Raw genomic sequence first — 51,216 nt, 5'->3', positions numbered from 1 at the left:
GCGTCGACGCAACGCGGAGCTGTGAAGGCACCCTAATATGGCCGCGAGAGGCACGCTTTGCGGCGAATTTGAATCCATGTCTCAATCGTTCATTGCTAAAAAATAAAGTTCGTGTCAACTGCCCACGAAAATATAACTATCACCGTGAGTTTATGTAGTTTCCTGGTGGTGAAAATGTACGTAATCACAAAATCGGTACGCTAATTCACGTTGAGAGAAGGGAAGAATAAGTGGGTAAGGAAACGCTGTTAACTTTCCCTAGCCTGAATTAAGTTTGAGGGCCCATAGATATCAACCATGTCTTTAAACTTCCGGCACCTATGTTTTAGAGAATTAAGAATGATTCCTGCGCAGCTCATAAAGAAGAGCACTCGTTGACATCATTACCAGACCACCTAGGCACACTTGGGGACGGGTCAGATCCGGTATTAGGACCATAGCAAGAATTTTTATCATACAATGATGTATGATAAAAATTCTTGCTATGGTCCTGTATCCCCAACCGCTTATTTTCCCTCAGCTCCCAATCGTAGCCGGAGCTGCATCCGGGCACAAACACCGAGATTTACCCATGATATTTCGTAATTATCTTACTGGTGGAGAAATACTAAAAAAAACACCAAAATCGGTGAAATTCTCGGCTCACAGAGGATGATAACAGCCGATCACTCCTAAGCCGCCACTGACAACAAGCCAAATGAAGGGGATGGTAGTGTCGGTCGCGCCACAAGTGGCAAAAGTTGGAGTTTGAATTAATGCGCGGAACCCGTGTTCAAATTATGACTGCTACCGCCACCTAGTGGGGCCTCCTTAGTAATGTAAACTCTATGGTTATATACAAGGCCGTCCAACGTGGGCTGTAAACGGGCAGAATGAGCATGTCTGGAGTTAGTTCCAGTTGTCGCCGCTGGCGCTGTTTTGAGAACAAAATTCGTATGGGAATGAATGGCGAACATTTGAAACAGACGCGATTTTTGTCAAAATTAGTTCTCTTTTCGTGATTATGCTAACATTTACCATATTTATTTAATTTTGGCCTTTATTTTTTGGTATTTTTCACGGAATAATGTTTTCAAAATTATAGGAATTTCCGACAAAGTGATATTTTCCTAAACGCAGGTGCTGTTACTTCTTCCATGTTACAGTGTCCGTTTCATTTTAGCATAATTGTCCAGAAGTGGCCTAAAATTTTTTTGTAATATTACACGAAGCAATACCGGGTTTGTGCATTGCTTACAAGCAAATTCCTTCAGAAATCTTGGTAAAATGAATGTCAGTAATTGCTCTTCAAGTAGCTGGCGTTGCAGAAAGAGTACTGCCCGAATATAAAATTTTTCCTGTCAAGTTTGCGCACTGCTTACACTGAGAAATATGTAAAGTTTTTGCTAGGATAACAATCTATCTATGATCTATTCAAATGATTCACTAATAACAGTGAGGGAGCACTTTTTTGACATGCGGCGAGAGGTTTCAGACACCCTATACATTCAGTTCTCTCCTCTGCGATTCGGACTAGGTAACCCGCCACGAAAGCTACTGCAGCTTCTCTCATATATATTTCAAATATATAAGCGATGGTCACTTGGGGAAATTTGTTAATAATAATTAATTAACTATCAAATAATTAATCAGTCGACAAACACTTTTTCAGTAACCTTACCTGGAATAGGTCTACTTAATATCTCGAGAAGATGTTCCGGTTGCGTTGCAGGAGTTTCATGGCCCTTAGAAATGTCATTGAGTTTCCTGATAAGCAACAGTGATTTGCAATCTTCAGAGTCATTTACTCTATCGCAGAGAGGTAGAAAGTTTTGAAATTCAAGTTCTTGACATGTTTTCACTGTTTTCCTGCTGTCGGTCGAGTAACTTGACGAAGTCACTGGAAACGTTTACTCCGTCAGATGTCAGTCTACGGTCAAGAAACTGATTTCTCATGTTCTCAAGGGTGTGACTAGAATCGTAGCTAAGGAATAGGGGCCGAAATGGGGTCACAAGGCGCGCAATGGAATACTGTCTTCTGAATGAACGTTGGCCATCTGTGAAAATTCGCACAAAAAATATAATTTAACTAGTTTAATAGAGGAACACGTTTTGATCAATTCCACCCAGTTTTCTAACAATTTTACGCTGTTTCTTGCGGAAAAAATGACGTGATACTTGCCAGGACCCCCCTCCCCTCCACGTGAGATTGGGTGAGATCGGTTCGACCCCCTTGCCCCTGAACGATTCACGCAATCAACCTGCTGCGTGAACGGCGGTGATATATCCATGAATTTCCCATGAGAAAATATTCCCCTGAACCGGGAATCGAGGCTGTGATCTTGGATTTCCAGGCCACTGAGCAGACTTTCTTTGATTCCCATGGCAATAGGGAAATTGCATACTTTTTATAAACAGTATGCTGATATACTACAGTAAACTCTTAGTACCGCAATATACTTTTTTCCGCTTAAAATTCAGTTTATACCCTAGAAAATGACTCCCAAAAGTCGCCCGAGTTTCGCGGGCTAAAAAATACCGCCCCCACTAATCTTTGGCTGTGACGTCATAGTTCAGTACGAGTCCAAGATCCAAGCCCAGTAACTGCAGGTTTGGAAGAGCCGCGTTGCGTTTAAAGGAGAACGTGGGTGAAATAAGGAAAAATTACAAGTGGTGCATTGTTCCTCTGTGCAATAACACCCCAGAAAAAATTTTCGTCTGCATTCCCACGGAGGAAATTTGAAGAAAAGCCTCGATGTATGCCGTAAGTCGGGATGAGCGTTACGGAAAAATAAGAGTATAATAAACGGAATGATAAACCCGTGTGCTATGAGAGCGAAGATAACTTTAATATAAATAATATTTCCATATTTCATTGACTGAATAACTTGAAACTGAGATTTTTTGATAATTCGGCCGCCGTAGAATAAAAACTCAACTTCCGAACAAAAATCGAGATAGGTGTTTCTCGATGGTTACAATGGACTCAAATTATTAAGGCACTTGTTCAATTTCAGTTACGGAAGGACATAGAAAATTCCATGATGTTTAAAATCAAGGGAGGAAATATGAAAATATAGAGCAACGTTGATCCTCATGCATTCGAGTGCCAGCCAAGAAGACAGCGTTTTCTTCTACTGTCGGCGTCAAAATGATGTGCCGCTGTACTTTGCAAATTTATATCCTGGCTTCACTATATGCTATAAAAATGAACTCTACGTCATTTTAAAGGAAATTTTATCCTAAATTCTGATTTATTTTATTACAAAAAAATTGAAAAATGTAGACACGGTCAGTGCAATAAATGACTCCGCGCACCGAAAAATTAGCCGTTTTGTCAACTTCATGAACTTTGCAACTCAACCTAAGGAAAACTACTACGTCTACAGCATTCATCTTCCACATTAATTAACACTCATCAGTGCGGATTAATAAAATGGCTTTTGGGTATTTTTAGAACTTATATTTTGTTATAAATTAATGAAAATATTTAAACATTATCTTGTCCCATTGTTTACCCCGAAAGATAAAGGAAGTTGTAGATGGAAAAAGAATGGAATCCAGAGGTGGTCACAAAAAATGAATCGCAGCATTCTTTGATTTTATTCTGCGCCGTTGCTTGCTTTTCAAAAAAAAGTTGAGTCACAAGAGGAATGTTCCGCGGCCTTTGATTTGAAAATTATGGAGATAAGAATGGACATTTGTGGATCAGCAATTTCCATTTAGTTGGTTGTCAGGATAAACCAAGGATCCATTTAAAGGTTGTCAGGCCATCGTATAAAGATAGGACTGATGTGCACCACAGGGGAAATGGTGTATTTGAGGGAAAGTCAAACCCAAAGTTGCCCAAAGAATGTGCAGTTCTATGTTGCTCTTTCCCCAGTTAAAACCAAATAGATATTGGATTGGGATGATATTTTCACCACGGGTTCCAGTGATAGTGAGAGTGCAGGTGATCACGGTCATCGTCGAAAGTCATCCCTCTAGGATTTCCGATACGGAATTTTTAAGTGACAACCGATCGCAATGACGATGAGCTTGCCTTTGAAGAAGGTTTCAGATATATCGTGAGAAAAGCTCCCAAAATGTATTAAAGACTCTGTTTGGAAAACATGCACATTTTAATGCTAATTTAGGAGGTATTTCATTTCAAAAGTAACTTATTAACACCTGAAGACGTTGTGTTTATTATATTGATCGAAGTGCGATTGACCGATTCTTTCTGCAGAATAGGAAGTGGCTTCGGGGTTTTTAGTCACAAGATGGTAGATTGTGTTGGAAGTTCGTCTATATTATCGCTACTAAATTGAAACATTAATAGTCTGGCTTCCTCAGAGCTTCCTGTCGCCCTCCAGGCAAGGTATTTTTAAGTTGAAAGTATCATCGACAGCTTCGAGGTGGAAATAAGTTCACCATAAGACTCTACCGGACTGCCAAAAGAATACACATTTCACATGAGTATACGCTTTCGCCAATATTATACGCAAGTCTCACTTTGTTATGAACTATAAAACATTACAGATGCACATAAGCTACCTTTCCATTTCTCGGCATCGACTTTCCGAGCCGACGAAGTCTACAGTTTCACTAAAATACCCTGTTATCTTGATGGAATCAGTAACAGGAAGCTTGCTAGGAACAGCCTAAGAATAACCATATGCCTTCATCTTTACGCAATCTATCGCTTTCAATGGAGGAGAAATAGATCAAATAATAGCCCTGAAGTCACAATGAACAACTCCGATAAGTCTGCACTTCAATAAATGAATCATAACCACGCCGTCGCATGTATTCAAGTATGCAACCTATACTATGGCCGTGCCGCCGTGCCTCGTACTGAACTATGACGACACTTTTCTACCAGCCAATCATCGGGCGTTTTCGCTTCTCACTTGCATTTGAAAATTCTCGTGAACTTTGATGCATTAAATATCGCAAACCACGTCATAAAATAATAAAAAAACTTTCACCGAGGTATGCAAACATATATTTTTATATAATTTTGGGGCTATTGATTATATCTGAAATATATGCAAGTTCCCTATTGTTCCGAGGCTCATGGTACAAGATGAGAGTGGCGGATCCATGGGGAGGGGAGATGCTTAGGAGTCGTAACATACGCTATAGATAAAAATTGAAATTTTCATATGTCACTACTTTGACGTAAAGCAGATGGCAAAATTTTCCTGCAAATTTACCAACTATAACGAGTCAAAATACAAATTATTTTTAACCTTATAGGGCCTATTTTAACGCTTTGGTATTGGTAAAACGATCTACTACGCCTGCATAATATAGTGTATTTTTTATCAATGAATTAGTCTAAAACAGCCGTTTTTGAGTCTGGAAAATCCTAACTTTCAAAATCCCCGAACCCCCCTTCGGCTAGGGGGAAATTCCCCTGGTTGTGTAGTAATTCACGAAGATAGGCCCCCCACCTAGTTGGTGCAGATCTATATCCGTCACTGCTAGATTTTAAACCCTTGTGGTTTGTCAAGGATGTCAACGCGGGAAAAAAGGACTTCAATGAAGCCGCAACCCAAGACTGGAGCTAGGGCGTTGCAGGGGGGCGTGTGCCTCTGGCGAAGATTTCAGAGAGGGGAGCAGAAAATTTTGAAACATTTATTAGAAAAGTTATTTAACTTTCATAATTAAATTAGTTAGCCAAAATAATTAAAAATCATTTTAAACTAATATTAATAAAAGTTCTTCACAGCATACATACGGCGAGTAATTTCAACTAACGCACAATAAAAAAAATGGATTACAGAGGTATTATATTTTAGGGGTGGAAGAGAGAAGGGGATCACGGGAGGGATAGTGGCAAACTGATCGTTGCACCCCCTGACAAAAGTCCTAGTTATGGCCCCTTCACGACCGGTTAAGAGTCTCAACCCTGCCCTAAAGACGCGCATGGCGGTATGACCGCAGTTCGATTCCCGGTTCAGGAGATTTTTTTCTCATGGCAATTCTTGTATATTTGGTAAGTTTTGGTTAGTGAGTAATCATTTCCATCGAAAAATGTTTTGCAATAGGGTCCAAAATCAATCGCCTTAGGACTAATTTTCTCGAGACCTCCTTAAAATAAATATCCTCGCTTTTTCTCATTCTTCATTATTTTCCCCTGCCAAACACCCTAAAGGTGGCTTGCTGGGTATTATGTAGATTTATAAGTATTAGCAAGAATTTAGAGCCTCTCTTAAGATAAAAATAACGTAATTTCATCAGTTCCGTTGCTATTTCCCGTAAGATCTCATGTAATTCATGTTCTCAAAAGAGCGCCTCTACCGGCCGAAGACTCAACTACGTGCGCTGTCCCAGCCTTTTCCCGACGTTGGACGGCCTTGTATATAACGTAGGCTACGGCTGGGATGCGGCACAGAGAGGACAGAGGGCGCCCTAAGCTGTAATGGCGCAGAGTCCTCTAGATTGCTCACTCAACACTACTCTCTCATCATGTATCAACTTCGTAGTTATTATATGACAATATAGAGGACTCTGTAATGGCGAAATGCGCTTCCGGCCATGTTCTAAGCGCGTTAATGATCTCAAGCATAGATGTCCAACTCCACGCAAAACTTCTTTGACAGTTAAGAGTTTTACTACTATAAGTTCAGATGGCAGCAGCATCGGCATCTGCCGCCAAATTCAAATCACTAAAACACGACCTCCCTTCCCATTCCATTATTTCAAGTCTATTTGCTTCAACTCAAAATGCCCGCAAACTCGTACGCACAAAATAACTGATTCTCAGGGGCGAATGGGTAGTTTCATATCATTTTTATTTGGAGGAAAGATCCATCAAGGCCCGCAGGGCAGGGCAGTAGCTTATTGTTTATCTTAGGTTATTGCACATAAATTAAAATCGAATATAAAAAGACAAAAATAATATTTATTGTCAATAAGTACATTAATCATGAGAATAAAAAACTTATCCGAATAGTTCTGTGCTACATATTTTTTCATGATGAAGTTCTGAAGAATGATTCATGAACTCCTAGATAAAGAAAGAATAGAAAGAAACACAATCAGAGTACATCACTTGTAATGTTTCAGAAATTAAAGGAAAGTTACACCTCCCTATGAAAAACACAAGAAAGTTATGAGAAATGCTAGGACTTTCAAACAAAATTAGCTGAGTGAATTGGCCATAACTGAGTATTGCACTGTTAAACAATTTTCAGACGATATCCACAAAAATCAGTTCTGTAAGACAAAAATGGAAGCAGACGCGTAACCATGGCGGTGGGAAGGGGAATAGATCCCCCCCCCCCCAAAGCCTCAGAGAAACAAAAACAATTGTCTAGTTTTGGCATTTAATAACTGCGTCTGCTTAAAGTCAATTTTTTAGTGCGAAAATTATGTGAAATGTATCTCCAGGCATGCTATTTTTCAAAAAATTTCCCCAACGAAAGTGGGGAATCGCCACCCCAGGCTATCCCCTCCCCCCAAAGCATAGTCCTAGTTACCCCTCTGAATGGCAGCATGGATGAGGCGATGATTCAAAACTTTTAAAAGAAATAGAAATTTAGCTCAGTAATTTCTTAGAAGAAAATTATCTTAGACTGTTGCAAAGAGTATTTCAATACCAGGTTAAAATTAAAGAAAGATTCACATGACACCACCACAAAAATGCATAAAGGTAACTTCACTAACAACACAATTTGGTGTAGATAAGTGAAAAATAAAGGCATTAATTAAAAATGATTCAACTTAATTAAATAGATTTAAACAGTAATTCTAATACATAGTAACTTCAAACCACCGAGTTTGGATGTTTGGAGCAAGCACATAGAAGCATAAAAACAATGTGACGAGCGAAGGATGGAGGTTAACTAAGCATAGTATAAATTATGCATTCCTTTTTCGAGATCCTTGGAATTTAATAATAATCGCTTCAAGCAGATGAACTACATTTGGATTAATCATTCTTAACAGTCCTATACTTACTCCACGGGAAAGATATGTCTTTATCAATTGAGAGGAAATAAACTGAAATGTCGCTGTTCTTCTAAAGAGTTGGATTAAGTTACCTAAATGTAAAACATCCAACAACTACGTTCTTGAGAAAAGTATTTCACAACACATGACAGCAGATGCAATAAAAATAAATGTGACTTACCCGGCTACTTGTCGAGGAAAACAGAAAAAACTTACATCCCTTGGAAGGGCAGTCCTTAACTGCGCAACAGTAACGTATTTCTTACGATACTCCAAATTTTGAAGATCTATTACGATGCGATACACGCTGGCAAATGCCGACATTCTTCGATATCACTACAGAACTCCGAAACAACAACACAGTTCACTTGAGAGGACGCGGATGTCACCTTCATTTGTTTTTCTAATAGCACTTCGACCGAAAATATAATTCATTAGAAAGAGACATTTAGTTATCAGAAGGAAAGGCAATATAGCGTAAATTGGAAATTTATGGCTGAATTATGCATTTTTGTGGCTACAAATATTATATTTAACAACAACGTCAAGAATAGATGTCGCAAATGCTTGCGAAAAAATTTCCCCTATCCTGTTGAACTTCCCTGATCTCAAGCATCGAGTCTTTTAGCGTGGTTTGAAGGGTTATGGCGTGAAATCCAGGATCTTATTCGTGTTTCAAAGTGCGAATCGCATACTAATATCATTATTTGGTGAGCACTAAATGCGATGGCGGATAATGAAAGGCGAGGAGGATACATTTGGTGTTCTGGAATTGATTGCAAGAATAACTCAGGAATGCCCAAAAGCGACCTAAGTTTTTTCCGTTTCCCGAAAGATCTCGCAAGGTAAGTTTGAAATTATTTATGGTATTAATATTATTTATGTTCCCATAATTGGACAACACATGAGGTTCGATGCCTTTGCTTATATTTCAGTGCATCATCTAATGCTGCCTTGTAAAAGATTGGTATCGTTGAGATATTAACTAAACTATGCTGAGTGATAAGGAACAGAGTATTGATTTCTAGATGTTTTACATTGGATTTCTACATTACAACTGAATTATTGGTTATGGATTTCATCATTAGAAGCCAATGTTAAGTATAGTAGAAAAATGGCGGACATGGGAAATACAGGCTCTACTCATACTTCAAGCCTTATTGGCTTCTTTGTAGCGTACTTCCGTGTAAAAAATGTACTTTGATTCAAGTCTTCTGCTTACGTAAGATTTTAAAGTCTGATAAATACTCGCAAGACTACGGCTATTGACGCGTTTGAACCCCTGCCACTTGTGCAAAGGGAAAGGTATATTAATAATGGGGGAATAACTTTCCGCAATCGGGTTCAACTCCGAAGGATAGAAGGGCGTGGGAATAACGATTATAATCGAGAAATAAAGCACAGAGTTCCTCACTTTATATTCAGGGAATTGGCCGTGGACGTGATGGTTGCGAATCAGTGAATGGTATATTTGAATACGCGCCGTCTTTTGACGTGCTTAGAAAATGGCCGACGCGAAGTAGCTTTTGTCCTCTCTGTATACTCTGTGGATGCGGAAAGCGGACTGCGGAAACGCTGCGGAAAATGGTCTGGGGGTGGGGGAGGCTGCGGAAAAGCGGACGGCAGTTCACATGGACGCGGAAAGGTTGCGGAGCGCGGAAACATATTTGCGGGAAACTTGATTCTGAAGCCGCGAAACGCTGACGATAGGTATTCTATTCTGAAATTCAGTCTCTCTATTTTCGACCCTGCATTCTTGGATTTACTCTATTTGATATAATAATTATTTGGTTGCCGTTCGATCTCATTACGTTTATTTTAACTCTGCAATTTATTGGACGACGATTTTTCTGGATACGGAATATAATTGACCGCTGTCAACCCTGCCCTTTTTTTGGAAGGATTATCATCTTAAAGGTAGGTTATACAATATGAAATCAAATTTTATCATAGTATTTGAGATATTTGAGACTTGATACTATTCGTCAAAAAGTCGTCTTATGCCGAAATTAACGTGAAACTAAATGAGGCCCAATCATTAGTGCATGCATTAATTTGCAATATTGCATAACTTACCCAATCTTTGAAGCTCAAAAAAGACCATGGGATTCATAACAACGTCTTTTAGGTACTGTAACCTGTACACTTAAACGCCTTCTAAAGCTTGTTTCTTTTGTGGAATTATTTCATATTTAGGATATGGAGGAGGAGTTAGAAATGCTTCTCATTCTCCGTTTGAGGAGGAGAAGAGAAGGGAGACGAATGAGACAGGCCATTGCAATGCGACGCTGGTGGCAAAGTCCCATTTTGCAACGGAGAGTTGAGTATGGCTTTTGGGAGAACCTCATCCAAGAGATGAGGAATCAGGAGCCGGATAAATTTTTGAATTTCCATAGGATGTCAGTCATTCAATTCGACCAACTCTTGCAAAAAGTTGAGCCTCATATTTCCCGTCGACAAGTAGTCCGAGAGCCCATACCAGCCGGCCTTAAGCTATCATTGACTTTAAGGTAAGAACTTTCTCCTATATGGGTGGTGTAAAAGTACAGTTTTATTATTATTATTCATATAGAGAAGTATAATTATACTTCTCTTCCTCGTTATTTTTTCCATCCTTTTTATTTTTCCTAATTCCTGGAGATAACATTGCCTTTTCATGGGATACCACGTTTCATTGTGATAACTATGAGGCTCAGTACCTAAAACAGTACATTCTATCTTCACAATTCTTCTACATCCTGCTACCTGCACCCTAATGAATTTCAAATCTGAAACAACATGTTCTCGGTCTGAAAATGGTGAATTTGGAATAGGTTTGGAACTGATATAGAACATATGGAACTACTCAGGAATATATGGAAATTTTTTTGAACCATTAGGGAACTGAGCTCAGATTTCATATGTGGAACTCAGGTTCCATCACCTAAACGTACGCTCCACATCTAGAATATCCCCCTGTTCCACATCTGGAACATCAGTTTCATTTCAGAAACTTCAGTCCCCTATCAGGAACATCAGTTTGAGTTATGGTGAATCCACCCGTTCCATATCTAGGACTATAGTTCCATATCAGGAACTTCAGTTCCATGCAAGTTCCATATCTGTTACTTAGTTTCATGCTAGTTCCATAGCCGAAACCTTGGTTCCTCATCAGTTTCAGATGTGAATTTGTTTGGGAAGTAATTGGACATTTTTGATAGGGCAATTCATTGGTCTGGAATATTGAAAGGTTTACATAGACAGTTCATACATTAATGTATGGACTGTCAGCTTTGTAACCCTTGGGAAGTAATCCAATATGGGGAGATAACCCAAACAAGAGAAACCAATAAATGAATTTGTTTCCCTCCACCCTAATTTTTAATGCACTCCCTTTTTTGAAGATTTCATTATCAGTTTATCTCTTTTGTAAGCGACTGAAAAAAAGGCGAAGCGGCGGGCATTGCAGGTTGTTCGTTTAGTGGGCAGTAAAATAGTCAGTCTAAACAAAGTGTAAAGCAGTGTGTTTATTCTTAATTGCGATTACGGTTTTAGCAAAAATTTGTGCAAAATGAATTCTTACGTAGGTGTGCAAGGTTTTACTTGACATAATGGTTTTCAGGAACGTAAAAAGTGATTTCAAGGCATTTTTCCATGCAGAATTTGGAATTTTTGTCGTCACTTTTTTCGCCGTGTTCACAATAATTTTGGTTCCTGTAACTGCGACAATGTTTCAGCTATGATGATGCCCAGGCGACGCTCGCCCGGGCGACCACCATAGCGAAGCCGAAAAGCAAATGCGGGAAGATGCAAAAATGGAGAAGGATTTACGTCACCGCTGCTATTGCCATTGATGAAGACAGGGACTCATATTTATGCGATAGTTCGGCATTCCCACCGTAAAAAAGTGCCCCAGATATGATACGATAATATTTTTTTCGCATAGGAATTGTGAGGTCTAGGAGCCGATATTCACTTTTACATTGCTTCTTATGGGATATTATGCTTCGATTAACGTCATTTCGTTTATCATCACATTTTTCAGGAATGGTAAGTGACAAATATACGAGGACTCACTGTATGTATAAAATTTTAGTATAGGTATTTGAAAATGGTGTAATAGCGGAAACCGGTAATAAAATGGAATCTCTGTGAATTTTGTGGAAGTAACAAAGTGTTTTTCATTATTAATATGGAGCCCTTCCGCCATGTAAAAGCTTCTACTTTCCATTTAACTTGCTTTTCAATATGCCCTTGTACATTCATGCACTCAGTGAATTTTTAAAATTTTAAGAATTCTGTGAATATGGAGTCAAAGACTTGATTCAAATCCCTCAGAGATTTGATTTTGGATTGTATTCGTGAAAATTGCAGATTGAAATTGTGGAAAATCCAAAAGTGACTGATGAAACCCAGCAGTCACTGCTGAAGTCCAACAGAATTTGTTGAAATCCAACAGGAACTGTAGAAGATCCAACACTAACTGTAGACAATCCAACAGTAATTGATGAAATCCAACAGTAACTGTAGACATTCCAACAGTAATTGTTAAAATCCATCAGTAACTGTTAAAATTAAACAGTAATTGTTAAAATTCAACAGGAACTGTAGAAAATCCAACAGTAACTTTTAAAATCCTACAGTAACTGTAGAAAATCCAACAGTAATTGTTAAAATCTAACAGTAACTATTAAAATCCAACAGTAACTATTAAAATTCAACAGTAACTATTAAAATCCAACAGTAACTATGAAAATCCAACAGTAACTATTAAAATCCAACAGTAACTATTAAAATCCAACTGTAACTATTAAAACTCAACAGTAACTGTAGAAAGTCCTATGGCAATTGTTAAAATCCAACAGTAACTGTTAAAATCCAACAGTAACTGTTAAAATCCAACAGTAATTGTTAAAATTCATCAGTAATTGTTAAAATTCAACAGTAACTGTAGACAATCCAACAGTAATTGTTAAAATCCAACAGTAACTGTTAAAATCTAACAGTAACTATTAAAATCCAACAGTATCTATTAAAATTCAACTGTAACTGTAGAAAGTCCTATGGCAACTGTTAAAATCCAACAGTAACTATTAAAATTCAACAGTAACTGTAGAAAGTCCTATGGCAACTGTTAAAATCCAACTGCTTTTTTGTTACTAACAAATGACAATCTATTCATTCAGCAGATGTCCCAGGAGGTCCTGGCAGCTTCCCTTGCGCAGATTGTGACTGCGTGTTCTCTAGCCGCAAGGATTTGACCAAGCACGTATACAAGACGCACCTGAGGTTCATTTGCGATCACTGTAAGAGGGTCTTCAAGCAGAAAGCTAGCCTCAAATCGCACATCATGCGGTTACACCTCAACCTGCGCAACTTTGCGTGCTCCAAGTGTGGACGCAAGTTCAGCACGGCATGAGAGGTGAGGCTCCACGTGAAGCAAGTGCACGCAAAAGGCGCAAAGGAGTCTCCCTTCTTCAAATGTGAAGAGTGCGGAAAACGGTGAGAGGTCTCTCCAAGTCACTTTCCTTTCTTTTTATTTATTTATTAACATTAAAACCGCGGACGGGACTTTTTTGTCCCATCGCCCTTTGCAAATGTTTGCCATTCATGCACTCCTGTTTTAATCCATTTGAAAGTAACTGGATCATACTAATTTTTTATGCTCTTTCGAGCTGTATCGAAAATATTGTATGATGTTTGGTTTGCGAGAAAAAAACGACGATTTACCTTGAACCGCAGGATGGGACTTTTTTGTTCCATGTGGGGCAAACATACAATTTCAGTTTTTTTCTGTAGACTTATTTTCTATTTAGCATGATAACAGTTTATTACGAAGGGGATCGATGCACAGATATCGTTATTCTGCCAGTTAGAAGTGCAGGAGGGAATAATCTCTGCACTGCGCCGGCCGTCTACTCACGCAACGCCGGCCGCGTCATCTCTGCCCGGCGTGTCTGCAGGTCTGAGATTGCAACCAACATGTCAAAATAAGTTTACTATAATCCTAGTTATACTTAATAAAACGTTTTAAACATTACCTGAACACGTGATTTGTTCACACAAGCCACAAAAAACGTCAATTATTAGTATTTTATCAATGGGACAAAAACGTCCCATGCCATGGTTTTGGTGGGCTTGGAAAGATCGGCGGTTCCAGAGTTAAACCGTCTACAGTGAGTCCTCGTTCTACGTCACCGCATTTAACGTCATTTCGCGATAACGTCACGAAAATTTTAGGACCATGATTCGTTTATCGCCCCTTCGCTTCGCGATAACGTCACATATTTTAAATTTCGCGCGAGAAAAAAGGCGAAGCGGCAGGCGTTGCAGGTTTTTTGTTTCGTGGGCGGTAATACGGTCAGTCTATTCAAAGTGTAAAACGGTGTGTATATTGTTAATTGCGATTACGGTTTTGGCAAATTTTAGCATCAGAGACATTTCCAAGAAAATGTGCAAGAGAACAATGTTCACAATAATTTTGGTTCCTGTTACTGCGACGATGTTTCAGTGATGATGATGCCCAGGCGACGCCCGCCCGCCTTAATTCGCAATTAAAACCATCTCTTCGATTTCATAATCCCAGTTTGCCCGCCCTCGCTCATTTCCGCCATTTTGATTTCGCTCCTGACCGGTCTGAAAAGAAATTCTCGTAGCGAACGTAGGGCCTATGGACTGGGGCACGGGATCCCCGGTCTGTAGCGTCTGGTAGCATTCATTGGACTGCACTCCATAGCGAAGCCGAAAAGCAAATGCGGGAAGATACAAAAATGGAGAAGGATTTAATAACGTCACTGCTGCTATTGTCGTCAATAAAGACAGGAACTCGTATTTATGCCATAGTTTGGCATTCCCACTGTAAAAAATGCCCCAGATCTGATATGCTAACATTTTTTTCGTGTAGGAATTGTGAGGTCTAGGAGCCGATATTCAATTTTTACATTGTTCTTTTGGGATATTATGCTTCGATTAACGTCATTTCGTTTGTCGTCACATTTTTCAGGAATGGTAAGTTACGTTAAACGAGGACTCACTGTACAGTCAAACCTTGATAATTCCTACTTCAAGGGACCGTCATTTTTTTCTTGCTCCCAGAGTTATCTCACTTACAAAGGTTCCAAAATGACCTCTCTAACAATAGGGTGGTTTCCTATTATTTTTTTATTGCCTAAATACAAAGATTATTACTCCTGGAGTACGTATTTCACACTTTCAGATTTTTAAATGACCATATCTGTTTTTCGCGATTGACATTGCTATTGACCATGACAAACTGCTAACATCAAATATGTTATCCATCGGAACCAAACTGAGAATTTATAAGACCATAACAAGACCTATCCTTATTTATGGAGCAGAATCATGGGTTATCGAGAAAAGAACGGAAAAGAAGTTAATAGGGTACAGTTTCCTTCAGCAAAGAAAACGAAAGCTATTGATTGCGATTCCTTACCCACCATTAGTGCGTTCATAATGTACAAATTATTTGGTTTTAGAAATCCCAGTTTAGACGAATGGCAATGGTCAATTTTAACCTCATTAGAAAAAGGCCAGATTGGCACCCATGCGATGCCACTCCACGTGACGCCACTGGGACCTAGTTTCTACACGAGTAGATAGGAGTTTTACATCGTCTGAGATTACCAATGCATGCATGAGGCACAGAGCTCAGGGAAACTTCTCTTAATAATCTCTTATTAAAACTGGCTAAGGTCGGAAAGTTTCCTTTGTTTGATAGGATATTAATAATCCTTATTTAAGGCATACACTACCTGCTAGCAGTGTACTCTGCTACCTGCTAGCAGCCTGCGTCGTATCGATGCTCATAGCCTTGCACCAAGGTGGCCTCGCATGGCAGCAGCCTGAATATGAATGATTTTACACGGTCTTTTCCCAGCATTCATACTTAGCCTTTGCGTTTTCGTGTGCTTGAAAATTTTCACTTTTCATTTACTCGCGAAAAATAGATATCATCATTTAAAAATCTAAGATCATGAAATGAGTACTGTAGGAGTAATAATCTTTCGATCTAGGCAATAAAAAATACATTATAGGAAACCACTCTATAGTAAATCTCTTTCATTAATGCCCTAACTCATTTGATGTTTTGCTTATTTCAAAGGTTTTCCCGCAAGCGCACGATGCGGATGCACGTTAATGCTGTCCACAAGGGATTGAGGCCCTTTACGTGCGCCCATTGTCAGGAACAGTTCTCGCGCAAGGACTACCTGCGCGGCCACGTGCTGTCCGTTCACTCGGAGGAGAGGAATTTCAGCTGCGAAGTTTGCACGCAGAAGTTCAAGCGGGCGGACCACCTCAAGTGTCACCGCGCAACGCACGAAGACCTGCACGACTTCAAGTGCGCAGACTGCGGGAAGGAGTACAACACGATGAATGCTCTGCGTATCCACATGAAGCAACACAGTGGAGTCACGTACAAGTGTCCCCATTGCCCAAAGGTAAGCGCAGTGCTTGTTCATTAACCCTAATACGAACGAAAGTAGTCACACATTTTATTTTATTATTTGAAAATTATTCTGTATCGATTAATGATAGTTCAAACTACAGTGGAACCTCGTTAAAGCAAGTACGGGCTATAGCGACACCCCCGCTATTATGAGGGATAGCCGATGCACCGTCAATTGACCCTATAATAAGCGTGTTAAAAAATTCATTTTTACGAGACCCTTTCGACGTTGGCTCTCGCCATAGCGAGGGTTTCACCGCCGGAAGACTTTCATCAAGACTCCTTAACCTCTGTAATTGCTAGTGATCTGTTAGAAATGAAGTTAATGGAGTGCTCAGTCTCAAATTTATGTGGTAAACTGTCGTTCGATAAATATAATGATTGACGAAACAATGCTTTGCATGATTTTTATTCAGTGCGGCGCTTATAAATTGTTTGAATAGTTAGTCGTTATTTGAGTAAGGACAGTCAGTGATGCAAAGAAACATCACCTTTCTTCTGGATTTATGCTTACGTTTATCGGATAGATGTTAATCTGTCGTCGCACCACTCCTGTTCCTGTATATCTGTTCGCAACAGGCATATTGGCTATTATTTGCTCCACCTCCGGTAAAGCAACTATTCGCTATAGCGAGTGTTTATTAGTGCACCGTGGGGTGTCGTTATATCGAGGTTGTACTGTATTTGCTAAATTAATAATTCATTCAGTACGTATTTGCCTCTGGCTACTCTGTTTTGTTGTAAGATTAGCAAAGTTGTCCGTGTTTATTAACTACTATTTGAGCTTCTATTAATAAAGCTGGCAGCGCTGGGATTCAAATGTGCTTATTTCTGCTAATTGTGAGTAATACGATATCGTATTTTTCCTGGAGTACGTATTCGAGATGATCATGTATTACTAAGGTACTATTTGACGCATCACCAGCCCACAGAGCACAAAATATCTTCAATGTCTTGGATATCTTAACCCTAATGCGGGCAAGGTGAGTCTCTTGGACTTATCGCATCATCTTTTTGAGAATTTTATCATGTTATTGAAATGTCAGCATATTGTAAATTTTTTACTTCTTCCAATTGTATATATCCTATAAATTAGAGTAAATCAAACTTGAATGAACTGGGAGACCGCAATAAACCAAAAATTCATAAAATATTTCTACGCCATTTTTATTGTTTTGTTTAATTTTTCTTTGAATGCTTAACTATTTTAAAACTTATATTAAAATCTTTACACTCCCAATTACGAACCAATTTGTCATAAAAAATTGTGATTTGAAGCAGGATCAAAAAACTGATGCCAAAAACACTAATTGAGTTATAATTATTATATTTATGTATCCATATTTCGCCAGATTCAAAAAAGGCCTTAAATGTTAAAGTTGGAAGGCTAAGTAGTAAGTAGCCATGAAATTTATCCCGCTTATTCCTTTTCTTGATGCATTCTTAGGTAAGTGGCGTGCGGTCTCACAGGCCGCTAATCGAGTTCAATTGCAAATTTACAGAAATTAATAAAAATGAATGTTAAATTTTAAGAGTGGGATGTCCTTGTTATGCAAAAATATGAAGCTAACGAGAATTATAGATATTTTGAAATCTTAATTTTGAAAATATTCACAATTTTAGAAACGCAGCGGTCTCTCAGACCACACGTCACCGGTTTAAGGGTTAAAAATCTTGAATAAGCCGCGAATTTTATCTACTGTGAAAAAAAAACCTGGAAATAGTTGTGAAATTCTTCGTAAAGCCTTAAAGAAATCTCTCAACCTTGAATTTAGAACTATGATTAATGGATCAAAAGAAATATTATATACAGTGGAACCTCGATAAAACGACACCCCACGGTGCACCAATAAACACTCGCTATAGCGAATTGTCGCTTTACCGGAGGTGGAGCAAATAATAGCCAATATACCTCATATTACTCCTTTATCTGTATTTTCTCGCTTAGACGTGTTTGGTGTTTTTTTGGCCATGGTGTGTTCCATCAAATTCTTCTATTCATGCAACTCATGGACGTGCGGGTATGCTGACGACTGCTTTCTGCCACTCGCGGAACAAAAGAAGATCAAGCATTCGTGAATGCTAATGCCACAATATTTTCACCAAAATTAACTACTTATTTATCGAACGACAGTTTACCACATAAATTTGAGACTGAGCACTCCATTAACTTCATTTCTAACAGATCGCTAGGAATTACAGGGATTAAGGAGTCTTGTTGTAAGTTTTTCCGGCGGTGAAACTCTCGCTATGGCGAGAGCCAACACCAAAAGGGCCTCGTAAAAAGGAAATTTTTAACATGCTTATTGTAGGATCAATTGACGGTGCGTCGGCTGTCTCTCGTAATAGCGAGGGTCTCGCTATATCCCATACGCGCTTTAACGAGGTTCCACTGTATTTAAATCAGGGGTGCCGTGTTATTTGGGGAGGGGGGGCGTCTTGCCTCAAAAATAGTTTTATATAACAGGGGTCCCGCCCCGGGAAATTTTAATAATGGTGTGTGTTTTAAAGTTTTTTTTATCACATTCAATGCAGGCCCAATTTTCATGGAAGTCGTCAGAATCGGCCGATAAAATGAGAAAGAGAAATAGAGAGAGGTTTTCGTTCCATAATTACAACCTTTTACAGTAAAACCTTTATGTCGTGAACCTCTTTACATCATATACCTCCATACATCTACATCTACATAATACCCCGCAAGCCGCCTAAAAGGCGTGTGTTAGGCGGTGTTAGGACACCAGCCATTTACAGCTAAAAAAAAATTAAGTACAGGCGGTCCTCAACTTTCGTACACTCGACTTTCGTACAATGTGCACTTTCGTACGTTCAAAATTGACACCTTTTACTTGACTTTCGTACGCTAAATTCGGACTTTCGGACGTTGGTCTGTAATTTTTTAAAAAGTCCCGCGAAATTCCCGACCAGTTTAGAAAACGTAATCAAATAATGAATTGAAATTTTTATTATAAGAATTAACAGTAATAAATTTGTGGTTAGGAGCCAATAGCTACTATTAAGTATGCAAAAGATAGATATTTGTTTCTGACACCCACGGAATTTTAGCGGCAGCAGGCCTAACCGCCATTTATGTCGCCCTCTATCGCTCAGTGACGAGAAAAAAAGAAAAACAAGGGTCTAAGCCCGTTTCCAAAATAACCTTCGTAAGTTAATATTTCGAGTTACTTCGTATTTTCAACAGAATGTGCTATATTTTCACTGAGATTCAATTACGATCATAAATAACGTAGGATGTGATTATCTTCTGGCGAATATTTGAAGTAAATTCTGTTTGAGTTCTCCGTCCGACTACTGTGTTCCATCATCTTCGCAGACGTTGCCAAAAAAGACTTAATTCTTCATCAGGACTGTATTCTTCATACCGGGTGTGAGGTGACCTGTTCATATAGTACGTTTCTCTCCTTTTATGCCGACAGGAGCAAGGTTCCAACCGGAAAACGACAGGAGAAACATCTTACAGTATCGGAGAAATGTAGATAGGAACGTTATTATCCACATTGATTGTTTTCCTACAAGAGACGTTTTATCATTTCTCCACGTGGTTAAGTATTGGTTCGCTAGCGTGAATTCCCAAAAAATGACACGCAAAAACCTGTTCCGTCACCTCATTTAGTTTTCGTGTTCCTTTCTCCGCCGTATTGAAAGTTAGGCAAAGGATCATTTACATAGAGAAAAGATTTTCTCAGTTTTAGCACTAAAAAATAGTCGCGCCATAATCGTAAATAAATATAGTGTGGAAAGAGCAAAGAAAATAATTTCAATTGAAAAGTCAGCTGAGAAGAAGAGAGACAATTATAAGCGCGGCACCATTTTCCAGATAGTGGAAGATACTTCTTCCGCCTCTCTCCAGTTAATAACTTCCCCCCGTTGCAGGTAAAGATGAACCATGCCCTTCTCCACAATCGGGGAACGTTCCCAGTGGGTGGGGTGAATAAGAGTGGGATGGGGATTGCCTGAGGGAAGAAGTGTGGTCAGCACAAGGACTGGTGAAGGGGGCAGGACAAAGAAGGGTGGGGAAATGGCCTTCAGCTCTGCCTCAGTCTACTTTTGGGGGCCGTATTTTTTTGCGACGCACACAAGCTCAGTCTCCTTAGGGAGGGAGTGAATGGGAAATGCTGGGGAAGGAGGGGTTTGGGATGCGTAAGGTGGGTGTCAGCAAGATCAGCCAAAGGCGGCAGGAGGGAAGGGAAGGCTTTGGAAAGACAGAACCCCAGCATGGGAGAACGGGGAAGCACGTGAGAAGAAAGTTCATGGTTAGACTTGGAAGTGCGTCTTCATTACGAGAAGCCTGAAATATAAATTGGCGGTAAATAGAGCCCAGTACTTAAGATATTTAAGTTGTTCATTCACAAAGGCCAATATATACACGGAAAGATATTATGGCGCGGATTTCTTGTATCAACGTCCATTTCGGGATGTTATTAATTTCTGTTCCCATTTATAAAAGTAGCAAATAGATTTGAAAGAATGATAATCAAGAATAAAAATATATAAATCGATATCCAAACGCACATGAGCAAAATAGATGAATGTATACATACCGATCCATCGCAAGTAATACCGCTCAAGCTCCTTCCGGTATAGGACTTAAAAATCCTGGATAATGCCTTGGTCCAAGGGCTGGGACTTGCTAGTCGAGTTCGGGGGTAAAAAGAGGACTCGAACATTAGCCAATTTTAGATCTTCCAGGTATTTATGAACGGTGGCATTATCCATTATTAAAACAATTTTGCTGTTCTCTCCAGCAATTTTTCTCTGTAGACGTATAACCGTTTGCTGGAAAATTTCTCGGGTCATCCAGCTGTTTTTATTTGCATGGTAAAAAACGGGGAGGGCTTCCAATTTTACATGTTTTAAGCACCGTGGCCTTTCAAATTTCCCAATGACAACGGGCTTATTTTGTCCGTGCCCGTTTGGTTGACGCACAGCCCCACAGTAACACACACTTTACTCTTTTTCCCCCCATGGCACCTTTGCCCTTTGAAACCCAGGGTTGTGTCAGGTAATGCATTAAAAAATAGCCCAGTTTCAGGGGCCAGCGAGGGTGAGCTCGTCGAGGAAGGCGTCCCAGATTAGGGACCCTTCGAAGTGCTTCGGCGAAAAGTAGTCAAGTAGTCTTCGAAGTACGTTCACAGCAGTGCAAAGGGTTAATTAGGGGTGTACGAAATACTCCGCGCGACCTTCCTGACATGTTAAACTACGAATTATTGTCGATGCTATGTTTACGAACAGGCACGTAAATAGGGGCATAATGTCAGCCGCGATATTTTAACTGAACTCCTACTCCCCCTAAATTCCCACAGTGAGATTTTTGGCGACCCATTTCTCTCCAAAGTTGCATTATCATTTACGATTTCGCACTTTTGATGGACCACAGTTGGAAGCGCTGATTTTTTAGCTACTTACGCCGGCGTAACTAGTTTTGGTGACAAATTTTTTGCCGTAGTTCGTATAAACGAATGCCATTTGCTCCTAGGGACCGAGCCGAGGTTCGTAAATTCAAAAAATTTCGTATAATCGAAACTTCGTATAATCGAATGGCGCCATGTATTTAGCATAGGCTTTTCACCGGGACCGCAATATCACTTCGTATAATCGAAAACTTCGTAAAATCCTGCTTCGTAAAATCAAGAGTTTACTGTAGTTATATATATTGCTATATTATCGCGTATGTTGAACAACCGAGTGATTTCCTACCTTGTGTGCTATTTTGTTTTACGAAAATTATGTATTTGCAGGAGATATACGTGCATCTTGAATCCGTACAGACAGGTTACATTTTGGCATCATTTCATATCCAATCATTATGGCCTCCGGAGTATATTTTTTACATTTGATCATCATTTTGGAATCCATTTTGTATATTTACCACCACCGCGGTATCTTTTTGGCTTCCTGCGCTGTTGCCAAATATGTCTATCTTATAAACCTCGCTCTTGCTTGTTATTTTTGTAGTATATATCTGTTATTGCATTCAATGGGTGAAATTATTCCAATTAACTATTAACTACTGTTAACTAAACGTAATATTACTGTAAAAAAAGATTAAAGTCATCATGGGAGTGAACTTCATGAAACTAGGATTCTAAAAGTTAGCCAAAATTATTAAATGAGTTAATTAAACTCCCTTTAGGAAAAAGCATATCTAAACCCTTGGTTTTTATAAAGCCAAGGACACGACGCACAGTGGGCTAAAATTGAAAAAAGCTGGCCAAATATCGGAGGTCTTAAGTATTATTAAATTAAGGAAGGTTTTTATCAACGGTGTGTTGTAAAGATGCAATCAAACTTATTTAGGATGACGTATGCCACAATCTTGTTTAGGAGCACAATATCAATTAAAAATAGGCAAAAGTGATGCGGGAAGCAAACTCGCCAGGGGATCATGGACCTTCTGGTACTGAAATATCAAGGGAAAAATATAATTTTAGCTTAGAATGTAGCTGTTTTCAGACCACAAGCTGAGAAAACTGTATCATTTATTTCACGTCCACTCGATACGGCCCTCAAAATTACAGAAAAGGGGGTAATTAGGTCCTCAGATATTCCTGAAAAGGGATTTTACATGAGTCTGTGTTAGTATTGTCGATTACTTATTATAAATTCTCTCAACAATAATTCCATTTGAACGATTTAATAAGGAAATCTGAAGAAATTGCGAGAGAAATCTCCAGATAATGAGTGAAGAGTGAATACGTGAGGCTAAAATGTCGATTGAATGTCAATTTAAATGGAATTAATATATTATTGAGTGTACTTATGCGAAGTTCTTTCAAAAGATTCCGAGATTTCTCACGATGATGTAAGGCTAAATCAATTTCTCCAGATGTTGTCCCCCCATCTGTCAGAATATCCTTCAGCAATGCTACGTTAGTTTTCAGAGGTTTTCCCTTCCTTTCATCATCAAGTCATCGGAGTAAGTGAAAGCTATCATGAAAGAAAATTTATATAGCATCCTTCTGAAAGGTCGTACGATTACACCCCGAGAAAAATATTGGCTTCACTATCTTGAAAGACGCGTATTCGCTAGCATTGAGGCTAGAACAAACTCTATCTCCCATTTACAAGGTTCAAGCTCTTATAAAAAAGGTATGCCGCGGCTCGTTGATGTCCCGTTCTTATATTAATCCATCGGAGTCGCGAGGAAGTACCTCCTATTAAACGGCCTTAAATATCCTATTACATTTAATATGAAAGCAAATTTCAGAAATCACTCATTTTGCTGGCTGATTCCAATAATTTCATGTGCACGGATAGCTATTCCAATGGCTGCGTTCGTTGGCATATCAGCGTCGACGGCATTTTACCACGTTTGCTCCTTTCGTAAAGATAGACTTTATCGTACCCCGGGCGTTGGGAAATGTCCCAGACGTACCCAAAGAACGTTTTGTGGCGACAATATTTAAAGCGATTCTATTCAAATGTAAATGATGATTCTGCTTTTATCTTTTGAAAGTGCTTTTGTATTTTTAGCGTGGTGCCTTTGTTTTTGTTTTGCGATATTGCCTTCATGGTTATCCATTCCGTAGGACGGGTAAAAATAATTCATTAATATGACAAAATAACTTTTTGTTTATATTCCGCTATAACTAGAGTGAATTAACGCCTTTCACAAGCTGTATTTTACTATTTTTATTTACTTTTTACTAGCTCCAGCTGGAATCTACTACTCCTATAGGGGTGTTGCTAGTAATTATTTAATATATTCGACAGTATCCAGCGCTTTTTAAATTACTCTTTCATTATATCAAACGGCTTTTTGACTTTACTACGTATTTTCCTGAAAATTAATGAAAATGACATGGAGATACTTGTTATATAAATTAACCTCGCTAATCAATAGCTTAAATATTCCTTCAACGCAACCTTTTTGTTCAGCTGTAGATAATGGCGGTATCTATACGGAAAACTCAGGAGGGCGCTGGACTAACCTATTCAATTGAAGGTCTTGAATATTCTTTAAATGATCTACAATCGGGAACAAAACTACTCGTGGGCAGCCTTGTTTTACCGAATTCCTAGGAGTACTGTACAACGACATGTCTCTGGAACCCTGGGGAAATGAGACACATCTCAACGCCCAAGTAAGGGTGATGGGTTTTGACTTCCTATTTCTCTGCTGCTGAGGAAAAGGAATTTGTCAATGCAATAAACGTTATGGAAAAAATGGCTTTGGACGTCATTAGCAAAAATATTGAACAAATCGCGTTCACCTAATATATTGTCGAAAATCGTTGAGAAAGGAGAGGGAAAAGGGGTACAGATCATCAACTGCTTGTAAGAGCATTTCTTTCGGTAAGGAAGTGGCTGAGTGATATTTTTAAAATTTGTGCAAAACAGATTGTGTTGCAGTGACTTTTAAACCTTACCTGCGAAGGAAACGAAAATAACCTTCATTACACCCATGCCTCGTATAGCGCAAGGGATGCGTTCCTTGGGATCTTTGCGCAATACGAAAATGCGTTATATGAAAGCGTTTTAACAATGGGAAGATAGGGATGCGTTCCTGGTGGCATAGGCGTTGGGTATTGAATTTCCTCTAAACCATATATATTCCTATTAACAGACTTAGAAAACCTTTTTCATAAAAACATTTATAATTTAAAATAGCTTTAAAGATAGTAGGCATGCATTCAAAGATTTTTGTTCACGTAAAAAAAAATCGTACGAGCTTTAGAAATTCCCTCCTGTTGTTCGGGTGGGATAACCTCTGCTATCTCAGGGGTTCATAACGCATTGCCGGCAGTTGACAAATTTTCAAACCAACCTAGAAACATTTACTGCCTCATCTAGGCCCCTTTTTCGCCCATCCGAATACCAGGCTATTGCTTATTTGAATACCATTTCATTGCTCGCCGAGTGTGTGAATGTAGAATCAGAGCTGGCTTAAATTTGAAGTCCCGTTAGGCATTAGCAGCTACGTGAAATAGTGTTTAAATGCCATGAAATCTGACGCAGTTTTCCTTCCCTGAAAATGAATGAACGAGATTGCATTCTTTTCCGAAACAATATCGTCTCGTCAGCACTAAAAACTAATTTAGGAAGAAAGGAGCCACTTTCAATCACAGCTTGGAGTTAATCAGAAAATGTTGCGGCGACTCCGCAATCAACACTTGCAGATTCACCTGATATCGCCGCACTGAAAATACTTGCTTGCCGTGTAAAACACTGAAAGCAACCGGATTTTTCACTAAATGTCTCGGAGCGATTACCAACCTTGCCTTTTCGTATTTCAAAATGAACTTTCTGTATGTGCTGAGCGCTTGGCGGAAGTGGGTGCAGCTGAGATCACTAATGTTTTAACTTCGTCTTTATTCAGAATAAGACATCGCGAGTTTAACCTTCCGCGCAATATTGCTTTCACGCTCTCCATTTTCAAAGCAATTTACCTCTTACAATTTCTCTTCTAGGTTTATGGTTTTCCTTGATAACTTCTTGATTTTTCTACCTGCATTCCTGTTTTTTGCCATTTTTCTCTGGACGTTTACTCTTTATGGCTTTATCGAAATGACCTCCTACTGCGGAACTGTATTCCTAATACGCAGAGGGCCTAAGACTGCTGAGAGGGAACGAAGCTTTTGTGTTTAAGACTCTATAGCAGACCCTTTTGTGTGTTGATGCTTTTCAAAACAACTCCACCACCCCTCTATTTCTCCCCCGTGATTACCGATGACCTTGAGGGCTGAAGCGTAGACCCTCTCCCTGGAAGTCAATCGCCCGATAGCCTATGATGACGAAAATTACGTCTCAAACCTTATTACTTTCTTTTAACTCACTTCCACTAGCTCCAGGCATAGTTAATGATCTAAATTAACAATTGTCATACTGTTAAGGATACGAGGTAAACTACTTCGGTAGGCCGGCTATATGGACTCAATGACGAGTAATGCTTTTGGCCATTGCTCAGCAATGGATTTCGAATAATGTATAAACAAAAAAGATGAAGCAAGCAGTACTATTAATATGCGTAAAATTGTAGCAATTTCGTGCGTACTTAGCGCAAGTTAACCTTTTATCGTGGGAGCGTTAAATTTTTTTTTTATTAGGCTACACTGCGTTGGGATGTTTCCCCGAAGAATTAATTTTCGCTATATCAGAATTGCGCTATACGAGGCATGGGTGTACTTGGAAGATTCTTTTCTGATTCAAAATGACGACTCCATTTGTAAGAGAGAATTCTGATAAACCGATTTAAGAATGTGATATGTGACTGAAAATCTATGAAATGAAATTCATTGAAATGAAAGGCGGAAAATAGGAGTACAAATGAAGCATTTTAAATGCCATCGAAACTTAAATCGTGGAACTTGGTCTATAAGAATTTTTGAAACTGGAACTATTAGCAGGATTTAAGTGACAATTTTATGCTATTATCCCCCAGTTCAATCTATTATTTCAACTTATCCCTTTATCTTATTTTGTGTGAATTTTTCTACATCGATTATAATTAAAATCACGAAGTGTTAAAAAATACATTATTTTTACGTTGCTGATAATATCTGAAGGCTGAACAGTGGGGTCTACATGATATTATTTGCTTGTTTCCTATGAATGCCGCTACTGACATTCTGCGAGCAAATGGAATAAATGAATCACATTTGCCGTACGTGCGTAGTAAAAATATTCTTTCCGAATTTTTCAGGGCTATGTAGAGGAATACCTTTGGAATCTTCAACCAATTAAAAACTAATTTAATGTCCATCTTCGAGAGTACTTTCATTATTACGAGTGAAATGTTGCTAATTAGGTCTTTTTGTCACGAAAAATTCATTAAATTCGAAAATAAATTGAATCCGCTATAAGTGAGATTAATAGTACCTTTGGGGTACCATTCTCTAGAAAAAACAGGCTTGATTTTCCAAATTATCCATTTTCTTGTAATGAAATCAGACGCATCATTAAATGTGGATGAGATCCTCAGGGAATGAGGCTCTGATTTTTCAAAATATATTTCTATTTCCAGCTGAATAAATTTCGTTCTCTTATGTATATGATGCGTTAGTCTTGGCCAAAGGGTTGCGGAGCCGTGGGAAGAAATGTTTAACTATTCCAAAGAATGAGTTAGTAAAAGGACTAAGAACCAATGCCTCACGAAGAAAGCACTTCGGTTCACAGCCACCCCGGAATTACTTTGGCTTGTAGATCTACTACCATTGTTACAATGAGAAAAGCGAATGTTTGTAATTCTCGCCAATTATTTCTTATCGAAATACAAATGCTAAGAGAGAAAATCTGACGTTAGTGACGAGATCATTCTTCCTACAGAACAAGTATTAGGAGCATAAATAACAGTGGTTCAAGTTTCTATGATTAATGGAATGCAATTTCAAGTTTCGTGGGTTTTTGTACGTATGTTAAGGAACAAACAGCTCTTACAAGTGGTTACGTTGGAGCATAATTCCAGAATATCTTACTAAAATCGTCTAACACCCAAACCTGTAGAGTGGTAGATAAAACTGTAGATGCGCCGTATGGAATTGCTACATCAGACCATGTTACTGACGCTGACATATAGATAAAATGAATCACTAATGTTATTTAAGATCGATGTGTTTAATGTTATCTCGTATCTCATTCATTTTTAAATTGATAGTCACCCAATTTGCTTTTTACTCAAAACACGTGAGTATTATGCGTAGGTACTTGTACAAAATGGACATGAATTACCCAATAAACCTCAAAACCATTGCATAAAATAAAATAAATATTTTTTACCGGTCTAGGGGAACCCCTTCCACTCACCCACATTTTCTCCTACGTCCTCCCGCTCTGCCCCCTTCCAACGAAATAAAAATAGATTTGAGATCCCGAGTCACTCCGCCTCTGCCACCTTCCCTCGCTTTTTGGCTTTATTTTTTTTCTATCGTCCTGCTTTCCTTTCGTCTGGGAAGCGCTCATATTTCACGTTCCCGTCTGCGAACCGCTCGTATTTCACGTTCCCACGAATATAGCGTTGCTTTTTCGATGCATACGACATACGGGAACCTCAAAATCATGAGTCACTCCTCCCCTGCCCCCTTCCTTTGCTCTTTGACTTTCATTTATTTTTTCAAGCTTCCTGCCTTCCCTTCGTCTGAGAATCGCTCTTATTTTTCGTTCCCACGAATACAGCGTTAGTTTTTCGATTCATACGACATGCGGGGACCTTCAGATCGTGAGTCTCTCCTCCCATGCCTCCTCCCTCTGCTATTAGGCCTTCTTTTATTTTATTGTAATAAAGAAAATATGCGAGTGGCTATATGATTAAGAACATAGGTATCCAATTATACTTTTAGAGGATAGTAAAATCAGCCGCATTCATTATTTCTCTTGATTTTTTGCGCAAAATATTAATACTGAAAAGACGGCTTTCCTGATACACTAATCCTACACTGAGAGAACAGGTTTGGATGCTACACCCTAAACCCTTTTGGGCGGGGAGATTTGGATGCGCCATCAAGAATCATGCGACGTCAGAACCAACTCTTTGGATGTGAGAACCAAAGGCAAAGAATGTCACACCAAACACGTCCAGTCATCGTCCTTTGGATGGGAGAACCAAAGTTATGGTTAGTGCACTCAACCGGTTTAGGTACGAAATTTAAATCTATTGTTACGCGCTCTGGTGGCAATCTCATGAAGCTCTCTAGCACCCGCAGTTCTGTGTTCAGCCGTGGAAGCCGTAGACACGTGTGGACTTGTTGTGGGCAAAACGGGCGAACTCTGCTGCCGCTTGTGCTTCGTTGCTCTTGCTGCTCGAGATTATGGACGAGGGGACGGCGAATTTCTTATCGAAGGCTGGACTTGGAGCCTATATCCATGTGTTCGCTGGTAAGTTGCGAGTTGTTGTTTATTCTCACGGCCATTTTGTGTTTATTCTCACCGCCATGTTGCATTAATTCTCATGCCCGCACTACCACCCTTTGCTTATGAGTTCTTCATATTCCCATTGTTATCTCTATGTGCTTATTAAAACAAAGTTCAAACTCTCAGATCATATTTTGTCGGAAGTGCTGCTGTGCTTATTAACATTGACCTTTATTTATTGAGGTTAAATTGTCTCACGTTTCTTGTATTTCCCGATGATATTTATAATATGCTGTGATTGTATTTTAATAATATTTTATGTTATTGGCATAAAATTTGGTAATGATATTAATTCACTGTGTTTTGTGCACTTTTTATGATATTATAACGGTGGATTCATCGAGAGCCTTCCGGAGTAATCATCGAGAGCGTTGGCACGGAGTTTATTGACGAGGAAAGGAGAATATGAACAAGAAGAGATTGAGAAAAATTGTGTGTTTGGAGTGAATTTTATGTAACTGTGTGTTGGAAATAAATGTTCTTTCTAGTGTTCTACAAATATGGATATTTATTTTTCCACCCGCGCATGTTACAATATGTTGAATTATGTGATAATAGATATTATGATAATCACAGAGCTAGGTTTTCTCATTTTTTAGTTGCACTGTCTTAGTGGCCTATTTCAAAATGTGTTGAAAAAGAACAATATTAAGGTGTAGTGGAATTGAACAGGAGGGAGGAAGGGGTAGGGGCGCCATCTTTTGGGCAGGTGATCTTAAGTTTTCATTCGGCATCCAAACGTTGTTCTGATGAGCTACCCAACTCTTTGGTTCTCACACCCAAAGTACTCGTCCATCTTCTTTGGATGTAGCAACCACAGGAGTAGTTGGAACATCCAACTCCTCATCACCCATTCCCTTTGGGTGACACAACCAAATGTATGGACAAGTCCTTTCCTTCACCTCAGATTTGGGTGTGACACCCAAACCTACGACTCTCATATCCAAAGTGTTTTTTCAGTGTAATTTATTTTACTCAAATCCCCCCAAAGAATTATTTTAGTGCCCATTAAAATGCCGTGATAGCAGTAATGTTGTTATTGAAGTTACCAGTGCGCAAGTCCTTTTAACTGACCTTGGACCAGGTAAAAACTGGAGCGGTAGCGCGGGATGACGCGCACTCGGCTACCGCGCAGTCAGCCGAGGGATCAAAACTCCTCGAAGAGGCTAGGGCGAGAGAAATTCATAGCAGAACCAGGCAGAGCGGTGTTGCCAAGCAGTGGACGCCACTTGCTGCTTAGACTGCACGGAGATATTCGGGGGCAGGGTATTCACCGCGGTCAGCGCCGCTCGGCCCGGAATTATGCCGAACTAATAATATACGAAATTTGCACATATTGCTAACAAATTGGCGTCCACACTAATTTTCGGAAATGGGGTCTACATGATGTAATTAGTCGATTCCAGCGATTTTTACACGTTTGTAATCCGGCGTCCGGTATACGGCCGCCAAATTACACTCGGACGCCAGATTGAATGCAACTTGCTCATTAACGGGTGCCAAAATGATAGCGGGATTTATATATATATATATATATATATATATATATATTCTGCATCGTTTTGGCGTCCACCAGAAATAGTTATATATATTGCTATATTATCGCGTATGTTGAACAACCGAGTGATTTCCTACCTTGTGTACTATTTTGTTTTACGAATTTCATATCCAATCATTATGGCCTCCGGAGTATATTTTTTACATTTGATCATCATTTTGGAATCCATTTTGTATATTTACCACCACCGCGGTATCTTTTTGGCTTCCTGCGCTGTTGCCAAATATGTCTATCTTATAAACCTCGCTCTTGCTTGTTATTTTTGTAGTATATAGCTGTTATTGCATTCAATGGGTGAAATTATTCCAATTAACTATTAACTACTGTTAACTAAACGTAATATCACTGTAAAAAAAGATTAAAATCATCATGGGAGTGAACTTCGTGAAACTAGGATTCTAAAAGTTAGCCAAAATTATTAAATGAGTTAATTAAACTCCCTTTAGGAAAAAGCATATCTAAACCCTTGGTTTTTATAAAGCCAAGGACACGACGCACAGTGGGCTAAAATTGAAAAAAGCTGGCCAAATATCGGAGGTCTTAAGTATTATTAAATTAAGGAAGGTTTTTATCAACGGTGTGTTGTAAAGATGCAATCAAACTTATTTAGGATGACGTATGCCACAATCTTGTTTAGGAGCACAATATCAATTAAAAATAGGCAAAAGTGATGCGGGAAGCAAACTCGCCAGGGGATCATGGACCTTCTGGTACTGAAATATCAAGGGAAAAATATAATTTTAGCTTAGAATGTAGCTGTTTTCAGACCACAAGCTGAGAAAACTGTATCATTTATTTCACGTCCACTCGATACGGCCCTCAAAATTACAGAAAAGGGGGTAATTAGGTCCTCAGATATTCCTGAAAAGGGATTTTACATGAGTCTGTGTTAGTATTGTCGATTACTTATTATAAATTCTCTCAACAATAATTCCATTTGAACGATTTAATAAGGAAATCTGAAGAAATTGCGAGAGAAATCTCCAGATAATGAGTGAAGAGTGAATACGTGAGGCTAAAATGTCGATTGAATGTCAATTTAAATGGAATTAATATATTATTGAGTGTACTTATGCGAAGTTCTTTCAAAAGATTCCGAGATTTCTCACGATGATGTAAGGCTAAATCAATTTCTCCAGATGTTGTCCCCCCATCTGTCAGAATATCCTTCAGCAATGCTACGTTAGTTTTCAGAGGTTTTCCCTTCCTTTCATCATCAAGTCATCGGAGTAAGTGAAAGCTATCATGAAAGAAAATTTATATAGCATCCTTCTGAAAGGTCGTACGATTATACCCCGAGAAAAATATTGGCTTCACTATCTTGAAAGACGCGTATTCGCTAGCATTGAGGCTAGAACAAACTCTATCTCCCATTTACAAGGTTCAAGCTCTTATAAAAAAGGTATGCCGCGGCTCGTTGATGTCCCGTTCTTATATTAATCCATCGGAGTCGCGAGGAAGTACCTCCTATTAAACGGCCTTAAATATCCTATTACATTTAATATGAAAGCAAATTTCAGAAATCACTCATTTTGCTGGCTGATTCCAATAATTTCATGTGCACGGATAGCTATTCCAATGGCTGCGTTCGTTGGCATATCAGCGTCGACGGCATTTTACCACGTTTGCTCCTTTCGTAAAGATAGACTTTATCGTACCCCGGGCGTTGGGAAATGTCCCAGACGTACCCAAAGAACGTTTTGTGGCGACAATATTTAAAGCGATTCTATTCACATGTAAATGATGATTCTGCTTTTATCTTTTGAAAGTGCTTTTGTATTTTTAGCGTGGTGCCTTTGTTTTTGTTTTGCGATATTGCCTTCATGGTTATCCATTCCGTAGGACGGGTAAAAATAATTCATTAATATGACAAAATAACTTTTTGTTTATATTCCGCTATAACTAGAGTGAATTAACGCCTTTCACAAGCTGTATTTTACTATTTTTATTTACTTTTTACTAGCTCCAGCTGGAATCTACTACTCCTATAGGGGTGTTGCTAGTAATTATTTAATATATTCGACAGTATCCAGCGCTTTTTAAATTACTCTTTCATTATATCAAACGGCTTTTTGACTTTACTACGTATTTTCCTGAAAATTAATGAAAATGACATGGAGATACTTGTTATATAAATTAACCTCGCTAATCAATAGCTTAAATATTCCTTCAACGCAACCTTTTTGTTCAGCTGTAGATAATGGCGGTATCTATACGGAAAACTCAGGAGGGCGCTGGACTAACCTATTCAATTGAAGGTCTTGAATATTCTTTAAATGATCTACAATCGGGAACAAAACTACTCGTGGGCAGCCTTGTTTTACCGAATTCCTAGGAGTACTGTACAACGACATGTCTCTGGAACCCTGGGGAAATGAGACACATCTCAACGCCCAAGTAAGGGTGATGGGTTTTGACTTCCTATTTCTCTGCTGCTGAGGAAAAGGAATTTGTCAATGCAATAAACGTTATGGAAAAAATGGCTTTGGACGTCATTAGCAAAAATATTGAACAAATCGCGTTCACCTAATATATTGTCGAAAATCGTTGAGAAAGGAGAGGGAAAAGGGGTACAGATCATCAACTGCTTGTAAGAGCATTTCTTTCGGTAAGGAAGTGGCTGAGTGATATTTTTAAAATTTGTGCAAAACAGATTGTGTTGCAGTGACTTTTAAACCTTACCTGCGAAGGAAACGAAAATAACCTTCATTACACCCATGCCTCGTATAGCGCAAGGGATGCGTTCCTTGGGATCTTTGCGCAATACGAAAATGCGTTATATGAAAGCGTTTTAACAATGGGAAGATAGGGATGCGTTCCTGGTGGCATAGGCGTTGGGTATTGAATTTCCTCTAAACCATATATATTCCTATTAACAGACTTAGAAAACCTTTTTCATAAAAACATTTATAATTTAAAATAGCTTTAAAGATAGTAGGCATGCATTCAAAGATTTTTGTTCACGTAAAAAAAAATCGTACGAGCTTTAGAAATTCCCTCCTGTTGTTCGGGTGGGATAACCTCTGCTATCTCAGGGGTTCATAACGCATTGCCGGCAGTTGACAAATTTTCAAACCAACCTAGAAACATTTACTGCCTCATCTAGGCCCCTTTTTCGCCCATCCGAATACCAGGCTATAAATAAGCGTGACGTCCAATAAACAAAACGTTTACGTGGTGCCAGTAAACTATTTGTCCCAGTTTTAGAAAAACCAATGTATCACTTGGTATCTTTCCCTCAGTACAATTTATTATCCAAGCTCTAGATTACTAGCGAACGAGATAGTTGATTTAATTTATGTTCCATTTCAATTTTGTGGATTCTCAACACTTCAATAAAGTCAAGTGCGACAAATCACGCGAAAGGACCGTGCGATACGAAGCAAAGGAGCGGAGAGACGGTGAGCCGCATGGCCAGAGTCAGTGGTGCAATGACAATTTTCAGTGGACGGGATATTTTGCCGCAAATAGCTCGAGAAGTAGGCAACATATCAGAAAACCGAAAAATGTCTTCCGACCGAGTCTTTTTTTTTAAAAACCCTATCCTAATTGATATTAAGTAAAATAAAAAAAACGGGGCAGTCGTGGGACTGGCCCGTTCCGACAGAAGTGAAAACTGATATAATTATTATCCATTTATTTTTTATGTAGATTTAATATTATTAAATAACTAATTTTTCCAGTAATACTCATTTTTCAACAAAAATAGAAATTATTTTTTTCAGCCAACTGTTTATTATTAAATTAAAAATACGATGTGTATGAATAGAAAGTAACATCATTTATACATTAACACGTTGCGTACCGGGGTATTTAAATTCCTTTTAACCCTCTGTTCCGGTGGTTTTTTAAACATCACTCACTGAGCAATCCTTCCATTCGAAAAAATGCCATAACTTATTTAAAAATTAAAATTTTTTCATGCAATTTTGAATGTAATGCTCACAAATAATTTCAGAATCTCTTTCTGGTGTGATACTTCATGAAACATTTTCCCTTGTGGAGTTGAATGCCGCAAGTTGAGCACACATACCTTGTTTCTTTTCTAATTTTTCTCGAAGCGCACATTTTGCATCTTCTTGTGTGATATTTTTTCGTCCCCTTCTCCACAATAGGAACAAGATGGTGTTTGCTAAGGTCTCTCGATAAGCGCTGTGGGTGATCTCTTGAAGGGGCCCGTCCTGTTGGCTTATCATCGTAGTCATCGTCCGAGAATGATTCACTCGACTCCTGCCTACTCGCTGCCCACTCTTTGGCGGTCTGGAGCAAAAAGCCTTTGAATCGAATGCCATTATTTTTGTTTAGGGTTTTATAAACTCTGGAAGCATTGAAAAGAGCGCAATTTATTAGCCACAGCACGACTTTCTTCTACCATTTCATTGTTTTTATCATGAGGGAGTAATAGGATAAGTGCATATCCGCCCTGTCAACACCTTTCATGCACTCGTTGTATTTTATAATACAAGTGGGTTTTTTGATTGCCTGTCCTGTAACCCAATCTTTTACCTTTGAGTTACCCATGCTGGCGTTATGAACAGTGCTAATCATTCTTACTTCCCTCTTGTCTTTCCAAACCACTAGTAACACCTCACCTTTACAAGAGAACGTGCTCTGTGCCTTTTTCAAAGTTTTTGCCTCGCTCTTCAACGCGGGAGGGAGTCCCCAATTTGGTCTTATGGTTCCACACACTCTTACTTTGTTATCTAAGAGCAGTTCTGCAATTTTCTCACTATTATGATAGTTGTCTTGATAGGCATGATGCCAAAGATTGAGATGTGGCTTCAAAAGAGACAAGATGGTTTGTTCTAATTTTTTCCCCTCGGCTGAATAAATTTCTAAATTACTAATGTAGCCAGAATCACTTTCACAAATCATTCGAAGTAGTAAACCATATTTTACAATTTTTGCAGGATTATAGGTCTTGATGTATATAGATAGGATTTTCAATCTTCCTCTCCATGGAATCATGGCTTCATCAAGTGACAATTCCTGCTTTGGTTTCTACACATTTTGAAATTTTTCAACTAAGTATTCCACGGTGGGTCTTATTTTATGTAGTCTATCCGAAGTATCTAAGAATGCTTCGTTATCACTAAAGTGCCACGCTTTCCACATCTGCTAAAATCTGTTTCGCATCAGTAGTCACTAAATATTTTTGTTTCGATGAAAGGATCTGTACTCCAATATTCCTTCAGTGTATCTTTCCTCACTTGACCCATCAGAATCAAAACAGAAAAGATTTTTTTCATTTTAGCCATGGTTATGTTTGACCACTTCCCTGTTTTTGGCGATTCTTTGTATTTATGCTTATTTTGACAGCAATACAAATTGGATTGATGGCACATCATTTCAAAAAAATCATTACCAAGAAATAGTGAGACCACGTCGAGGATGTTAGTGGAATTTTCTGGTAATCACTTCACTGCAGGTTGGCCCAAAAATTGCTCTAAATATCTCTCAAAATCTATTTTTTTCCATGAAGTAGAACTTCCTGCCAAAGCATTGTCTTCATTTTCACTCGCATCGGAGTCACTTTCACTGATAACTAGAGGAATAGGTTTTCTAGTTTCCATATTCACCACAAAATCAGAATCGCTTTCACTTTCGTCGTTATCCTCGTCATACCCTAATGCAGGGGTCGGCAACCTTTTGAGTCAGAAGAGCCAAAAATTACAATTTACAAAATTTCAAAGTTTTAAAGAGTCACAAAAATTTTTCTTACCAACAATAAATAGCACTCGCATAAATATTTTTTTATAAAAAAAAACGAATCTATTTATTCATAAGAAAAAATCTATTTATTCTTATACAAGTAGTGTTTTTTACAACAAATTAGGTAATATATCAGGTGTGTGTAAAAGTCTTTACCGGATTTTTCGCAAAATAAAACACGTTATTTCAAGTATTTCCTTAAAATTTATTTAATCAAAGTATTGACCATTCGATTCTATACATCTTACCATCTCTGAAGTAATTTATGGATAAAATTCTAAAAGAATTGTAACTCCTGTGAGTTAAACCATTAATTAACCCATTTTTTAACTTCTTTGAAATTGGCAAAGTGTTGCTCTGCAAGCACATGTCCTATTGATGTGAAAATAAAAACAAACGATAACATACATTTCAAAAATTTAAACTTTATTAAACAATGTAACTTGTACATAAAAGTAAAAACAAACAAATTCGATGGGAGCGTTGGCTTTGCATGGTGTTAGAAAGTTCGGACAAAATTTGGCTCATAACTTGTTGTTTTAAGTTTCATACATGACTCCAAATTTTCATTTGTTAGTTGGCTACTTACTTTACTTTTAATTATATTCATGCAAGAGAATGCTTGCTCGCACGAATATGTCGATCCGAAGATTGTCAGTACTCCAAATGCCAACTTCTTCACCTCACTGTAGCAATCTGGAAGACTATTCCATGCGTCGAATATAAGTGCCTCAACTCGCGGCAATTCTTTTAAAGCTGTCCATTTTTGTTGCGTTACGTACATATATTTCTGGACCTCCAACTCTTCCAACTTGCTTTTCAACTCTGTAAATTTTCCACTCCACAAAGCTTTACTTTTTAATCGATCAATTGCATTTCTAAAGATCCAGTATCAACTCCAAAGGGCTCAATGTGGATTTCGTCACTATTTGTGTTGAGAGTATTTTCTATGAATGCTAGAGTGGTTTGTTGGTTTTAAATTGCTGAAATCTGTCAGCAAATTCATCTATAATTTTTTTATAACTGTGCTGAAGTAAATCGTGTCAACAGTTGCTCTGGTTTTTTAATCGCGATATTGCTTTAGAAATTGAAAATGAAGCAATTTACCGCTCTGAATATGTTCTGCTAAAATAGTTAATTTTTCTTCGAAACAAACCAATTCTTCTACCAAAACATAGACTGGGATTCCCTTTCCTTGCAGTTTTAGATTCAGCTCGTTTAATTTTGCCGTGAAATCTACCATGAAATAAAATTTTTACAACCATTTGCCGTTCTCTAATTCAGGGTGATTAATGCCTTTTTCATTGAGGACTGTATTTATTTCATTTAAGCACAAAGCAAAACGTTTCAACACCTCACCTTTGGAAAGCCATCGCACTTTATTGTGAAGGAGGTCGGAATACTGAGTCTCCATTTCATTTAAGAATTCTTTAAACTGACGATGGTACAGTGGTTTTGACAAGATGCTGTTAACAATCATGATCAGCTTAAGGTTGGAAGGCGATATTTGGCGGAACTTGTTCACAGGAAACATAATGTAAGTGTATTTTCATTATGTTTCCAACAATCATGATTACCAAATTCATGACCTCAACTATTTCGGCCGGAAATTTTTGGACACAAAGCGCTTCTTGGTGTATTATGAGTTGGAGCGAATTCAGTAGGAAGGCAAAGGTCAGTTTGAGTAGTGACGGACGATTAGAGCGACAATTGCTGGCTTACGTCGTGAACCATGGTTCGCGCCGGACTGGCCCCCACTTCCTTCGCACATCAACAGCACTGCGGCGACGGCTTCATTCGAGAGCTTGCTTCTACCATACTGACGACAGTGACAACGCGTGTCACGGGGGAGAGGTGGAGTGAAAAGCGAGTACAATGGGCTGAGAGAGAGAAATGGTGCCCAATCCTCGTTGGTCGATTCAAAATCGTTTTTAAATGTTATTTTAAAATAAGTAATATTTGCGTATGGAACTAAAGAGCCGCAGTTTCATATCCAAAGAGCCGCATGTGGCTCGCGAGCCGCTGGTTGCCGACCTCTGCCCTAATGGTACATCTGACAAATCATCAGCACACAAGTCTAACAAAATTTCTTCTTCATCCAAAGTGTTGTCCTCCCGGTGTGATGCCATAATATGGAATATTCATATGAGTGGTTTTTAGAGCACAAATGCGTGCAAACCTTCAAGGAAAAAGATAAAAAAGATGCCAACGCTGGTAAGAAGAGGAACGCCGATTCTGGGTGGAGGTGTTGAGAATGGATATATGTGCCTATTAGGGAGTAATGCCTTTGGTTTAAACATGGTTAAAAAGCTAATGTTTAGAATATAACTTTACCCAATCAAACATTATGATGCATCAATTCATTATGAATTACGAACAACAACTGAAAACGTACTAACGAATACGTACTTTACGCTTTAAAACTGTTTAGGTTGATGCGCCTAAATGACAAGAATCTTCGTAATCCGTCCGGAACGTTCGGGAAAAAAATGACGAGAATTCTCGCCATCGGTATGCAACGTGTTAAAATATAATATGCTTTTATTTCTTTTATTTAATATGCTTTAAACCTATAATTGTTCACTATGCATGTGAAAGAAACTGCCTTAAATTGTACTGACCTGTATTTTTATAGCGTGTACACTCTTCTGCACGTTCATGCACGAGCTCTATATATTTAATGAACTTATACAAAATACACTATAGATTTTTATTTTCAATATTTATGTTTTTAAAACAAAAAGACTTTAACAGTCTATATATTAACAAAGTTTATTTACTATACCTAGTGGGCCTGCGTAGTAAAATATCCATTGTAAAATTTTTTAAATTGTATGTGATTGAGAAAAAAATCCTCCCCGGCGGGGAATCGAACCGAGGATGTGACACTAAGAGATGAATTTTAAGACGGAAATGTATATCTCGCAGTAGCGATCGCGGTGTCGGGTCGGTGGCGCTCACGCGAATTCTATGCTTTTCCCCCATCCCGCAAAAGTGCTTAACGCCGCTAGAGAAGTTTTCACTTCAAAAATAGCGCACGAGTCTGCCACGAGGACTATGAAGATATCAAGACGAGTTTTTTAACCGTTTTCGTTCGGAAAGTCACATATGCTGGTGAATGGTTTCCTATGATTGAACATTCGTGCATTACATATTTGTATATTAATTTTATCAACATAAATTTTACTTTAATTGAGAAATATTGAACTGCAACGTTAATCATCGAGATTATAGAATATCACAGTTAACTTTTGCAACGAGTGATACGGAGCTACGAGGTTTGTTCAGAATATATTTTAATCTAATGAATAAAAAATAAGATTGCAACATAGCAACTACCAAAAAAATATACTATTAAGTACATGAAAACTACGCCACATCAATTTTATAATTGTTTTTACTCTAAATCTATTTATTAAAATGCTTTATAGGATATATTTTGCATATCCTGCAGTGTCGACAGCATAATCGCATGTGTGTTTTGCGTAATGTATACGCGGAAGGATAAATACAACCCACGTTCCAATTCGTCTTTTACGTCAGCTGTGAGTGGAGACGACCTCCAGTCCACTTTGGAGGCACAACCAAGTGCACTATAAGACGAAATCACTGTTCAGCAGCTGCTTCTAACTAGACGATGCAATTTTGATATTGCCAGCAAGCAGCCTAGTCAGATCCAGAACCAGGGGCCAATGATTTTGAGTGGGCTAGTGTTTAGTAGCCGCAATCAGAACTGATAATGCTGTGAAATTTCTTTGACTTACAGGCGCTTTGGTTGTGTTTAGTTATATTCTTATTTGGTTGTACTGTATTGATGTTATCGTGAATCATTCATGAATTTTTGCTCCAGCTGGGAATTTCAAAAGATTTTTCAAATTCATTTCACCTATAATTTTTCCAGTTCAACGCCTATTTTCTGGCCTAAATTTGTGTTTTTCTTAATTACAAGGGCAGTAGCTTAATATTTTTATTTTTTATGACTGCTTCGAAATGTGGAATATCATGCAAACCAACAGAATCAAAATGTCTATCACTCTTTGAGTCAAGTAAGATTCAAAAACACAAAGAATAGAATTCTAGGTGGCTTCAACATCTACTCATGAGGTCTAAACAGTGTCTTAGCTTCCATTGAATAAAGTTAAATTTTAAATACAACATGTGCTAACTAATGTATTCCTTGTCCTTTTATATACATAAATATAATATTACTTAGGAGTATGTGAGTAATTTTGGTTGTTTTAAAATTCTAATCCATCACAGTAATAACGTGGCATCATGTTGTAAAATTTCTTTGACTTACAGGCGCTTTGTTTGTGCGTATACATGTTCTGATTTGGTTGTACACTTTGAAAGATGTACTTTTAAGTTAGTGTATGTTACATTTATACATACTATGTTGGTATGCTTGTATTTGGAGTTTGGCCTGTGTCTTCACTCTTCTTTGATGCACTTGCATTGTCTTCCGAGAACAGGGCTCGGGGATGTGGCGGATGGGGATAGTGGCAAACATTGCGTGTGCTCGCACTGCGGCAAGGGATTTGGCAAGAGCAGTCAGCTATTGTGCCACGCAAGGACGCACCACTCGGGGGAGCTCCCCTTTGCGTGTGGGGATTGCGGACGACGGTACGTCAAGGCGAGCGACCTGACCCAGCACGCAAAGAGCCACAGTGCCGTCAAACCGCACAGGTAAAGTCATGAACTGAAAGTCTCCTCTCGTGGAAAAAACTTCGATATGGAGGTGGAAGGAATTCTTAAATTTCTCTCGTCCAATTTGTGAGAGATTCTCAAAACTTCCCCAAGGGTGTCTGCTCACCTGTGAGGCTGTGATGTCGTGGAATCATGTGGGCCTTTTTTTGTCTTTTCAGAATACTCTTTGAATTTGATGAAGTAAGACCTTAAAAAAGTCTGCTTTTGTTCCTCGTAGCAAACTGCAAAACGTAATCAGCTTTATTGAGTTTGTGCGATGACTTGATTTGATATTTCACATTCATATTTCTGGGTCGAATTTGGCAAAGACATCCCCTTGTTCTCCAACCCCTACGCTCTCATATACAAGTTTAATCAGTTACACAGCCTGAAAAAATTGATTTCACCCTCGGCCATACGCCTATTGGGATGATTTGCGGGGTAAAATGTTAAAGCTGTAATTGGGATTGTTGATGCTTTCCAAGTGATTGTAATATTTCAGCAAGGTCGTACCCCTGATCTAAACTGGGACAGGGGGGGAAAGCCATTGTCTAGGGGGGCGCAAACCAAGTTGTGACTTTAATTTATGAAATTATTTCCTTGAAAAAAATAATTGTATTTTAGTTACAAATCTTATACTAATATTTATCATTTTTCGTGGGTTTAAAGAAAATTTGTTAAATGCTTTCGTTGCAATTCAGTACTGATTTTGCTTAAATACTTTTGCAATTTTTGCTTCAAGGGGGGGCAGCTCCCCCCCCCCTGCTCCTCATTGCGTATGGCCATGTATTTCAGTGCATCGGAACTCTTTCACAGGCTTTGGAAAAATTATAGGCACGACAACATTAAGGAATTTCTTCTTTTATTATGTTAACAGTTCATTATTTCTGTCATGTAGTTTCTGTTCACCCAGCGTGACATTTCAATTATTACACTGATGTTTATCCTATCATAACAAAACCATTGAACAAAATCGGTAACAGCATGAGTTTCCCTTTCAATGAAAGCGAAGAGAATTGTTGAGATTGAAATTTAATGCTTCAACTGTTTCTATAAATAACATGTTCATTGTTGTTGTTTTGATTCTGAGTTACTTTACTAAATAAAAATGGAAACCTTAATAATTGAATCAATCGAAAGTTCTTTTACATCCTGAAGTCCATAAAATCTACAAGAATTTATATGAATAGAATATATTCCTATAATGGAAAACCGACTGAAATTGAGAGCAACTTTTAGAAGTTGGAATAATTCATGCAGCTGTGATTTTTACTTAGTTATAATTTTTATAAAATCCTGTTGACTTCACCCACTGCTATATACCTAATAGAGCAGCTTGCGCAGTGATATGTTAATGCTCTCCAGGTCTGTGCAGTGTGTTAAATTAGTGAGTTCACGCACAATTGTAATGCACCCACTGCCATATGCCTTTTGGAATGGCTTGCGCAGTAATGTGTCAATGCTTTCCAGGTGCGTGCAGTGCGGTAAGGGCTTCACCAAGAGCAGTCACCTCAAGCGACACTGCATCACGCACACTGACGAGCGACCCTACTCTTGCGCGGTGTGCCGCAAGGGCTTTGTCGAGAGCAGCGACCTCAACCGCCACATGGCCGTGCACACTGGAACGGACGAGGGGGTCGGAGCCGTGGAGTACGCAGCGCAGGAGGGACGCAGGGAATACGTGTGTCATCTGTGCGGCAAGGGCTTTTCCTTCCGCAGCAACTTGGTGGCTCACGTGCGCACGCACAGTGGCAGCAAGCCTTTCGTGTGCGAGCACTGCGGGAGGGGCTTTGCGCAGAGCGGCAACCTGTGCACGCACTTGCGGGTGCATACGGGGGAGAGGCCCTTTGCGTGTGGCGTGTGCCACAAGCGCTTCTCACAGAAGAGCACGCTCAACCACCACGCAAAGACGCACTGAACATTGTTCGTTGGTTGAGTGAAGGATAATAATAATCATAATAGTATGCCTGGCCCAAATAATAATAATAGTAAAGAAGATTCCGGTTAATTGGGACATATCGGGACTTGTGCACTTTGCCCCAATTAACCCCTCAAGCGCGGCGGGCATTTAATTAAATCCCATCTCAGCGGCCGGATGAGATTTAAATGACTTCGCCTTTTTGGCATACTATCATTCAATAATTTATATCTTTCATAATATACAATCAGTATCGTTGAAAATTTGAGTAAACTTGCCTAATATAATACGCTACTACATAACAATTTTTCGAGCGATTTGAAAGAATATTTATTGTTTTATGTATCTCCTTTTATGAACTAATGAATAAATTTTCAATTTCGAAAGATTTTAATTTGATTTTGAATAAGCTACGAGATGTCTAACATTCCATGCATTAAAAAAATACAATTACATGATGTAATTTAGTTATTTAGGGTTGAAAATGTCATAACAGATTGGATACTTTCGATAGGATTACCCGTTTCGCCTACATGAAATTTACCACTCCGCCCACTTCTCTGACTTTGTTCCATTATTACCGTATCATTTCATTTAGGTAATCATGTGCTAATGTTTCAAACGTCAATATGTGAATATTCAAATGATTTACCTTAGAAAATCTGCTTTGTGTGACATGATTTGAAGCAATCCAAACATATCCCACTGCACATTTTTCACACCAGTACACGCAATCTCTTCATTTCCCATATTAGGCACAAACTGCACACCTCCTATGAGACTTTGATTTCTTCCCAGCTGCAGGAATTTTCTTTAGGAAATGTATTTCTGTGAGTCTTGGTACTAAATTGTGCAATGAGTGACGGCCATGTCCAAACAGTTCGTTTGACGTCGGATATTTCAAAAATATTACCTCGACCAATGGCACGCGAAATGATAAGTCAAATTTTTATACGTGTTTTTCCTATGATCAACATATGAATTTAGGACTGCCGCATTCAATTGTCTCCTAAATAACTTCATACACCACTTGTGATGGCGTTTTCTTTCCATTAGTTACGAATGCAATTACAGATCCTTGAAATTCACCCCTATAATGAATTTACTATAACCTAACACACTACCAGACTTCCGAGTCTCTTTTTTACCTTTCAATATTATTCCCATTTCGTAGGATCCCCAATTGTAAAAAAAATACCACTCACAGTGAGTACACCCGATTAGAATTTCAACACACGGCTTGAAAGAACACCACACAGCATGAATGACTCTAGTGGACTGAAGTTCGTGGTTTAGAAGCTCCCTCAAGAGACGAGAAAATATCTCGAAGGGGCCCTGGTATATGCTGACTGTTTAGATGAAATCTTATCTTCGTTGATTACTGTCCAGAAAAAAATATAAAAAAATAAATGCAGAGTGAGGCACATGGCCCCTTCGCCTAGGACGCTAAGGACTAACGAGGCGGGCCAAACACACTTGGGGCTCGAGGTGACGACAAACAAGCAGAGGACGGAGAGAAGGCAATCAGTTCTGAAGATACCGTATCTCAAGCTAAAGTAGCTGACCCTTGTTGACGTCTCTCAAGCAGAATAGGCGGAAGTTTTCATGATAGAACAGTTGAAGGAAGGCGTTGAGTTTTTGGACCGAAGTCGTCAACCGGTTTAAAACGGAGTTTTATCGAAGCATTTTAAAAACATTTTGAAGGCATAAAGCCGTTATGGATATTTTATTGGAGAGGAAAAACATTTCTTCAAATGATAGAGTAATTAGTTTTAATTTAACATGCAATGTCTGGCGGAGAAAAAATATTGTATACAGTAGGTCAGGAAGCGTACTGGGTACGCATGACGGCGGCATACGAAATTTAAAGGGCGCGTACTGGGTACGCATGACGGCGTTGAGGGGTTAAAGCGGCTGCCCCAATTACGCGAACTATCCTGTATATGGGCTTAAACAAACGTTGAAATGATAGGAAAAAGACTAAAGAATGTTTATAATGCAACATAAGTTTATTAAACTTTTAATTTGAATAATAAATCTGTGAGTTTAATTAATTTATTATCATTTTTGATGCTGAATGAATATCTTTAACTAAGTCCTATCCTCCTGCGATAGTATAACAACAAGAGCTTTCAAAATAGGGCAAGATTAGGAACATTTGTGAAAAATAAGAGTAAATCAAAGGAGGAAAAAAATTAGTATTCTGAAAAAAGAAAAATTAATGTCATCACGAGTATAGAGTCTATGTCGCCGACTCGTGGCCCAATAAATCAGCACGCTGTCCCAATTAAGTGGAGAATACTCTGGGATATTCCTCTATTTGGTTCTGTTCTTCAAGATCTGCCCCAATTAAGCGGCCGCCCCAAGTAACCGGTGGACCCTTTGAACGGATTCTACTGTAATTGAAATGACTGACTCTCGCAGTGTCCATCACTATACAGGGTAGATAAAAATTGTGATGTAAGTTTGAACGCTGGATAACTGATGTCTGTGGATGAGGACCCTTTCAACATTACAACACACCAGGGCTAGGACTTAGTGCTTCTGCTGATACGTCCAATCACCCAGGGAGGCCATTGGAGGGGCGATTCGGAACCTCCGTGGTGAGGGTAGAATAGAATATGAAATTTATTATTCCGGGGCAAGTTTGTCCCTTAGGAACATATATGATTATAAATATCATAGAGTCAGACATATCACAAGAATAAGTTGCTTTACATTATACATCGATTTCACAGAATGCGTCTAAATATATGACAGAGTAGAACAAAAAAAATACATATGTATATACCATAGGGTAGTTTCCTTCATCAAAGAAAACAAAATGCATTGATTGCGATTCGTTACCCACCATTAGTGTATTCATAATAAACAAATTATTTGGATTTTGAAATACCGGGTTAGACGAATGGCAAAGGTCCATTTTTATCCTCATTTGAAAAAGGCCAGATTGGCGCCCATGCGATTCCACTCCACGTGACGTCACAGGGACTTAGTTTCTACAGGAGAGGATAGGAGTTATACATCGTCTGAGGTTACCAATGCATGCATGAGGCACAGAGCTCAGGGAAACACGTCTTAATAATCACCTATTAAAACTTGTTAAGGTCGGAAAGTTTTCTTCGTTTGATAAGGTATTAATTAACCTTTTTTAAGCCAAGCGCTACCAGCTAGCAGGGTACTCAGCTACCCGCTAGCATCCTGCGTCCTATCTGCACTCAGAGCCTCGATCAAGGTCACCTCACAAGGTGGGAGGGGGAACCAGAAATACGTCGCACGGACTTTTTCCTATCATTCCTACTTACCCGTCACGTTTTTGCGCGCTTGAAATTTTTCACTTTTCATTTAATCGCGAAAAATAGATATCGTCATTTAAAAACCTAAAAGCATGAAATACGTACTCCAGGTGTCTTTCGAATTAGGCAATAAAAAATAATAGGAAACCACCCTATTAACAGCGAGACAAACGTATGGAGTCACAAATACATGTGATTTTATTGAATGCGACTAAATATATGACTAAATATGAGGGTAGGGTGGGAAGGACGGAAGGGGATAGGGAATCCTAATGCTGCTGTCATTGGGGTGGAGAAACTGAGGTAATTTCTGGAGATTGGGTCAAATAGCATTTTTCTCGAATTCAAATATCGAATACGAATGTCTAACTACAAATATCAGCAGTCAAATATCGAATGCTGCATTTCTTAATACTAATCTATTTTCCCACCATGCAAACTTTGCAATAGAAACGTCAATGAAAATGCTGGAAACTTTGCGAGTCATTTTACTTCAATGCGTTTCTGAAATCCTAATGCAACTGTCTTAACCACGATTTCTTCAAACTTGTTTGCATGGTGAGCACCGCGCAATTAATTTGTTTTTTATTATATGCGTATTGAAGGTTATATTACCGGCAATGCTTTACTGCTTTTATTGCAAACCTTATTTTAAACAAAGAATCGATAATTAATTTATAGTTAAAATGCATAAAACATAAATTTCGTCATTTAACAGTTTCATGCTGGAAAAAGCCAATGTCGTGAGCATTTGAAATTTTGCATACTTTGTTCTTCATGTTGTTCCCATGGAGTCATCAGCATTATGCATATTTTAATGCTTAATTTTAATGGCAAGTTTTTGTGAACGTAATGTGAAGACCTTCAAGTGAGATATCCCACCATTGTCGACAGATTTAATTGGAATCGCGGATGATCTGTGCTGTGTATTCGAAAGTCTAATGATTGATAACTTTGTGTCATCGAATATTGAATAGTGTAAAAAGCCCATTTTTCAAGGTATTCAGTGAATCGACTATTCGAGCGAACGTCATATCCCTTGTAATTTCCTTTTTCAGAGACCAAAAGTTAGTCAGAAAAAAAGTCGCACATCTAAGACAACAAAATGGCTGTTCCCCAGTGTAATTAATGATCATTAAACATAGCATTCAAGGTTATGTTGACAGTTTAAAGTTTATCTGAAGAATTTCATGGTTTAAAATATGGTGAGAATGAATAACAAATGTAGGGTGTATGCCTCCCACGTGCTGTTTAAAATGTTTGGCTGCGTGCGGTATTGTAATGCTCGCCCCGTGTGAGGGGGGATCGAACCCACACTATTGCCTCGTAGGTTCTCACCTTTGGGTGCCGGAAGTCACGTTTACACAAAAGGTTTGAAGTTAGAGAGGAAAAAAGAGAATTGTCACTGTATCTTGGGATATCCCACCAGCGAGGGGAGATGGAGCGTCAGACGGTGACCCAACGTGTGAGACGAGTGGCTGAGAGACACGAAGTGAATGGGTCAGCTGCCGATTCTAGGCGGAAGGCGTAGTTTAGCCTGAGGGGCCCGGACTTGTTCCTTCCAATGATAGGTGTCGTGGAGCGGAGTAGTTCCAGCGATGGTCCCTCATTCGATTTTGTTTATTCCTTTGTTGCGTTGTTTCCCTCTTGACCTAACAGAAAATAGAGTCTATGGTTGATTAAACAGAGAGAGAAATAAAGATAGCTTCTTTTTATGGTCTACAAAGCTAAAGCCAAGTTCTATTGTTGGTTCGCTTCGTCCACTAAAATTCTATTAGTATTCAAGATCCATATAAATCGTTGATATAACTTTCAATAAAACTTCTCAAGGTTCACAAACCTTGAAGCTTCGGAAAAAAATACTTGTCCAGCTGCACAGGTACGTTGCAAATGACAATTTTCTGCAGGCAGTAACACCGTAACGTGGAGACGTCAAAACCTGCTGCCTGAGGTCATTGGTTTTTTTGCATGAGAATTTGAAAGGATCACATATTACATGATTCATTTGAGTAAGTAATCTTTATTGCAATTGCACAAATGCCTTTACTAAGGGCACTTCTGATCAGTTTAGATATACACATTAATTAAATTGCAGGAATATTTCTCGGGTTTCTCACCGGGTGTCGTATCGGGTTGTAGTTCCCAACGTTTCCATGACTAAGTCCGTCATCGTCATCAGGGGGACTTAGTCATGGAAACGTTGGGAACTACAACCCGATACGACACCCGGTGGGAAACCCGAGAAATATTCCTGCAGAGCATACGCCGGGAAAAACTCAGATTCTACATTAATTAAATTGACGACGTGTTACTAGAGAATTAATTTCAACTACGCTTATGGAACTGTTTAAGGCATTAATTTTCAATCATCTCCTAATTGTGACTCAATTATCATCAACTTTCTTTGTTATCTTTTCCTTATCACATCATGCTAAGCATTAAAAATAGAAAATTCGCAGTGGGATTGAAAAAATGAGAATATATTGGAGAATGTATTGCCTAGTTCAAGAATCACCATCCTCGACTCGGCTCGATTCTCGCGAGTAGTTTTCAACGCGATCAACAGGAGCACACTTCGCGGAGTACGCCCTCACTTGAAGGCTCCCCCAAACCAACACTGCCGTCAGCCTATCTTGGTAGCGTTTATATACCACGTTTTTATGCCCCTAGAGGACCCACCCCTCCTCTAGTTGATCTAGTGGAGTGTGCTGAATCTCCACATTTAGAAAAATACCTATGGCATCCAAGAATGGCGACCTAGATCGGTTTTTGGAAATCACAAGTTTTCCCTGAATTTTCCCATTCGCTTTCAGTGCCTCCAGCCATCCTCTCCCACGTCTCCTCGCTTCTGCAAGTGGACGCAAATAAATTTGTGACCACTACAGTAAAACTTCACATTTTGCCTTTTTGGAAGCTGAATTTGCTGTAAATTTTCTACTTTTTCACATGCTATCCCTCTTCAAATACCTCAATGTGGCCATTCTTGTATTGCGTGAGATGGGCTGTGGTTATGACATACGTTCATGTGTAGTCAAGAAAGTTTTATTTTCACTTGCTCACCCTATATGGTGGCGTTGCGAGGAATTTTGTTCAGGGGGAGGGGTGGAGTCTGAAGCTATGGGGGAAAATGTTTGAAAAACAGGCTGCAATGTAATGATTTTTCAACTAATTTTAACACTTTTAATAATCGACAAAACTTCATTTGTTAAAGAAATATTTTTTAAATTCATGATTTTTCAATGTTTCGTTTTCTTTTTATGAAGGAAAATAATTTTGTTTTTATATTTGGGGGGGTCCCGACCCTTTGGCTATGCCACTGATGCTATCGCAATATGAGAGTGAATTAAATTACTACCTCCGTAAATGCAAAAATATACAATGAGCTGTCCAAAGGGAAATTATTATAATAGTATATCGATTAAGGTTGGTTTCCATGGAGTGTTCAAGAAGTCATCTGGAAGCCTCCCTTTCCTTCCAGCACTGCCTTCTTTAATTCACTGTAAGTCCTATTCCCTTTCAATCTACCTAAAAATCCTATGCTTTTCCTTTCCCTCCCTCGTTTCCCTAACATTCTACCCTCTATAACACCATTTTCAACATCCCCTCCCCGCTGAGTACTCCCTCCATCCATACCTTCTGTCTCCTCCGTATCTCATCTAAAAGCTGCCTCTTCTCGCCCACCATGTCCAGCACTTCGTCGTTCCTTTTCCTCTCCGTCCATTTCACCTTCTCCATTCTTCTCCATACCCACATCTCGAATGCCTCCAATCTTCTCTCGCCTTCTTTCCTCAGTGTCTACGTTTCCGCACCGTAGAGAGCTACACTCCAAATCAAACTCCTCATCAAAACTGTTACATAACGATCCTCTCAGAAGCTAGGGAAATAAATGTGATAAAAAGAATATAAGAGCAGAATTAGAATAAGCGTGAAAAATACGTCTAAGACCAATCCAAAACGTCTCTAGGACAAGAGTAATGTTGAACAGTGTAAATAATGATGTACAGTGGCGGAAAAAATTAACGCAAAGCTCGTTGGCGTCTGAGAGCGGCCAGTTCAGGAACTACTTGTCTTCCAAAATTTTGCCCTCGCAATGCTCTCATACAACCGGGAGTTTTAAAAGCAATATATCCCTTATACCGGGGAAATAATCATACCCGTCGCATTATGACAAGGCGCAAAAGATCCAGCTACGAATTCTTCGCCATATTCTCCGAAGTATGCTTCGCCCTCGATTCACCTAGAATAGAATCTACTCTCCTCGGGACATCATCGGACACAGCCTACATATCGGGCATTGAGACTGCCGTAAAACCCAATCGTTCCGGTGGTGTAGTGGGTAAAGTATCATGCTTCGAAGCTGAGGTTCCACGGATCAAGTCCCAGTGACGGATGACTTGATGCTGCACACACACACGCACACACACACTGTAAGCATTTTTCTGATCTTAAATCTTCACAATACCTATCAATAGGTCCATAGGATGTTGCACGGCTATTGACTTCTTACGCGCTCATTTATTTGTAGAAATTCAACCACCATATTGCATAGCCATTTGGGCAGTTGACTGTGGAGTGAATTTTGACTACCAGTTCCACGTCGTCCAGCACCGCTTCAAGGCCCCTAACCATTAGCTGCATGTGCGATGTGTCACGGCCTACTACTCCTCCCTCATTTCAAGGGAAAATTCCTCGGAAGTTCTGCAGAGCTGAGCGAAGGCAGAACATCAAGCCGCCCAAACTCAGTAGTTATCAGTCTGGTAATTTTGAGCGTTTGCGTATGTATTTCATCAGAAACATTGAGCAAATGGTTAAGTTA

At 38.9% G+C, this 51,216-nt stretch overlaps 1 protein-coding gene across 1 annotated transcript; it reads left to right on the top strand.

The window, feature by feature from the left end:
* Positions 1–13,314: 13,314 nt before the first annotated feature.
* On the top strand, positions 13,315–43,202 carry LOC124165051 (zinc finger protein 239-like). Its single transcript, XM_046542289.1, has 4 exons — positions 13,315–13,321; positions 16,071–16,358; positions 40,973–41,186; positions 42,657–43,202. Exons 1-4 carry the CDS (start codon positions 13,315–13,317, stop codon positions 43,102–43,104), a joined length of 957 nt encoding a protein of 318 aa, XP_046398245.1. The 3' UTR covers positions 43,105–43,202.
* The last annotated feature ends 8,014 nt before the right edge of the window (positions 43,203–51,216 follow it).

Source organism: Ischnura elegans, chromosome 9 (assembly GCF_921293095.1).
Source record: "Ischnura elegans chromosome 9, ioIscEleg1.1, whole genome shotgun sequence".
NCBI lineage: Eukaryota > Metazoa > Arthropoda > Insecta > Odonata > Coenagrionidae > Ischnura > Ischnura elegans.
This window is presented reverse-complemented; position numbering and strand designations above follow the sequence as displayed.

Excerpts from the sequence above, each read along its gene's own strand:
- LOC124165051 (XM_046542289.1), top strand. Across the intron at positions 16,359-40,972 it reads AGTGTCCCCATTGCCCAAAG|GGCTCGGGGATGTGGCGGAT; the intron begins GTAAGCGCAGTG and ends TTCCGAGAACAG. Across the intron at positions 41,187-42,656 it reads AGTGCCGTCAAACCGCACAG|GTGCGTGCAGTGCGGTAAGG; the intron begins GTAAAGTCATGA and ends AATGCTTTCCAG.